The sequence below is a fragment of the Melopsittacus undulatus genome, chromosome 2 (assembly GCF_012275295.1).
Source record: "Melopsittacus undulatus isolate bMelUnd1 chromosome 2, bMelUnd1.mat.Z, whole genome shotgun sequence".
Classification (NCBI taxonomy): Eukaryota; Metazoa; Chordata; class Aves; order Psittaciformes; family Psittaculidae; genus Melopsittacus; species Melopsittacus undulatus.
In genome coordinates this window covers 20292527-20353474 of record NC_047528.1, presented here as the reverse complement: position 1 = coordinate 20353474, position 60948 = coordinate 20292527, and the positions used below count along the sequence as shown (strand labels likewise).

The 60948-nt window shown below is 44.8% G+C and overlaps 2 protein-coding genes across 2 annotated transcripts; both read left to right on the top strand.

The window, feature by feature from the left end:
• The first annotated feature begins 1049 nt into the window (after nt 1–1049).
• Nucleotides 1050–40950, top strand: FLT3 (fms related receptor tyrosine kinase 3). The gene is made up of 25 exons (XM_034073034.1): nt 1050–1104; nt 3905–3946; nt 13325–13455; nt 14720–14922; nt 15680–15795; nt 18033–18150; nt 19753–19889; nt 20420–20559; nt 20641–20794; nt 24443–24608; nt 28069–28175; nt 29696–29807; nt 32466–32644; nt 33264–33376; nt 33481–33613; nt 33698–33802; nt 35327–35437; nt 36165–36318; nt 36670–36797; nt 37186–37310; nt 37667–37789; nt 38433–38544; nt 38625–38724; nt 39634–39739; nt 40816–40950. Exons 1-25 carry the CDS (start codon nt 1050–1052, stop codon nt 40948–40950), a joined length of 3105 nt encoding a protein of 1034 aa, XP_033928925.1.
• Nucleotides 40951–52077: 11127 nt separating this feature from the next.
• Nucleotides 52078–55245, top strand: CDX2 (caudal type homeobox 2). The gene is made up of 3 exons (XM_034060114.1): nt 52078–52576; nt 54758–54903; nt 55078–55245. Exons 1-3 carry the CDS (start codon nt 52078–52080, stop codon nt 55243–55245), a joined length of 813 nt encoding a protein of 270 aa, XP_033916005.1.
• Nucleotides 55246–60948: the final 5703 nt, after the last annotated feature.

Here is a 60948-nt window from a genome sequence, read left to right as displayed (position 1 = left end):
CTCCAGCTTATCCCTTAAAACTGGATCCACTTTCTGCCTGGGTCTGTGACATGGGGCTGTAGAAGCTGGGGAGACCTTCCTGTTTCTCTGTGATGTCCTGTCTTGATACAAACAAGAGGCCTCGCTGGGGTGAACACCTTCAGCCAGGGGCAGGGTGGTTCCACCCTTTACGCACCAGTGACTGGGAGACAATGATGAGGCAGGTCCTGGGATGCTACACTCCAAGGAAGGCAGCAAGTGGGGACAGGCTAAGGGCAGAGGGGCTGTGTCCCTATAGGCTCATGTCTGAGGGTGAGACTAGAGACCTTTATTTTTATCTCCTTGACAAATCATTTGCAAAACAACTTCAGAGCAGCTGTAGCTCAGTATAAACCTCTTGTGGACAGTGCTAGTTCCCTCTTCCCCTCATGTAAACACAGCCCCATGCCAAAGACCTGCTCCCCATCTGTTGGCCCACGGAGGTGATCACAGCAAGTCCTCTGTCACCAGCAGACCAAGCACTCACCCACCACAGGAAGCCTCCCTCAGCCCACGATAACAGATACGGCAGGGTGTTCCCATGGAATCACACAAACTTTGGATTGTTTTTTTAAGCTCTTTAGCTTGGCAGTGACACTTGTTCTCCCCCTCATCAATACTCAGATAAATTATGCAGATTGCTGGTGCATGAAAGCAGAAACTATAACTGCTTCAAAAATAAGAATTGAGGTGAGACAGCAAAAAATCAGCTGCACTAAATTTACCCAAGAAAATAGGTGTGTGTGGAAGTGTGAGTGAAGGGGTAAAGACACGGGCAAAGACTGAGCAGCTGGAGTGGAGGCAGCTGTTTGGCTTGGCAGAGGCATTCTCTGACAGAAGGAAGATGTTCCCCAGCTTTCAGAGAGGCCCCTCTTCTCCCTGTACCACAGTGTTTCCTTCAGGCTGAGGTCTCGGGACCTCGATTTTGAAGAAGTGGTTTCACTGCGGGCAGTATGTGCACCCTTAAGGCAACCACCTGCATGACTCGGTTTCACTTGCTGGGACTGGGGGACTGCACGGCATCAGCAACCATGGCAGCAGGCTGGCCCCGTGGCCACCCGGGTGGAAGCACATTTCAGCTAGCAGGTACAGTCTCCTCATGCTTCTCTTTGAACCCTTTCTATTTCCCAGTCTCTCAGTGCATCACTTCACACCTTTCCTTTATTTCACCTTTGACTTCTTATCCATTTTCTCTTGCATCTTTTCTGGACCACCTTTCTCCTCTCTTCTGGACATGCTCTTCTCCCTCCCATGACCCTAGTTTCTCCCAGTCCAGCCTGGCTTTTGCTCTCACTGCGTCTGACACATTTCTTGTTCAAGTATTTAAGAGCATTAAATAAGAGTATTAAAGTACTTAAGAATATTGATTGTTTTGTTTTCTTCTTCCTGGTGTAAATGTGTTCTTGGTGTTAATGCTGGCTTGACCTGATCACATTAAGTAATATATCTGCAGTCTCCCAGGTAATAATCTGCTAATCAGATACCTTGGTAGAGTGGAATATGATGTATCTGTATCTTACCAGGTTTTGTTGTTGTTGTTCAATGACCTAAATAGAAGAAGGCATTATATTAATATCTGAAAGTACCTTTAATTTTTTTTTTGTTAGAGGGAAGAATTTTGGATTTTAAAGCTTGATTTCCTCTACCAAAAATCTTCCCAATAATTAGCTGTTAAGAGAAAATGAAATAGTGTTTGTTTACATCTCAAATGTCTGAAACTATTCTTCTCTAACTCTAAAATGAATGTCTTGCTCCTGTCAAACATGATCTTGCTGATTCAAAATCCAGGTCTGAAAAAAATAGTGGTTTTTTTTCCTGATTGATGCAGTTCTGATGCATGCCTGGGAAAGTTATTTAACTAACTGTGGTCCATTTTCAGCTCTATATACAAGGATAATAATACTTACTTCAAAGAGCAATTGTTAGATATTATTCATTCATGGTTGAAAGTCTAGGTTGGGCTATTTGAAGAGAAGGTGGAGTAGAAATGAAAATGAGTATTCTATGATCTCATGCTTTGCATGACTGATGATACTACTACTAAGCAAACCCTGTCAAAGAGGGGTTTCTGTGTTCTCTTCTTGACTGAGCTTTGCTAGTCTTGCAGGCTGCATACCAAAGTAAATAAAAATTATTAGCATTTGAGATGTGATGGTGTCCAAATGCCCCTGCAAGGGATAGACTTCAGCAAGGCTAAGAGACAGCAAAAGGTGTCAGAGCCCCAAGGTGTGATTTTCTCCAGGACAACTGATGCTCTTTCTGTTGAGGTGTCAAGGCAAAGTATATAAGGAGGCAGTGTTACTTCTTGTAAAGCTAGCTGTTACAGGAAAAAGCAGCAAATCTTTTGAACATAAAAATCAGCTAGGATTTGAAGGATCAGATGTGTAGCTGACAGCAGAAAGCCTGAGAACTGCTAGCTCCATACATCTCTGTATAGCAGATCACTCTTTCAAAGCAACTTTGATGTCAATATTATAAGGATCCAACTAATTATATGTAATATCTTAAATATGCATGTGTTCCTGTTAAGAATCTATAGGTTGTCTAGAGATAAAATCTTGTATTTGTGTACTTGAAGGAGAATACCCATATGATGAACTAGAATCATCAGAAACTGCAACACTTCACCAGCAAAGAAAAGCTAAACTGTAATAACACCTAAAGGAGAATCTCCACAGTATCTGTAGACTTAAGGCACCACGTCAGTCTTTAAATTTTAGTCTCAGAACTGCAAAAGTTGCAGGAAAGAAGAAGCATCTTGCCTGTGTTATTTCTGGAAATAAATGCTTCCCAGCAGCAAGGAATGTAATCACAAGTACTTTAGAAAGCAATATATAGAATACAATATATATGTAAATACAACTATATACATTAAAAGCACTATTCCAGTTCCTCATGTTCTTAACTTTCTCTGGTCATCCCAAGCAATAGCTTGTGTTTAAAGAGAATATTATCTAGCATACAACTAGCCTTGCATTAGTGGATGATGTGGGAGGGTGGTTGGAGTCTGGGAAGTGAACTAGTAGTAGTTTCGTGTTTTACAAATTAGAGAATTTACTGATGAACAGAGACTTTCGGTGACATTTCTCATGAGGGAAGTTTTCCATTAGCAACTGCTCTTGCTCCCTTTTATTTTGTTGCACATGCTCTTACTGAGAGCTGTTCGTGAAATCCACAACTTCAGGCGATGGAGAAATGAAGCTGTGAGATGCTGACTGAGATCTCCCTGTGGCTGGCAAATAAGAGGAAATTTTATATGTGCAAGAACTGCAGGCTCAGGCCCTAACAAGCTCTGGATTAGACAATGGTGTGTCTGATTGCACAAAAAAGTATAGGACAATACTTTTGAGCACCCCTCCACAGAAAATACAAATGTCCATTAGATTCCTATGGCAGAGACCCAGGAACAGATGGGCCAGCACACCTATCCTTCCTCAGGAGAACCCCAGAAACACTTGGGACTCAGCCACCTGCAGGATCTGTCCATCTCCCAGCAATACACTGGTTTCTCTCTGAAGAAACAGCTGACAAACATTCCAGAACAAGTTCAGGCACCAAGTCTTGCCACTGGCAGGAAGGTGAAATCAATGAGCACCCCAGGGGGAATCAAGTTTGATCCTGTCTCTTTCCCAAAACATGCAAAAACCTGGGTGCAAGCTAGCTGTGAATGTTGGTTAAGGCCAGTACATGGTCTGCTTACTCGAAGAAACAGTCGTGCCCAGCAGAACATACTTTCACAGTTCTCTATCTCCAAGTATTTTGTGGACCAGAAGATAAGGTATTACTTCTGAAGATTCCTGAATCTGAAAGGATTATTTAGGAAAAGAGTTATTTTCCAGTGAAAGTAAATGCAATTTAAAACCATGTGTGATTTAATTCCTTGAAGTTTGGCCCCACTTGCTTCATTCCCCCAAGACCCCTTTTCACCAGAAAATTCCAGGTTACCCATATTTCAAGCTACTGAGAAGCTGGAAGATGCCCAGAGTGCAGCCTGAGTCCCAGAACCACCCCCATGTCTCTGCCCAGTGGTGAATGTGTGTGTGCTGCTGTGGCTGCTCAGTGGAGGCAGGTTTGTCAGTGGAGCAGAGCTGGGGACATCCTGCCCTTCTGCAGCATCCCCTTAGAGACTCCTTCCCATAACAACACCAAAATAATATAGCACAGAGCACCTTTTGTTCACAGGTTTCTTAAAATGTAGCTTTCAAAAGACTCGAAACTTCACGGCATAAACTCACCCAATTTTCAGGCTCTGCTCTGTTAGCTAAGAAGCTGGTTTGTGTAACTGGTTGAGTTTTCTCTATGAGGTTTTCTGAAGGACTTCATAGAGGTGTCTGCTGTGAAAGGCAGTAATGAACAGGTCCAGCAAACAGCAGTGGAAATTAAATTGGAGAATAAAACATTTATGGAGCAAAACTGTGGAAGAGCAGGAGTGGATAACCAGTGAAAGCAGAAAGCAATTTCAATTTTTTATAGTAACACTAGAAAAGGACAAGGACTGTTTAAGCCCAGTGATTATACACTCCTAAAAGGAAAATAGAAACCAAAAAATCAGTCCAGAGCCAGCAAACATAACATTTCTCAAATGGGTAGGAAGGCCTTATTTCCCATATGGCTTAATCCTAGTGATCTTAATAGAAATGTGTTTAAGAAGATGCTCTAGGACTCTAAATGTAAAATGCTTCCTTAAGGAATCTGTAACCTTCAAACACAAATAATGCCCTAAAAATTGCTGATACGGTTGAAGGGTAGACTCTTCTTTTCTGTATTTTATGACAAATAAGGTGATAAGAAAGCTAGGCAGATAGAGAAGTGTATAAACATTGTGTGCCTATGTCCCATCCAAAGGAAGGAATGGCTCCATATTTTTTCTAAGATGTTTCCTTAAAAACTGCTGAAAAAAACTGAACAGGGTAAACAAACAGAAAAGCTGCCTTATGGCCTGGATAATTAGCTCTGTTACTGTTGTAAAAGTAAGACATTATTTACTCCTTTCTTTGTAGTCTAGGCTTAATGGTGTAGATAAGTTTTCTAATGGGCGAGATACAAGAGCTGGACTGAAAAGTGTTTTATTGTTACAGCATGCTCTTTCAGGAATATGTTGGATTTTACATTTGTACAACTGCTTGAGAATTGCAATTCTTTTTCAACACTAACCTCATAATGATGCAAGTAAGAACAATTGGTATGGGGGGTTCATTCATTCTTCCCAAATTTGGTACCAAATACCAACTACTATTTTTATCAAATACCTTGGATTCATTTTTATCTTTTCGTATTTTCTAGCAAAACCATTCTCTTCTACCCTTCTTCTTTTTGTCTATCCTTCCCCCTTGCACAACTAAGGCCTTCAGTGTTCCCTCCTCACCCCCTTTTCTGGGAAAGAAAGGATACATTCAGCTGTGGAAACTGTTGCTTTGATTCAAAAGAGAAGTTTTACAATACCAGGATGACTGCTAGTATCACTTCATTATCTGTCATCATCTGTTTTCATTTCTCTTTGAGGCAGAACTTTTTCTCCTTGTTAATGAGGTGCCAGGAATCTCATACCTTTGCTTTAGGTGTTTAAATAAAGTGGTCCTTGCTTGCAAGAAATTAGTAATTCCACTAATGTCAATAGAAGTGTTAGAGTGTGTCAGGGAATGAGACTGGAGTACTTACACATGGAGTAGTTTGTTGGTTGTTTTTTCTTTAAGGAGTTAAAGCAAGCTTACATATGTCTTTAGATGAGACATACCTGTTTGCTTTGCTTCATGGTTGTCTATCCAGCTTTCTAATGGCATGAACATACTATTTCCATGAGCAAACATCCTCTAGAGAACAGTCAAGAAAAAAGACAGCCCAATGTCACTTTCTGATTCCTGAGGGACCTCTGTGGTCACCAGCAAAACTTTGCCCTCAGAATTGTCCTTTTGTTCACAGGATCACAGAAAGTTTAAGGTCAAAAGGGACCTCTATAGGTCATCTGGTCCAACCTCACTGCTCCATGATGACCATCAATAGCCAGCTGTCCAGGACCTTATACAGGTAGCTTTTGAATATCTGACAATGGAACCTGTTGCCTCTCTGGGCAACCTGTGCCAGTGCTTGGGCACCCACATGGCGAAAAATTTTGTGTCATTGCCTCTGGTCCTGTCACTGGGCACCACTGAAAAAAGCCTGGCTCCATCCTCTTTGCACCCTCCCTTCAGGTATTTATATACATTGACAAGATCTCTATGACCCTTCTCTTCTCCAAGCTGAACAGTCCCAACTCTCTCAGCCTTTCTTCACAGAAGAGAAGCTCCTGTCCCTTAATCATCTTTGTGGCACTTTGCTGACTTTGTTCAGTATGTCAGTGTGTCTTACGCTAAGGAGCTCACAGGTGTGTCCTCTCAGTGCTGAGGGAGAGAACCTTTACCTGCCAGCAAAACCCCTCCTAGTGTGGCCCAGAATACCATTGTATTTCATGGGGTGTAAAGGTCTGAGTAATGTGGAAGTTAAGAAACAGCTCTCCTGAGAGGATAGAAGATGTGGGCAAGAAGCAGAAGAGCCAGTCACAATGTAGGCTTTTCCTCAGAAAGGGAGGTTGCCATGACAGCTGAGGTTCACTGCCTCTGTAGCCACTTTTCAGCCACTTCCCAGAAAGGGGTATCCTCAGTTTTCCTGTCCTCAGCCATTTTCCTGGCTGTAATGGCCCAAACTGTGGGTAGACCAGCAGGGACTGTAGTGAGCTCCCTCTGACCACTACCCTCAGCAGAGGGGCACCATGAGATCACAGCTGAGGGACCTGTGGAAGGGCTGTCATTCATTCAGCTAGCCCATGCAAAGCAGACAAAATGAATAATAACAAACAAAACAATAGTTCAGCTGTTCAAGCAGTGCCTTTATCTCAGACTCACAGGGAGACAGGAAGTTATCTTAGTGAAATAAAAGGAAAATAAGGGTTTGAATACAACCCTGCAGTCCTTCCTCACCCAAGACCAGGTAAACAAAAACCAGAAGAGGCAGGACAGAGATAAAACAGAACTAAATGTCTTGCTTGCTTCAGCCTTCAGCATTTGCTTTGTGCTAAGAAGGATTCTTTTGGTTGGTTTTTTTTTCAGATAAAATCCATGAGTTACTGACACAGACTCAGAACCCAGAAGGGTAATTTCAAAGCAAATCTATAAATCAAAGAGCAGCAATGTGCTAGCGCCAGTTTGTTTTTAGCAAAGAAGCCTCCAACAGCTGAAGCAGTTGGGCTGCTCATAAATGTACATAATCCCTTACTAACAGCAACTCATTCCCAGAGGAACAACAAGGAACCTGTACTCAGTAGGCCAGTTATATGATTAGAAAGTCTGAAAAATTATGGAGTACATAAAGAAATCAAACTAGATTGCTATTCATCCTGGTTTAAATGAATGCTGACATCACAATCTGAATCACAGAGCATGACCTGCATATCAGTCTGCAATAAAGCAAATGGCAAAAGTAGTCAATAAAGTTGGATATGTAATAGTACCATGTGAAAAATATGCCTGCACTTTGTGTAATCATTAGCTAATTTTTACTACATAGGGCACTTGAACAAACGTACCTGTAACTAATCAGCATAAGAACAGTAGATGGTCTGCTGACTCCCAGCTACCTGTTCTGTTAGAGAAGTTTTCGTTTGGTTCTCTGATGGAGGAGTATAAAATACTGTGATACCTTATCTGAAATCTTCAGCCATTTTAATTATTCTTGGTTAAAATCTCTATGTAATTTATAAGCTGGCTGCAATGAGCCATAGGCAGAGCTGTTGACAGTCCTCTTCCAAGAGAGAAAATAACACGATCAAAAGGTGCAATTTTGTCCAAAACATGAAGTTTGCTGAAATTTGTACCAAAAATATGTCAGGACATGACAAGACAGAGGAAAAGTTCTTGGAAATGGTGGCCAAGTCATTAGACATATTTAAAAAAAAAATGTGGAAGAGCAAATTTCTTGCAGCTGTTTTCATCTGGGACCTGAAAATGGGGAGCTTAAGGAAAAGAGGAGGAAAATTCAAAATATGAAAAATCATTTTGTGGACAATTTTCTCTGCTGCATGTGGCAAACTCTGTTGGAATAGACAGCTCTTGGCAGTGATGTTCCAGAGACAGATCGAACAAACTTCTCTCTCATGCATTGAAAGAAGATCTTTTAGATTCAGTCATAGATAGATTTGAAATGATAGGGAAAACAAAATTCTTAGGCACAGGCAGTGTAGTTTTACAATAGGAGTAAGTTATCAACCAGCAAAGCCCTTTCCTGGCATTTGCACGGGATGAATTAGACATGGTTTATTCACTGTGACAAGTTCTGGTTTAATATCTCTTCAGAAGAAACACTTGAGACCACCATAATAAACAGGGCATGACCTACTTGAAGGTGTTCTGCTGACTAGGAAGTTTTCACCGTATACACATGAGCTGTTCTTGTGCAAAAATGCTTTTACTTTTAATTAAATTTTCAAACCTATAGAACCGAGTCAGAATCCTGCCTGTGCCATGCAAGGACAGACATGGGATCTTCCCAGGAACGGTCAGCATCTTTAAGCTTTCTGCCTTTTAACAGAAGATTCCAACACGTTTGCGGGCTACCCCGCTCTGCGGGGCTGCGCGGCGCCGTAGCGCCCCCTGGCGGTAGCCGCCTGCCCACCCCAGGGCGCCTCCGTGCCCGTATGTTCGTAGGTCTCGGTCCCTCCGTGCATCGAGACCTCTCTCTCGGGCAGAAGAGCCCAGTGGAAGAAACAGCGTGAATGCCACAGCCTGAACAGCCTCGGGTGGTGGAAGCGTTGTCAGCGGATCCAGGTGGGAAGATAACCCAGGTAGAGGGTTGAAGGCAATGGAGCAAGACTAGCAGGTGACAGGGCAATGTGTAATATCAGTGTTGCTCCTTGTTATTAGTTCTTTACTCAGCACAGAGCCTAATTAGGCACTTTCCAAACCCACACAGCCTCCTCTACTCTCGTCTTCTCACTGCTTTCCTGCTAGGTGACTGAAATCTAGAGATTCTCTTCCACTAAACCCTCCCAAAGAGCTACCACATTCTATAGTGTTTTTTTCCTCCCATCTCAAATCTCAATCAAGTTTGAACATGACTGGGAATAATTAAATCAGTTCACGTGATGTTTGTTGTAATTAACTGGTAAGACCAGATAAATGACTGGTCCTGACCTAGATGTACCCCATCTGGTGTTACAGCAACTACTCACAATTAGCATGAGCTACAAAAGAGGTGTCTTGTCACCCACCTTGCTTGTTGAACCTTGTTCTACCAGTTATTATTCTGCAACATAGATCAACACCTCTGTCCCCATCATCATTTGAGAATGAACTCACAGGTTGCATTTTTGGGGAAGTATTTAAGCTGAAACAGTGAAGACACCAAGGAAAGAAGGTGTGCTGAAAGGTGGGGAAGGAGAAAAGTTAAGTTTGATGGGAGAGAAATAAGATAGGGGTAAAAGGTAGGAATTCATTTCATATCAGCTCTTTCTACCTATCCTGCCTCCCTGTGATTTTTATCCTACTTATATTGAGTAAAATTCTCATTTCAGGATCCACTGCTTTGGGAGTGATTTGAGAAAAAGGCAGCCATATGCAAAGTTGTGGGGGTTTTAAGAGATAATGCATGGGTATTAGGCTCCTCCATGTTACCACTATTACACATTTGTTTCTGGCAGCATATGAATGTGAGAGAACTATAGGTTCCCTGGAATAAAGGGTCATTCTAGCTTTCCTGATCAGGAAAAATATTTTGGAAAGTTGATCCAGAGTCTCACCCAAGGAAAATGGTCAGAAGCCAAATAAGATGCTAAACACAGTTTTCTTTACATAAGTCTTCCAAAGCTGTGAAGTGGAAGAATCTTCTATGTCTAGGGAAGGCCTGACTGCTATATAAAATCCCAAGCTGAAGACAACCACAAGATTGCATCCCTCGATATGAAGAGAAAGGTTTTCTCTTCACGCTTCATGGTGTTCCAGTTCCTCAGCTATTCTCTTTCTGCTAAACTCAGGCTTTCAGCATATTTTGGAGAGGCTTTCCCAGTTTTCCAAAGGTTGCTTTTGTCATTCCCCATCTGAAAATAAAATTTTGTAAGCAGTTCCATTCAGTGAACCAGCCTATAGCTTAAATACCTTAAGCGTAGCTTCTTGGTTTGCTGTCTCTTCAGTTGATTCAGGCCTTTCTTGTCACTACCATAACATGTAAGCCCACCTCTTGACTTGCACAGGCATTTCCCCATGTATGTGCCTCCACATCTTGATGAAATCTTGGCTCAGTTTTTATGGCAACTAGAGGTTTTTCTGACTTCAACGAGAACAAGATTTCTCTTAGTTACTATATTTTTGTATAGCCTATGCAAAGATAATGAAGATGGAAAGCAGACATAAACACGCATTGTTCAGTGGCAGCAATTTATTTCCATTCCAACTTCACTACAGTTCAACAATACACAATATGATTATGCACACTACATATTTGATATTCCTTGCTCACTGCTTTTAGTCTCTGCAATTCTTACTTTGGGCTTTTGGGAGGATGACTTATGTGCAGACTATAACAGAAGTCCCTGAACAGGGCAGTGAGAAGCTGAAAGATCAAGACAGTGAATTGGAGTGTTAACACTTCCCAGTATTTTTCTTGATTCTACTTTTTCTGAAAGGCTCATTCATGCTCTCATTTTCTGTTTTGTCAGTGTGAGGTATTTCTCTAAGACCTACACAAGTTGAGAGCACTCCATGTCATGTAAATACTTCTGACTATCACATTAACCTTTTTTTTTCTCACTGTAAAGCAGCTAGAATCATCTCAGGTTCAAAGTATTCTTCCTTACTCTAAAAACCTTCTTGCATTTCACAGGAATAAAGGTGGAGGACAGCAGTGACAAGCTTTAGCAGTGAACAGGACAAGGAGTCCCATTTTTTCTTATACCTGAGGGCATCAGGGAGCTCACTACTCCCTCTTCCATCATATGCTTCCACATGCCATCCTTGACAGATGCAATTCCAGTTCATCAGACACCTTGTTTGCATGTCTGCTCGTGGTCTGGTTGTTATATCTGTTTGCTTCTGCCTAGCTTTTAGCTGCAAATCTTTTCCCTGTTTAAATACACCTTTCCCTTTCCTACTGTGGTGTTAGGCATCTAACTGACAAGGCAATGTGATCAAGGTGAAGTAATGGCAGGGGTAAATTGGCTTGGCTTGTACAATGAGAAGCTAAAACTATTCGCAGATCAGAAACCTGAAGGGAATGCTCAATAGGCCAAATAAGTTGTAACTTTTGAGGTCCTATTTTCAGGTGGTTTCAGCTGGTGCATCTTAGAAATCAGTGGACATAGGTGGGTTTCCATCAGCTAAGTAAACCCCCGGCTGTAAGCTGGTCAGACAGTCTCTGGATTGGAAAGGGTGAAAAGTAAAGCGGCCAACAAACAGAAGTGGAGAAAGCTGAGCAGAGAAGGACTTGGTGAAAGGCCAGTGGGCGGGCTGGAAACCTTGTTTGTGTTCATGGGGAGGAATTCAGCATGCTTGGTGTAGATAACTAACGCATACCTGCCTTTCGGCTGCCCTCTGGCACTCACTGTCTCAAGAAGTGCCAACATTATCTCTATAGCTAATGGAGAGAGGTACATGTCTTCACAAAGAAATCCTGTTCACCTTTCTTAGGATGACAGGCAGCCAGGCAGAATCTTCCTCAGAGCTCTGTAAAAGCAGACCACTGCCTGTGTATGCTGTGGAAAGGTGGCACCAAAAATGAACTGTATGTTAGGTACCTGAACATGACGGACTCAGACTTAATCCATATTTGCCAAGAGGGCTCAGAAGACATTGTCAGAGTGTTGCCAGATTAGAGCTCAGGCAGCTCCAGAAGGTACAAACATCACAGAGGGTATGGCAGCAACTCTTGCTCTTTTCTTCCTTCTACCAGTTTTGCTCCTTCTATCACCTGCAGAAACAGTCTCATTACTTTCATCCTTCAAGTACCTTCTGATGTATTTAACTTTTTTTCCTTCTTTAAAATCTGTAGCTTGCTTCATGTCCAACCATCTCAGGAGCTGTGAGGGTTTAGGGGGAAGGAAAAGCAGAAAACCAAAACCTGAGGACAGAAATCTTCCAAGTCACTAGGAGAGATATGTTATTTTATGATTCAGTGCTGCTGTGAGCTGGCTTTAGGGAATTAATGGAAATCAGACACATTTCACCCTGCCAGTTATTCAGTCTTACTTCTGTTTATCTTATATTACTTACGTGCAATGATGTGAGCATGGTTACTATATAGCTCCTTTAAGATTAAAAGGTGATTTCTCAAGCTGCAGTTCCAGTAGAAAGGCTCACATGTAACATTCCAGAGACATGATGCCTTTGAGGCACAAGCAGCTTTCCCACACTGCTCCTTATGTGTAAGGAGAAACAACATCTAATACTCCTGCCAGAGATAGGAGCTGCCCTGGCTCTATAATCAGAAAGCCAGGATGTATGGAGGATGAGAAGGCCATGGGCTTACTCTTCCTCATGCTCCACTTTCTGCATCTGCTTTCCTCAAAATAGTGTGAATTGCTGCCTTATTTGCTTCCTGGAGGGGGAAGAGCTCAAGACTGTGAATGGCAGCTCAAAGGAAGAAGCATCTAACCTGCACCTCACTTGTGAGCTGGGGTACACAGTTCCACACCAGGAAGGCTCAGGAGGGTGTCCAGTGTGTCAAATCAAATAGGGCCAGTCCTGGATGGAAGGGAAAAGGAAGACATGATCTTGAGTCCTTGGATGAGCCATGGGCTCTGAAGGCAAGTTGGAGGACATTATTTTGCCATTACAAGTCAAAGCAGGAGTGCTTGAAAAGTGTTTCTGACTTGAACACCTCCTCAGTGCTGATGAGAGGGATGGTGCATGATCATCCTCTGGCTCATACCAGGCAAACGCTGACCTGCAGCTGCAGGGGTAGGTGCTGCAAGGCCCTTTCCAACACACAGATGCAGAAGTGGTCTGCAAGAGAGAGCCTGTGTTTTATAATGTGGTTTCTAAAGGAGCCTCCAGAACACATAGAGGCTTTTGTCTTCAGACATTTTCTGCAATATTATGGGACATACATCTGAAGTGTGATGTACCCGTCCCTTTGAAAGTTTCTCCAAATAGTGCTTCCACTCAGCTTCAATACACAAATGCAGTATTTGCAAATGCATACAATTGCATACAATATATCTGCATATTCCTTTTTCCTTTTCTTTTTATAAGATGTAATCTTTCGACAGCTTTGTTGTATTTTATTTTTACTAAGATGATTATCCCAGAGCAAAGATCTAGACATGATTGCATTTTCTATTTCTGTTTTACAGTTCTTGTTATGACAACAGTTACTTTCACTTCTGCAATAAAACAAAATACATCTGAGATTATGTGTGTTTTAATCAGCCAGAAGGATGAAGGTTCAGGATCACCAGAGACATTGGTATCTCCCAAGGTAATATAACAGAGAACTAGTTGCTTACAGAATACTCCTGTCCATTCTAGAAATGGCTTCCCAGAAGTTAGCAACACCCTAAACCTTTAGGCTCTGGTGATGTCACAGTCAAAATAACTGGGGTTATGCCAAATACGACTAGAGGAGGTTAGAGGTAATTACTTGTCACAATTCATACTTTGAAAGTGTAAATATATAAGTATTACTTTTCTCTAAAACTGATTTTTCAATTCCTTCATGCTGAGGTCAGCATGCCTGAATATTACTGAATATTGTTCCAAGGTAGTCTTATGGAATCTTTTTCATTCCTGGACTAATAAATAACAAATTTGGATAACAAATAAAAGTACAGCAGCCAAAGCTGTGATGTCCTTGTATCCAACAAGGGAGAATATGGCTGCTATCTCTAAATGCTTCTCAGATCAAGTGAAGGGAAAAAGAAGGAGAAATGAATGAGAAGAACCAAAGCAAAGCAGAGTGCAGAGCACAGGATGTAATGAACTCTGTCCTTTCATACACTTACACTTACACCACCAAAGTAGGTAGACATTTAGGACTAGTCTTCAGATGGAGCTATTTACTTTCCACCTTTTGCTGCAGCTGAGCTTAGAGATTCATAAATCCATTGGTGGCTTTCAAAATGACTGTGGAATATTCTCCCTCTGTTTTCAATTCTCCTTTAGCCACACACAATGAAAGGTGCGAAGGCGCCCAGGCCAAATGTTCCTTACCTAGTAAAGCACTAAAGGAGTCGAGGAGCAGTCTAGCCAGGTGATGCAGTGACAAGCAGTGGGATGCTAAAAAATACCCAAGCGTTCTGGCCCTGCCTTTGTGTTGAAATCGCAGACAGAAAAGTTGTATTATAGTTCTGTGTCTTTCTATGGTTCTAAATGAAAGGAAACAAAAATGAGAGTAAAGAATAGTGTGTATCACTAAGGGAAACTATCATGTTTCTGGCAAAAAATTGTTCTGTGATGTCTAGTTAAAGAACAGAATTAAATAATTTAACTGGAATCCAATAGAGTTTCATTGTGCAGTAGAATGCAACATATTATGAATAAGTTTGACAGCAGAAATGGTAAAACAAAGCAAGAAAAATGTATGATGGTGTTGTTTCAGTATGATTTCTATTCATATTTGAACATTATGTGGCAGTTTATGAAAGCTTTTCTAGAAGAACATCCTTTAAAAATATTTGAATGCAAAAAAGCAAATCAATTTAATTTCTAATAAACACGTAACAGTCTGTCCTCCTGCATTGCAGATTTCTAACATTTTGGAAGATCTTGGGTGTTATTTGAATTCTCAAGGAACAGAGAACATCTATGAACCAACTAAAAATGTGGAAGTTAATCTCTTTGAAGATATTGAAATAAGAGTAATAATGAACATTTCTAATATAATTTCATGCTTCTGGTTCTTTAAAGAAAGCAAAGCATGTAAACCTTCTTTGGACTCAGAGAATCGGTGAGTCAAAGGATGTACTGATGCAAAGATCCTTTAAGAGACCATTTCTTTTAGGATGCAAATCAAATATTTTCTGTGACTGTGCTTGCATTTAATTTCATGTTATGCATTATCTTTTTAAACCTTTTAATCTTCCTTCATGGTTGTCAGCTGGCAGCACATTACTGATTGTCATTTAGACTCATACATACATGAATAGTTTGGAAGAAGCTTGTTCTGTGAATTTGTATAGCATCATGCATAGGGACCTCCAGGGACTGACATTTATCAATTTGAGCTTTGCAGTGCCCATGTGAGGCAAAATTGTGATTTTATAATCAAAGAAACTGAGGTGTGAAGAATTATGTGACTTGATAGGGTGACACTGCAGATCAAGAACAACAACAGGAACAACATTCTAATTCTCACAGCCAAACCTGGTCTGGAACCTGAGGCTTGATTATTGTGTTCTTCTGCAAAACATGTGGGATGGGACTGTAGGTAAAGCATTTCCCTTTGGACCTCCCAGCTATCCTAAGCTCAGGAAGTCCATCCTTCTCAAACCTCAGCATTAAGCATGTGGTACCTGTGGTTTTAAATCCCTATGTGCTGCTTTTGTACAAAGATACATGATAAAAACACTTCAGGTTGAAGGATTTTATATAAATAATGAAGAATAGTATTTCTGAAGGCTTTTTGCAAGACTGAGGAACTAACATCCTGTGAGCTGCATATTATCTTCTAGCTAACAAATACAGCTTTACTTTCTGTTTTACAGATATGTTATGTCTTTGGCTTTTTCGCAAATAAAAGAAGCACAAGCTGGAAAATACACTTTCTCAGTCATAAGTGAAACTGGCAATTACACAGTAGTTGTGCCTGTTCTCATCCGAAGTAAGTATATCTAAGACGAAAGGGCATTCTCCATCAACAGGTTTAAGGGGAGAGACTCCAGTTCAGTCAAAGCAATGAAACTCTCAGGTACTGCATTTCAAGCATCTTCCTAGACTTCCATAGGTCTTGGAGCTGAATTGAAACTACAGACTGCATGAGAGTTAGCTTTTGCTAGTCAATAAACCTTGCAACTGAACAAATAAAGATGGTAATGCATAGCAGCTCTCTTCTCCCCTATGAGAAATTCCCTCTGTGCCAGAAGGGACAAATTGAGGGTGTATTTTGCATGGTCTCAAAGCTCATGGGCTAGATTTATTTGCTTGCATCTTATCCTGTTTATTCTCAGTGTTGTCAGCTGGGCTATTACCTGGACCAGATCAGGACATCCCTTTTATGTTCTGGTCTCTGGTGCTCCAAAATCACCGCCACTTCTCCTGGGCCTGCCTCTGGGTCCATGCAATTCTCTCACAGCTTCTTTCACAATTCCAGGGACAGCAAGAGTCACCACTGAGGGAAGGGGAAAGACAAGGTCCCTCTTCTCAGTGCCAGCCTTGTTTATTGATCCTTCCGGTAAAACCCATCAGTACTGCAGCTGCTCAGCACAAGGGTGCCTGAGAAGCTGAGATTTTAGCTGCTGTTAATGACAGTGCACCTGTGAGGTGACTTTTGGAAAGGCCCACAGTGGGAACAGATTCGATTGAATTTTCTCAAGAATAACACAAGGAACATCTCTGACGCAAAGGCAACTGCTGCAACAAAGTTCAAACTTCTGTTCCTTAGTAGTCGTGTCCAAGGACATAGATTGAAAGAAAATAGACCCACACTGACATGTTTGGGTTTTTTTTAACAGAAGATAAATTCTATATAATTTTGTCTGGAGAGGGCCAAATTTAAAATTAAAAAATGCTAAAGAAATTTCAAAGAAAGGAGAGGAAAACGTCCATCCAGGCAGCTAAAGGACTGGCAAAGCCTTCTAGAGAAAGGTTTAATAGTATCCTTACTTGCCCTGTTTCTGATAAATTGTGATGAATCAGCAGTTTTTATTCCCTCTTTATTTGTTTTAAAAGCATTTCCTCTGTTTGATATTTCTCTCTCATGTGTCAGAAGTGTCATCTCCAGTCTCTCCTTGTTTCATTTGAAGGCCTATTGCATGTCTCAACCATAATTTTTACAGCTTCATTGAGGGGATGGGGTATTAAATCTTCAATTAAACATTATCTTCTCTATTGTACCAATTAGGCTTTAGAGGTAAAAACTGATATTGTGTGTGCAAGCAATAGTGGTTTGAAACAGTCTCGATAAAGATCTTTTCCATATCAATTGCTTGGATTGCATTCTTATTGCTCATGTGACTAATCATAATTTCATCTCTCATGAAATCCTTTCGTCTAGATGGGAATCCTTCAACTAAGTTGTGAATCTCTACAGGTAGAAAAATAAAAACTTTTAAGCACAGTTTATAAAACATAAATGAAGAAAGAAATTGAAAATTCAAAAGTATTAGTTTCACCTTAGAATCATACAACCAACTAGATTAGCATGTCACCTGCAGGCAATGGGAGAATGACTAAAGAAGATGTCCCTCTTCTGTGTGAAAGCTCTAATTTCATTTTAAAATGACCTAAAGCCAGAGTCAGTGCTCTGAATCAGATCTTTAGCAGTTTTAATATATTAATTTTATGTGCTTAGTCCAAGTCTGCACCTGATGGATTGAGGGGACTGGGAGTTATCTAGGAACCTCTTCCCCCTCCAGGTTACAAATACAGGTTAGAGAAGTCTGCTGGTTATCAGAAGCCATTATCACCCCTTGTTTTTCCATGGTGTATCTGATCTGACCAAATAGTATGCAAGGATCCAATTTTGTGCAGAGGCTTTCTAGTCTCAACAGATACTCCACCAAAGGGCACAGGACTGGTATGTTACTTTGAAAGGTATCTGTGCTCCTTCCCAGTGAAATGAATAGCAACCACAGCAAATTCACACCTTTCAGTCTCAGTCTCAGGAATATCCTTTGGTGCAGGCTTTGATATCTGGGAAGCTGTGATTTAGCAATCAAGGCTCAAAATCTTGTGAGACCAACCCACAATATCCCTAAGGCAGAATCATTTTCTATTCACTCAGTGTCAAAACCTCCTGAAACAAATTGCATCTCTGTAACTTCATGCACCATGAAATAAGCAAAACACTGTTTCAAAATGTTTTCAGTATTCTTAAACACTTGCATTATTTCCTAACAGAGAGACCAGGCAAACCCTATTTTAGGAAACGGGAAGGATCAGATGCAATTGAATGCGTATCTGAGAGCTACCCCCAGCCCTATGTGGAGTGGGTATTTTGCAAAACACCTGAAAAGAGGTATGGTGTATGTTTATATGCATGTTGAATCTCCAGACTGAGTTCACCAAGTTCTGAAGAAGGGGAAGGCTTTGTACTCCTTACTGTGCATAGTGAGCTGGGGAGATAACTGAAGAAGAGCTTTGGGGTCAGAATTTCTGTAGACAGGTTCTGCCAGCTTGGTTGAAAACCTGTCCCTGCATGATCCACTCTTGGGAGTGCTGCAACTCCTCTGGACTCATTCCTACAGGCCCATGTCATTCTTATGTTGGGGGCCCCAGAGCTGAGCATAATACTGCATAATGATGCATAATACTGTGTGATCTCACAAAGGCAGAGTAGAGGGGCAGAATCACCTCCTTCAACCTGCTGGTCAAGCTGCTTTTGATGCAGCCCAAGATACAATTGGCTTTCTGGGCTGTGAGTGCACACTGAACCCAGCTCATGTCCAATCTTTCATCCACCAGTACCCCCAGGTCCTTCTCCTCAGGGATACTCTCAGTTCCTTCATACCCCAGCCTATTATTGATACTGGGGATTTCCTCAACCCAGGTGCAGAACCTTGCACTCTGCCTTGTCGAACACAGACAAACTTCTTGAGCCAGACATGTCAACCACATCCCATCCCTCAGGCATTTCAACCACACCACTCAGCTTGGTGTCATCTGCAAACTTGCTGAGGGTGTGCACAGTGTACATCACTGATCAAGATGTTGAACAGTACTGGTCCCAGTACAGACCCCTGAGGGACATTATTTGTCACAGATCTTCATCTGGATATTGAGCCCTTGACCACTACCCTCTGGATGTGATCATCCAACCAATTCTTCATCTGCCAAACACTCCACCCATCAAATTCATATCTCTCCAATTTAGAGAGAAGGATGTTTGGGAAGTCCATGTTAAAGGCCTTACAGAAATGCAGATACATTACATCCTTAGCTCTTGTCCACTTACTCCATCATGGAAGATCACCATGTTGGTCAGGCAGGAATATCCATGATATTCCCAGATACAGAGGTGAAGCTAACAGGTCAGTAGTTCCTAGGGTCCTTCTGTCTACCCTTCTTAAAGATATGTGCAAAGTTTCCCTTTTTGCAGTCATGGGGACTTCACATGAAATATTAGAGCTGGGAAGATGTTAAATGGACCCTAGTTTTATGAGCTAAATTATTTTTCCCCCATTCTATTAATATATAAAATTGATTCTATTAATAGCATGAACAATGCCTTTCTTTGCAGATTGTTGAGGTCTTTGGGATTTCTTTGGGATCTGGGTCTCATAAGGGCTGCTGGACTTGCAGCAGCTCCCACCACAGGAATTCAGAGATGAGGCATGAAAGCTCAGCCTCTATGATTTCACTCTTGTCCAGATTTTAGTCACAGCATTACTTGTCTAAGAGCCAGTTTGAGCATATTCAGGTTATTTCAGCTCATATTTCTGCCTAGGCTGTGACATTTTCTTTTCTTATCTTCATCTTTCCTAGTTCCTTTTTTATTCAGCTATGTAAGATCCAGTTTTCCCACTATTGTTTGCATAGTTTCATGGCTTGGAAATTTATCAGATTTATTTGCTTGAAGTTAACCAAATGAGTCAATGAATAATTGTGCTTGTAATTGCAGTTGCCCTGATAAAGTGCATGAAGAAACTGGGGAAATAGATGGCATACAGAAGATACAATACGAATTATTTCAAACTTATATATGGTGCTGTGCAGCTAATGACCTGGGCAGAGAATGCACTGGCCTCTTTACAATAGGTAACTCTTTACAATAGGTAACTTCCCTCTAAGTTGACTTACATGCAAGCTGGATCCTGCTGCTGAAGTTAGTTGCACTACTCACCTGGGCATAATTTCTTTGCTAAGCTACTTGTTTGTATAAGGTTATATGTTTGTATAATCACTGGAACAAATCTAACAATTAATATGATTGCTCTGTTACATGTTTAAAACCTAATTCTAATAGCTATTTGTAGTCTCTGTAAAAAAAAATGTCTTGCCCTACATTTGCTAAATATCTATTAACTTTTTCTTCATGTTTCTAGGACTACGGGGCATGGAAACACTCTTCAAAGTGTTCCCAAATATATACATTTATAAATAATTATAAATTGATCTATAAATTCAGGTTTATTAGTCTGTTTTTAAGTAAACGGGACCTGAGCTAAGCTCTATGCTGAACCCTGTCCTGTACAAATCTTGTAAATTAGGTCAAAACTGTTGAACTAACTGAGCACTTTTCCAGGCAAAGTGACAGTTCTTTCAGTGACTATGTTTTGATTTTGCAGATTTGAATGAAAGACAAGCAGCACCTTTACCTGAATTACTTCTTAAAGTTGGAGAACCGTTGCTGATCAGGTGCAGAGCTGTTCACCATAATTACAAATTTGGACTAAAATTATCTTTAGAAAACAAAGAAGTTGAGCAGGTAAGAAGACAGGGCACATTTCAGGGGAGGTAATATTGGGTACTATCAACTGGTTAAATGAAAATCTCTGTTGAAAACTAGGATCGCCAGTTTGAAGGATTAGAATATCAAATCGATTACTCGGCAATTCGGATCCTGTACGTGTTTACTTCAGCAGCAGGAAGAAGTGATAGTGGACATTATACCTGTTCTTCTACAGCTCATCCGAATCAAACTGCTTTGGTTACAGTTTTAGGTAATTCCAACCCTGGTGTTAATTTTGTCCCTCACTTGGGTATTTTTCTTTGTTTTCCATGTGGCAACTGTTTGCTTGCAGGTAGGCAGCATACGTTCATAGTTCCTTTTCTAGGAAAAAAGTCTGACTTACTGACAGTCTAGGGGAGCCAAGACATTAACTTGAACTGAGTCATTCAGGTACATGAAGATAATCAACCTTTGCATTATATTGCTTTTCAAATAATTTCCATTAAAAGACAGTCCTTTTGGAAGTTAAATACGAAAGATGTACCAGGCCTGACATAGGTCTGAGAGGAAGGAATCAAACAGATATAAGATTCTTGATGGTGGGCTCTCACTCAAAACCCAGAACAAGCATTGATAGATCTGAAGGAAAACCTGAAACTCGAGAGACTACTCCAACATTATTGGTTGTTCTGCATGTTTCCTGCTTTCCAGGCACTGAAGGAAACCATCCTCTTGAGACCAAGCTATACAAGGCCTGAAAATTTAAAAAATCAAGGAAATGTCATTCTACTTAAGTAATATGTTGATGTACAAGCCAAGGGAATTGAAGTTAGTACAAAATACCCTCAACTGCAAACTTTGTTGTTCAGATGGAAATAATGTACAAAGAGTCATAAGTCTGTAAACAAGGTATAGAAAGGAAAGCTGTAGTTAGGACTGTACTGCTGGAATAGACACTGGAAATAGATTTCTGACTGTTGTGCCTGGAGATGGAGTCTGTAGCCCTGAGAACAAGGTTCTCTGAAGCATTCACCATGCGTTTCACCTTAGATGTAGTAGCTCTCAGAGTTTGCAACACGTAGGCTAAGAATGATGGAAAGTGAGAATACTTGTCCCAGTCTCTTCAGAAATTACTTTTCCCAGTGCAATACCCTCTTTTCAGTTTCTGCCTCCCACTGAGCAGGAAGTTCACACATCATTTACAATAACTGAGTACAATACCTGGGCATTTTTTTCTACACACATCTTCCTAGTAAACAGGAAGGCAGGAGTGAGAGGGTAGTGTAGAGCTAGAGCAAGATCCTCTGTTTTCTCAGTACTGTTGCCCAGTTCACAAACAGTGGCTTCTTGGTTCCATGAACCAAGGTCTGAGTATGTGTCATAGTAACAGAAGATATTTCTGTCACTGTCCATGCAAAAATTTCTGAGTAGGGTATTTTTTAACTGGAATATGCCAAGCTGCAGTGATTGTCTGTACCCTCCTTAAGATCCTTTATGCCAACAAAAATGAGGGCTTATTGGCTTTGCTGATGAGAAAATCTATTTAGTTATTTACATGGTGGATTAAAGTGGGGGGATGTTGTCACCTGGCTAACAGGCGTGCTTCTGTCTCCAAGGTGATACAGGTACATCATGTGCTTCTGAACCACCCCAACCTTTAGCCTAATGTACTAATGTCAACCATTGTTGGTGTGAATTTATGCTACCATCCCAGCTTCGATTTTATCAGTGGTATAGATACAGATTTCACTCGGTTGTCCATGGCACAGGGTGACAGTTTCTGAAACGATCCTACCTTTAACCATCACAGTTCATGAGTCAGCAGCTACAGTTACATTGGGAATGGTTGTGATGTAACTTAACCACAAGAAAACTGATTTGGTTGACACACACTGCATGGCCTGGGAGATTTAGCTAAGATTAACTACATTGGTGAGTGGCCTTCTAATCTCTAGTGATGCCTTGCATCCACACAACTCTGGTTTTGCTTTTTGCTAATTGATACTTAACCAACTTATCCTATCTTGTGTAGCTGGTCAGGTCAGGCAGGGTGGTTAAGCCACTTTAAAGCACAACAGAAGTCACACCAACAACCACAGCTGCAAAGCTCTTTGTTCCTGCAGTTCTTATGCTCTATTTACACCAGTCTTGAATAAAGAATTTTTAGCCCTATGCAATTTTCATTCAGGAATATGCAGGCTATTTCACAACACATTAGGCTTAAAGCTACAAATAAACAAATGCAATAAATACAGAGACTTGAAAGCTTTGTTTCCAGTCTCAAGAATTTCATCTCACCTCTCTGTCATTACTCAGTAATCATGTTCACTGGTTCTCTGGCAGAAAGACACTCGAATCTGCCAAAAAAATAGTCAGCCAAGCAATAATGGGTAATTTTCTTTCTCTTTCAAGAAAGAAACTACTTGTTTAGTTGTTTCCCAGAGAAAGGGCATATCCTGCTCCAAGGTCCTTGTGCATGCTCTGGAGAAAGCCTTGACTCCTGACTGGTTTTGTTGTTGACAGTACACACAGAGATGACACTCCAACTAGAAGGACAAAGTCCAAAACGTCATTCAAAACACGAAGGTCCAATTCATAAAACCAATAAGCAAAAAATATAGGAGAACAATCATGAAAGGATTTGCTTCTTATTTTAAAATACTGATTTTTGTGTGTGTGTGTGGTTTTTTTCTGGGAGTTTCCAGATAGTATTTTGTAAGCCAGTAAGATAGACAGGGATAAAACATGCCAAGCAGGATATAATGTTTCAACCAGAAGAAAAACACTCAAAAAGAAAAAAAAACAGTCCAGCAATATTTCTACAGTAGACTTTTTCACCATATGGCTGGTTAAACACTGGCACAAGTTTCCAAGAGGTTGTAAAGCCTACTTCCTTGGAGATACAAAGCTCAGCTGCATGTGGCTCTGAGCAATCTCACCTAGTTGGACTTGCTCTGAGCAGGGGCAGGACTAGACATCTCCAGAGATCTCTTCCAATGTATATGATTCCATGATTTTTACAGAGCTGATCCTAGCCCCACTGATGTGTTTAGGACAGCCTCCTCCCACATGTGTCTGCTGTTGCTTTGGGTGGGATTCATTTCATGTCATGAGACATCTAGCCCCAGTGATGGCTTTGGTTCCTTCCATAGTCAGTGTCAAGAAACAGATATTTTAAGATATTTTAAGATATTTTATCATCCTATCATTTTAAGATGGGATACATCTGGACATGCCTGTCTCATTCCACTGAGTTTATCAAAGGTCAAAACAAGTAGCTTAGTTGGGTTACTGAACTTCATACAGCTCCATTAGGTGAAACTAACCCCACCCTAGCAGGGCAAGTACCTGCTTACAGCTCACACACACCTTCAAAACATGTTTTCATGTTGCTGTTGTCTTGCATCAAATATGTCTAATTGAGATGGGGAAATAAAGGAGCATCTGCAAGACTCATTAGCAAAACCTTCAGCTCATTTCAGGGAAGGAGAAACAACTGCTATCAACATCTGATTATGCTAATAGTGCCATCTGGTTTTGTCCCCTGATAGAGGAAAGCCAGAAGATGCAGCCTTTAGCACCTGGAACACACCTAAACAAACCAAATACATAATGGTGGTGGTGGCCCTGTGGCTCTGTAGGGTGGACCAGGGAGGAACCAGGCAACTTTGGAAGGACTCTGGTTTGACCAAACATGCAACTTCAGCAGGCTGAGATCATTTGTCTGCAGCTGAGCACAATTACATCATTTCAGTACTATTTTGAAGTATTATTTTGATTAGCAAGATGCCTTTTGTGATGTAACACGGTACTCTTTTGCTTGTGATTGCCAAAATGAAAAGCATACAGATGGCAAAATTCCTTCATTAAGCAGTTCAGCCTTTATATATATATGTTTGGGTTTGTTTTTTTTTTTCAGAAAAGGGATTTATAAATATAACTGACTCTAAAGAAGAATTTGAAATTGGTGAGGAAGCATTTTGCTTTGAAGTTAACTTTACAGCATATCCACCAGTTAGATGCATGTGGCTATCTTCCCAAAAAACGTTTCCATGTAAACAAAGTTACAGCGTGGATGGACACAGGTACTTGAATATTTTGGTAGTTTGTGATAATAATCTCTCGTCTTTATATCTCATTTGGACTGCTTGCTATCCATGTTTTGTACTCTTTTTCTGTTTCTAAAATGTGGCGTTGAAGCTGTGTTAACAAAAGGCTCTAAACCTGATTTTGATTTTCATGTAAATAACTTCTAGAATCAAGTTACTCTCCATGTTACAATAAACCCATTGGTAAACTAAGCATGTAGCCTTTTGTTTATTTGCATTTTGCTATTCCCTTTCTCTCTAACATAGTTTCTCAGTTACAGATGTCTTTCAGTTTTCATACTGGATCACAAGTTCTACATGTTCCCCTTTCGTCATCCTGTTCTTGATGATGTTCCCAGTGTCTTTCACACCGCTTAAATCAAGTCTAAGGCCACATAGTTTCCCAGGCCACTGTTAGATCTGTTTGACTATGCCGCAGAAACATACCGTTCTGCTTGTTACCTAGGTCATGTATTCTTCCACTACTGCAAAACATGTTTTGAATAAACCTGTTAGTTATCTACCTTTTCTGTTATTTCCTACAATGAAGTTCTGGCATGAATCCTGCTTAAGGCTAATGTTTTCTCCATTCCCTAGGCTTTCTAATTTCTTGATAACATTATCTAATTTCCTTCAGAGACTCTTTCAAAGTAGTCCCATGGCTTGCAAGGTAACAACTCTTATTCACCTCAATGAAAATAAAGCTAAGCTGCTCTTTAAAGTTTTCACTTTAAAACCAGGTAGGGCCTAGGTAGGAATTAATGTTGCTGCACAGATTTTTTTTTCTCATCTTCTTAAAACCTCTCTTAGCATCTGCATGAAACTGTGCTACAGCCATGATTATTATTTTTATAATTTCCTTCCTTAGTATTTTGATGCACTCAATTTTATCCACTAGCTTGTCAAGTCATCTTTGCAACAGACTGGCCTTCCCATCTGCATTAGAAAGTGCATTGGAGTCAGATCTTCATGAGGTTCTGAGACAGCTCATTTCAAATTAGTAAACTATCATCTCCTGGCAATGGCCACAGGAACTCTGTCCCTGCTGATAAAGCAAGGGCTGTCAGCAAACTTCGATAGCTATGGGTGTGTGTTAGTGACTAATCTGCAGTGCCTGACAAGGGCTAGGTAGATCTGTTCTTTGTTGTCATGACTGATTTTCGAAATGAGGTCTCAGGGGACAGCCATGAGCATTTGCTCATCCTTGTCCAATAGGTACCTCCCTCCAGCTGATAATGCCTAGTTGATTTGCTTTGCAGCTGGTATTGATCTCTTCTCAACACTTGTAAGAACAGGGGCCAGTTTTGCTTGGATGATTGACAGCTGGTGTAAATTCAATCCAGATAAGAAGAAGGTGCTACAGGCTGGGCCAACAACAACAATTTTGAGAACTCCAGACATAGGTTAGGTAACTCTCATTAATGGGTAAGGTGCAACTGCTGGTGGCCTGGGATCTATGAGTCACATCAGATAGCCTTTGTAGCACAGCACCAACAGTTGTTGAGCGCTGATCACCACCTGCTGACAGGGAAAATACAGCCCATGTCCTCAAGAACTGCATTCCAGGCTAGTCCTGCACCTTCCATGGCCATGGGCACCTCACCACCCCAAGTATCACTGGAGCTTGGCCTGGAGATTGCTTCAGATAACTTAGCCATCCATCTGACTGTGCTGTTGATTAAATACTTTCTTTTAGGTTCATTTTAGGTAATTATACTTGAGTTTGTTTCTTTGTCATCCAATTTATCTTATGGAAAAATATAATTGAGGGAAAAATTCATTAGTTTGGTGATTATTTCATCTGATAGGTACATTCTTCTGGCAAACATTCCCCACAGCTACTCAGTTTTGGTTGACTACTAGCATTGGATAGACACATCTCCCCTGAGGAAAAGAAGCAGAGGTAGATATTTCATTCAGTTTGAGGCAGCAAGGGATAGGGAGATCAGAAAATACTGCCTGCACCTGTAGCACTGCAGATTTCATTGTGATTTTAAAGCAGAATGTTTCTTGAAACAGAACAAATAAAGGTCATCGTATAACTTCATGTGTTGTGAATCTAACTTTGCACATTTTAATTAGCTTCTGTGTAATCCTGTCTATCAACACTTCTACTTTACTCCTTTCATATCCTTTTTCATTTCCTGTTTTTCTGCATTTTTGATTTTTGCCATTTCCTTATCAAATTGTTCCTCCTGATTATAGATCATATTAAATTTATTAATTAACTCTGTCCCTTTCTTTAGTTTCTAATTTCAAGTCCCAAGGATTCACCTTTTCTGTCACTGCCCTACATGTCTCCAGACATCCCTTCAGAATTTCCATTTTCTATTTGCTTTTGTTGACTCTCTGCTTTAGCACACTGCTGATTTTCACTTCCCTCCTAAGAGCAAATCATACACAGCATGATCTCTGTTAAATTTATAGTATTTCTCTCACATCCCCTTGTGTTTTCAGTTATCAAAGACATGCTTTAAATTATTTTCTCATTCCTTTATTAAGATTTAAGTCTTCATACCTAGGATTTCGAAAGCAAGATGATTGTGGTTTCTTCTGCCCTCAGTATACATTTTGAGGTAGCTTAAAAGGGGTCTGATTTAAAAAAATCCCTGAGTTTAGGGACATCTTTAAGGCTATTTCAGATTAAGACATTCAAAAGTCAGTATCTGTATGGAGTTACTCCCTTAGTCAAAAGGCAAAATTGCCAGTGGCTTCCATGTGAGTTTTCCCAGTTTAGAATTGCAAAACCTGTTTAGAATTGCATGGTGATACTTAATTCTTTTGTATGTATCTTGCTTAATGAGAAATACCCTGTGTTTATTTCTCTAGATTTCTTACTTCACAAATTGCTGGTACAGGGTGTCTGGTTTTAATTTCTGCTTCAAACCACCTGATATTCTGCTCACCTTTACCACAGAAATTTAGCTGGGGCTTCCTAACCAGTTATCTTTGAGCAGTCGGATAGAATATCTGCCCCCAAAATCTGTTCCCATTTCCCCCATCTAAGAGAGATTTTCTGAAGTGCCTTTTAACATTGATGAACTGCAATAGCTGCCATTTAAACTTAAAAATCATCATCTTGACTTCGACAGTATTAGGTTTACAGTTGGACTCAATGATCTTTAGGTCCTTTTCTAACCTAAATCATTCTGACACTATGAATTATATATATTGTCTTCCAAATGAGTGGTAATAAAATCACATCCTGACAGTCCGCATGTACTCCAGGAACTATGAAGAAAATTGCAGAATTAAATCAATACTGCAGGAAACAAATATCTTCTCATCAAGACTGTTACATTCTGGGATTTATATTGTCTAATAAAAAATAATTTCATCTGGGTTCCTCATTAGAAGATATTGGATTGTTTCAAACATATGTATGAGTCATGACTACATCTGAAATCTTTTTCAAGTAAATTGTTTGTCCATTTCTCTCCTTTTCTTTACTCCACAGCATTTCATCAAAGTTCTGCAACCATCAGCACCGGTCTGGAGTATATGTATTTTATGCTGAAAACGATGATACAGTCGTGACAAAAAAATTCACTCTGTATGTGAGAAGTAAGTGAGAAAATAATCCCTGTGAAGATTTGGCGAAGTCTGGGATTTTGCCACTTATATAAATGGAGCTAAGATATTTATTTTCCCTTGGTATTCCCCATTTCATTTACCTAGGTTTATTGTTGACAATGGAGGAGCACAAGGCAAAAATGTGATTCTCTTCACTCTGCACTACACTACTGAAATGCAGGCTCTGGGTCAGAGAACGATGCTGGCTGCCTTTGTGTCATGTTTCTTGTGTTGGTCAGGGATGAAAAACAGAAGAAGGAGGAGGAAGTTATTAATTTTTTTGTCTTCCCTTTAGTTTGCTGTAAACAGAGATGACAGAATATGAGAAATGAGTCATACGCTGAGAAGAATAATGCTTCTTCAGAAAACCACAAACCCTGGGAACTCAGTAAAATACTCTACAGAGTATTTTATTCTAACTCTACAGAGCTGGAATATCATAGAATCATACAACGGTTAAGGTCAAAGCCCCATCCAACCTGGCCTTGAACACTGTCAGGAATGGAGCAGCCACAGCTTCTCTGGGCAACCTGTGCCAGTGCCTCAGAGCCTACTTAGTGAAGACATTTTCGTAATGTCTAATCCTAATGTCTCCCCTCTTTCAGCTTAAAGCCATCCCCCTTATCCTGTTACTACATGCCCTTGTAAAAAGTCCCTCTCCAGGTTTCTCCTAGGTCCCCTTTAGGTGTTAGAGGACTATCATAAGGTCTTTCCTGAGCCTTCTCTTCTCCAGGCTGTCGAAGCCTGCGTAGAGACCACATGAGATATACAGTGAGAGGAAACACCCTCATTAGGTGTTAGCTTTCTATGGCACGTTATTTTTTTCCTAATGGCACTTGTGAGTTAATGTAGTTAGTCTGGAGACCCTTTGGTGTGTAAAATGTGTGTTAGGGCTGCAGTGCTTCATACACCCCTGTCCTCGAGTCACACACACACAGAGTGTGCCCAATGCTCTCAGTTATATCAGTTCTGCCATGAAACTGCATCACCCTCTCACCCTTGCTCTAGGTCAGGTCGGGAAGCATTATTTACCACATATTATTTATACAGGAATCCTCTATGCACATTTTGTATAAGCTGGACACCCAGACCTGGGGTGTCAGGGGAGTCCTAGGGCTGACTGCTTGCTCTGAGTTAGAAAAGCAGAAGTCAAGGTTCTAATTTTGGCTCTGCCACTGTTTTGGTCTGGCTGTGCCTGTACAGAGAAGCAGCTGCTCCTCTTGCCTTGCCCACGCTGCCATCCTGCAGAGCTGAGGCAGGGAGCTGCAGGAAGACTGACGGCTGTACCCAGCTCTCACAGTGACATGTGGGTGGGTTAGTTTGAAAACACAGCAGCAGACCTTGGTCTTGGCAGAGTGACATTGCCCCATAAATGTCAAGGTTTTGGTCACTGAAGTGTTGACAGAAATTATCTTGTGTTATATTTTGTTGTCCCTGCCCATTGCAGAGGAGTGCAACTAGATGGTCTTTTCCAACACAAACTATTATCTTATTCTATTCTATTGTTGCAGGAAAGCCCAAAATAAAGATGCAGTGGCTGTTCAAGCAAATCTCCTGCGTCGCTGACAGTTACCCTGCCTCATCCTGGGTTTGGAGGAACTGTCCTAAGCTGAACTCATCCAAGTAAATACATTTCCCTCTTTTTTATTCATTGCAAATACCATATCTGATCTATCATTGGTTAAATGAAGACTGGCTTATAAAAAAACAAGTGTAAAATGGACCTTCGACCATTTGTACAAGGGGCCATGGTGATACACTCCAGGGGATCACCAAAACTAGAGAAAGCTTTCCATTTTTTTTTTATTGTCATGAAATGAAGTCTATAAAGATGTGTATCTCAGGCTCTTTACAGTGAAATAAACCCCACAGGGTTTATAGCAACAGTCAGGCAGCTACAAAGTCCAATCTGAGTTTTCCTCTTGGCCTGTCAAAGGTACACAGGTATTCAGGGAATGAATTGGTTAATACAGGCTTGACTAATTAGGTAAGCTTTGATTAATACAGCTGTTACAGTGACCTATTACCAAAGCTAGTAAAGTCAGTGTACTGGTTTTGGCTTAGGTAGAATTTTCTCCACAGTAGCTGGTGTGGGGCTGTGCTTCAGGTTTGTGCTGGAAACAGTGCTCATAATTCAGGGTTGTTTTAGTAGCTGCTGAGCAGTGCTTACACAGAGCCAAGCCCTTTTCTGCTTCTCACACAACCCCAACAGCGAGTGAGCTGGGGGTGTGCGAGGAGCTGGGAGAGGACACAGCCAGGACAGCTGATCCCAGCTGATCAAAGGGATATACCAGACTGTATGATGTCATGCTCAGCATGTGTCGTGGTTTAAACCAAGTCCCCCAACTCCCGGATAGTTAGGAGGGAGAATCCAAGGAATGTAGCCCCCATGGATTGAGATAAGCACAGTTTAATAGCTAACGCATAACACAATAATAATGATACAGCCAATAACAAGCGAAAAGTATACAACATCCCACCAGCCACCGACCCATAACTCACTCCACCCTGCCCGGCCGAGCACCATGTGCTCCCTCCTCCATTTTCCTCCAGAGCTCCAGCTCTCTCTCTCCCAGTTGCATCCTGGGCATCACATGCTATGGTATGGAATACCTCATTGACTAGCCTGGGTCAGGTGTCCTGTCTCTCCTTCCTCCCGGCCTCCCCTCCTCCACCTGGCTGGAAAAAAAACCTTGAACAAAAACACCCTCAAAACATGCTCGCTATCAAGCAACTGTTCCCAGCCCAGAAGTCAAAACACAGCACTGCACCAGCTACAAGAAGGAGAAAAATGACTGCCACGGCTGAACCCATGACAGCATGTAAACCTGGGGAAGAAGGAGGAAGGGGGAAATTTGGAGTGATGGCTTTTGCTTTACCTGTTAAACAGTCTTTATCTCAGCCCACGAGTTTTCTCACTTTTACTCTGCTAATTCTCCATCCCATGGTGGAGAGTGAGTGAGCAGCTCTGTGGGGCTTCCTTACTGGCTGGGGTTAAACTGTGACACTCAGTGAGTGTTTCTATTTCCTCTATTTATTTGAGGCAATGAGTCAGGCCCTAAAATTTCAAAGGATGCTGAAACATCTTTGAGCTGTTTTATAAAGCCTGCAGTTTTTATTTAGATATTCAAAAAAATAATATTCCCATGCTGCAGAAAAGTATTAAGTCGAAGTACCTTTTGGAATATTGTATAAAAAGCTCTACGTATTTTAAGCAGACATTAAAAACAAAATATATAGATGATTTTCTTATCCATAGCTCTGAAAAGGCTTCCTAACATTGATCTGTGCAGAAATGGAAGAGGAAAGAAAACAGTGATTTTAAAATAGTCCTTAAATCAGCTTTCTGGAAAGAAAATGCTGTGACATTTCTTTTCTTGGGAACTTCCACATACAGAAGTTAGTGCTTTATGTAGAGCTGAATTAATTTTATTTACTTACCTCTTCATTTATTTGTGTGACAGTAAATTAGTAAGCTGATAAATGATAGAAAAGCTAAATAAACAATAAAATAATCTCTGTGGAGGCTTACTTTCCCTTGAGTATAATGTTCCCTCTTTCTATGTATCAGGTCCTAAATAAGTCATTAATACAGTGTAGATGCTCTCCACTATCAGTGAGAGAAACTTTTCATTGAAATCCTATAGTTGTGAATGCCCCATCCCTGGCAGTATTCAAGGCCAGGTTGGACAGAGCCTTGGGTGATACGGTTTAGTGTGAGGTGTCCCTGCCAATGGCAGGGGGGTTGGAACTAGATGATGATAAGGTCCTTTCCAGCACAAATTACTCTATGATTCTAAATCACACACCTGCAGTGAAAGGAGTTAGAACTTTACTACTGGTTCATTTTGTATTTTTTGTTTTAGTAGGGGCTTGTTTGGAGCTGCTCCATTTTTTGAGTATTTGCAGTAACGGTGAAATCAGTGGGAGTAGATGTGCATGGGGATTGTGTCAGCTGTGAAACTCTGGAGATCTCAATGGTTAAGTGGTGCAGGTGCCCTGCCAGGGCAGTGGTGGGACTGAGAGTATGCCCAGTGTAGGAGATAGGGAGCCCTGCTCAACCCCTGCAGGCCCCATCATGTCCATCACCAAAAATGAGACTGGCAACTGCTCTGAAGCCTCACTCTAACATTGACAAATAAAATCCAATCCTGTGTATCCCTCCCTCTATCCCTCCTAGCACAAACATATCACACAAGACATGTTTTAAAACATCCACCTTCTACCCTGGAAAATTCCATCATGAGCCAGAAATCAGAACAGGTCTGCTTTCTTTTTCAGCTGTACAGAAGAAATCACTGAGGGGATTCACAACTTGTTACCTGAGAGGAGATCCCTGGGGTCATGGATTTCAAGCAGTACTTTAGATGTAAAGGAGACAGCAACAACCTTCTCTGTGGAGTGCTGTGCAAACAATTCTGCTGGTTCCTCCTGTGAAAAGACTTTCATTAATCTGTCAGGTACCATAAAACAGTGTTTTAGCACAGGTTTTCTCAATTAAAGCTGTCATTATAGATCTCATGCTATTTTATGCCTGGCTAAATGGCTGACCATGCCATGGCATTGCAGGTAAAATGCAAGTGCTGTTTGTATACACTGTGGGAAACAGTGGATGAATGGGTGACTCAGGTCTCTTTTCTCTGATGCCAAAGTGGGGGCCTCCCTCATTAAAATGAGCAGAAATGTCACACAAATATGAAGTGCTGAATAGAGCCATGGCAATGTTGGGGTCTACTGTTTTGTTTCATCTTAGTAATCCCTAACTGAACCAGGAAGGCATCAGCTTTGGGAAGAGCTGAAGCCACTTTGGTAGCTGGCAGATGTTGGCCTTTGTTCCTCTCCTTGAGGTCACCATGGTGCTGACAGAAATGCCCATGGGAGCTCTCCTCACCCCATGGGGGTCATTGCATACCTAAGCAAGAGTGTGACTGAGCCAACAGAGACACTCAAGAGTCAGCCCCTGTGTGGGAAGCAGGAGTGAGGACTGCGCAAAAGGCCTTAAACTGCGGGTTCTCCTTGTACCTTTAGCTGTACACACAAAGCTCTGATTCAATGAGCAGTAATACGTATCTCTTAAAGTTGCAGGAGCTGTTTCTCCTCCCCTGGACAGTACTTCCTTCTACGTCTCTGTTGGATTTTTCCTCTTATTGATCACTTTCCTGTTTATACTAATTTTTCATAAATACAAAAAGGTAAAAGCAAGTATGAATACCCACCCCTTCTTCTGTTGTTCCTACCAGGCTGTTTCTCCTTCTCTGAGACTTATTCCACTGTTGGTTTTCTTTATCTTCCAAAGCAATTTAGATATGAAAGCCAGTTGCAAATGATTCACATCATAGGTCCATCGGATAACGAGTATATCTACATTGACTTCAGAGAATTTGAATATGATCTCAAATGGGAATTTCCCAGGGAAAATCTGGAGTTTGGTGAGCAGTCCATAACGCAAACCCCAGTGCTGGTAGCCTGTGCTGTACCAACTGTGAATAATATTGGCATAATGTGTCTTTTAGGACAGGTCCTTGGTTCTGGCGCTTTTGGGAAAGTGGTAAATGCAACAGCTTATGGAATTAGCAATGCAGGAGATTCAGTCCAGGTTGCAGTCAAAATGCTAAAAGGTATGATAAACTCTGCGTGCCTATTACAAGCAAGGATGTATTCTAGCGGTTCCAAAGCGGAAGTGGTGCTGGAAATCCCTTTATATACAAACTTCTACCAGTTACACCTCACAAATACTTCATTTAAAAATCCTGTTTCAGTTTGGAAAGGTACTGCTGAAGTGCCCTCTTCCTGTAGCATGTCCTACACAACAGAGGTCTGCATTGTGTGTGGAAAGATGGAACTGCTCTGCTCCAAAGAGAATGAATGCAAATTCATAGTGCAGGTTAGCCTGCTGGTCACCTTGGTGACTCTGTGGACTATGGTGTAAGATCCCTTTGTCTTGTAGTGCTATCTAGCTGTTGTACTCCCTTCGCCTCCTGTGCCTGAGGTAGCTTGTTTGCAAAACTCCCAGCACATCTTCCCGTAGTCTTTTCTTCCTGATGGCAAAGCAATTTTTTCCATCTCTCCTTATGGGTCAGGCTTATTAGATCTCTAATACTCCTTGCTGCTTAGCTCTGGCCTCTCTCCAAACTGTTGTAATGCCTCACAAAAGCAGTGCCCAGGAGTGAGCCTCCCTGGCAGCAGGCAGAGGAGGAAGGCTGCCTTGCTGTGTCCCAAGTACCACATAGAATCATAGAATCATTTAGATTGAAAAAAGACCTTAAAGATCACTGAGTCCAACCATTAACCTAACACTGCCAAGCCCATCACTAAACCCTGTCACTCAGTGCCACATCTACATCATCCAGGGATGATAACTCAACCTCTTTCCTGTGCAACCTGTTCCAGTGCTTGACAACCCTTCCAATAAAGAAATTTTTCCTAATATCCAGTCTAAACTTTCTCTGGTGCAACATGAGGCTGTTCCTCTCATCCTATCACTTGGTACTTGAGAAAGGAGACCAATGGCCACCTCATCCACTCATTGATATATTGGTAGCTGCACCAGCACCCTACTCCATACAGCACCTTCCTGCCAGAACTGCCATCCAGCTCTTCATCCCCTAAGCTTCATGCTTCTTTGGTCCACTCCTTTGTAGCTGTCCTTATGGAAGCTCAACTTGATAATTTTGGTTCACATCCCAAGCTCACTAATATCATGAAGACCAAATGCTTGCTGAAAAAAAAAGCCTAAAGCTATTACTGAAACACACAGTTTTCCTTAGCTATTGGATTGCAACTGGTTGCATGCCATATGGCTGTTAAGACATTTTTCTCTTACCAACAGGGTTGACTGCCATTTTCTCTGTGCTTGTGAAAACCTTAATAATTGCTGTTATTCCTTGTCAGCCCAAGAATAACAAATACTAACATTTTATGACTGCTTTCCCAAACATTCAAATGACCCATGCCCACACACACGTAGTTTCCACCTTTGGCTAAATATTTTTATACCGTACAACAATTTTTTAGGATGTTCCCAAGTGTACTGTTAGTCCAATGAATTTGAAATGAAGACTTGTGTGTAACAAAGCATCACAACCATTTGCATTTTTATTTCTTTGCTGGAGATTTCCGAATCTTTGTTATTACTTTTACAGAAAAACCTGATGCTTCAGAAAAAGATGCTCTAATGTCTGAGCTGAAAATGATGACTCATATTGGAAGCCATGAAAATATTGTGAACCTACTAGGAGCTTGTACTGTGTCAGGTAACTTGCAATTCTAGAAAGGTACCAATTGAAACCTCCAGAATAACAAGGACTCCTGAACAGAAAAGAAGTATCAAAAACTGATCTTTGAAAGCAGTATTAAAAACATCCAAGACACACTTAATCGCCTGCTGTTTCTCAGGCTGCTGTTTCTCTCTTCATCCCAAATCCTGTCTTTGCCCAAACAATTTTGCTTTTCTGTGCTGATCCAAAACAATGAAAATGAGCTGAAAGTGAAGTTAAGGCCATGCATGTGTACAGAAATTAGTGCTTTCTCATTGAACCTGCATGAAGTGATACAACAACCCTTCTGTAGAAGAGGTTTTCATGTTACAGTGGTGATGGCACTGATATGAGTTAGTTTATTAAGTGAAAAGAACAATCTTATCTGGTGTAAGGTACTTTTGTACCCCCATGGTTATGTTCATATAACAAATTTTAATTTGTTTTTTTTTAATCGTGGCTCCCCAAATAGTGAAGTTGGAGAAAGAAAGGGGAAAATGTCTGCAAAATAGACAGGAAAGAAAAGAATTGAAAAAGAGCAGGGATGGGGGTGACACCCAAAGGAAGGAGAGAAGTGAATAATGAAAAGAGGTAAAACTGGGGAAGGAAGATACGTGGGATGCTTAATACCGATTAGTTCTGAGAGAAGATGTGGCATTATTAGGGCTTTAATGGGGAGAGTGCCATAGATAGGAGGAGGCATTTACATCTCCAACTATTTCAGGACCAATCTACTTGATATTTGAATACTGTTGCTATGGTGACCTTTTGAACTACTTAAGAAGCAAGAGAGAAGAGTTTCACCGGACATTGGCATATGTTTTTAAACAGCACAACTTCACCTTTTACCACAATATTCATTTGAACCAAAATTCCAGGTAAAGCATTCAGCAGCAGTTTAATGCTTTATAAACAAGTGTCTCATTTTAAGCTGTGTTCTCAGCTGTGCTGTAAGTTGCTGAAATCACTGAATTCATGAGAATGCGTCTTCACATAAGCAGTGCCTTAGGAAGGAACTGAGATTTGATTCTCCCTATGATGTTCTTCACACTGGACTGCAAAAGACAAGTAATATCTTATTCTCTTTCCACATTTGAGAAGACTCATGTCTGTGCCCAATTTTTAATGCCAATAACTGATCATGCTTTTTTACTGCAAAAAATAGTTTATATGCAGAAGATTATGTGATATACTGTGTGTAACCTTTGAAAATGTGTCACCCACTCCAGGAAGGGAACTCACCTCAAGTATAGTGTCAATGCAGCCCTATGGAGCGAAGATGAATTTGAAGTCACACAAAGTCAAAACATAAATGTGGCATCTGGGTCAAATGGGATTGTGCTGCCTTCTGAGGAAGGTAATTGCTTCTATCTCTAGTAATTCTGTTACCATTGTATTTATTATATTATTGCTCTAACTAGACAAGATTCAGTGACATGGGAGGCCCCTTTCTATCATATGCCTCTGTTCCCTTCTAGCAGGAATTTTGCTGGAGAAGGATTCAACAACACTTAAGATGAGAGGTTTATGTTTCTCAGTATTTTTTGTGCAAATACTCATGCATAGTATTGGCATGAAAATATTCTTTCCTCTACTTTGTGTATGAACAAAGGTTGCAAAGGATGGATGCTCTTTGTGATGCTGTCCTTGGTAGGAGCATGTGAAAATCCTTACGGCAATCAATGGAATTAACTGGATAGTAAGGAAGCCCATGGAAAACTCATACTTCTGGTTATTTTTTACAGATGAAATTAGACGTGAAAGCAGACCGATGGATGAAGAGGAGGACTTTAATGTGCTCACTTTTGAAGACCTTCTTTGCTTCTCTTACCAAGTTGCCAAAGGAATGGAGTTTCTTGAATCCAAATCGGTATGATGAAGGATAGCAAATTGTTTAGAGAGGAAAGGAAGCAAAAACAGGTCAGTCAGACTGAAGAACAGAGCCACTCAGTGGCAGGTTGGGACTATGCCTCCTTCCCTGGCTTTACAGCGAAGACTCGATTGCAGCTTTAGAAATGACCCTGAGTAAGCAGTGGCTACACTGCACACTTCTACCTGCTCTGGCCCTGTCCCCCTGCCAGGACAACCAGGGACTGCCCAGCTTGCTCATTCTCCAAACTGTTTACGTGGAAGGAGGCACCAGTTCAGGGAACTCTCTCTGAGACAAGGAAATTATCTTTTTCTGATACCAAATGCTGCAGTGCTAACCTTCCTTTCTCTTCTAAGTGCATTCACAGAGACCTCGCTGCCCGAAATGTACTTGTGACCCATGGAAAAGTGTTGAAAATATGTGACTTTGGCCTTGCCAGAGACATAATGAATGACTCCAACTACATTGTCAGGGGCAATGTAAGTTCCTGCGTGCTCTCTGTTTTTCATACCATTGTAAAAATGACAAGGAACCAAGAAAGTGAAGCCTTTCATTTTCAAATTCCATGTTAGCTTTATGGGTAGCTGTACAGAGAGTGCAGAAATCTCACGTTTTCCTGCTCTTGGCAAATGCAAATTCTCAGCTTATAATTAATATGATCAAGCTAATACTGTAAATGGGATGGTACCCACATGCTTTCTGAAGCACAGTGAAAATCCATTGATAGAAGTGCTGCGAATTTTTTACTGTTACACACAACAATAATACAGGATCAATAGCATAAGGGGGGAGTACACCAGATTGTCTGGCTATAGGAAGAAGTATTGTGTGGATATCTTTATCTGCACTACTCCCTCTGGAAGTCAGAGGAGAGAAGAAGGTTCTTCCAGGGTTGAGCCCATCTCTTCCTCAAATAGTCATCTAAAATGGATGAGATGAACTGGCTTCATAGAAGTGCCTGTTTCTCTCTATAAGGGAAATTCAAAGGGGCTACAGAAACAGGTCCGGCTTTTCACGTAGCAGACATGAACTGATCCTACTCAAGCACTGTGAACTACAGTGAGTCATCAACAAAGCCTGTGTCACACCATGACTTGGCCTCCTTTCCCCCTGTCTGTACAGGCTCGTTTGCCAGTTAAATGGATGGCTCCTGAAAGCTTATTCGAGAGGACATACACAATGAAGAGTGATGTCTGGTCTTACGGAATATTACTATGGGAAATATTCTCTTTGGGTATGTTCTGTAACACAACAGAAAAGCTGCACTTGGTGGCAGTTTCTGAATTAACATGCATTCTCGGATGTTGTCCACAGGTGTAAATCCCTACCCTGGGATTCCGGTTGATACAAACTTCTACAAATTAATACAAAGTGGATTTAAAATGGACCAGCCATATTATGCTACAAAAGACGTGTAAGTGTATTTCCTGAGTGATGGACAGCATGGGAATTTAAATTTATTAAACCACTGTTTGTATGTACACCATACCTTGTTCAGGAAAAGCTGCAAAAGGTGAGATCTTCCCCTACCTCTGGCTGCTTGATCCTGCAGGTTTTATCCTAATGCAGAAGTGATCAACACAAAAGGTTACATGGCCTTCCTTTCACAGGGAACTTCTCATTCTCAGGTCACAGACTTCTTTTCTTTTTTGCAAAAGCTATGTTACACCAAATACATTTGGATATTAAACGAATCTTTGGTGATTTTTTCCAAACTTTCTTTTTTTATTATTTTCTTTTAATTGAGCTTTAGCATGTTTCATTCAGTTCCAGGAGGACAGGGATGCTCTTAAAGGAAAAACCCTGTTAAGGAAGGGAGCTCTTCCTGTGCCCTCAGCACACGGTTTTTAGCTTGTGCCTCTGTGCCTGAATGAACTCTGCCTAGAGGTGGACCACAGGGAGCAATAGAAGAGAAGGTGATAGGGAGCTACAAGACCCAGAGCATGAAGGAAAAGGAATAACTTTGGGCTGCCTGAGCTCTTTCAGCAGACATCTCAGAGGTGGTCTAGGGACTAAGTACCTTGCTATGGCACAATACTGTTTTTATCCTCTCCGTGTAAAGAATGTAATGGCATCAAAGGTGACTCTGACAGACTGACCCATGAAATATTGTAGTGGGGCTTATAAATACCAAGGAACCTACTGACCTAGTAAGTTTACAAGGGACTGCACTGGTCCCTGTTGAAACTGCAAAATTGGGCACCTTTCCATATAATCATTCTGGTGCCCCATGATTCCCATTCAGATTCTGCACTTCCATGTAGTTACTTACAGAGAGTCCAGCAGCTAACATGTTTTCTGTATCACCTCTTTGCTCCTGCAGCTATTGCGTGATGCAGTCCTGTTGGGACCTTGACTCCAGAAAGAGACCCTCTTTTTCCCGACTGGTTTCCTCTCTTGCCTGTCAGCTGGCTGAGGCAGAAGGAGCAGTAAGTAAACACAGAAAAAAGAAAATGTTACTTTTCTTTTACTTTCTTTTTTTTTCCTGGCCCCATAGATCACAATTAGCTGATAGTCTTCTGGTTTCTATTCAAGTGCACCAGTGAGTTATGGATACATTGCCCATGGATCTATGTAAGAGTTCAGGGGATTTTTTGCTGTCATGGGAAGAAATCCTGACCTCCCTGATGAGGATTTCTTTCCTCCAGCTGTCTGCACCAGGACTCTGGAAGGCTGAAATCTCTCAGCCTGTGCTATGGGAATGTGTTTCACTTGTGAAGGAGCCAGTGCATTTGGCTTTGGTGATGCTGATAGCTGCCATGGGAGAGGAGCTGAGCCTGGGCCACCAGCCAGGGATCTCATGGGGAGCCCACCATAGGTGTGTGCTGCCACATCCTCACAGAGGGAGGGCAGTATGTCATTCTCAAAGTCATACTTCATCCTTACCAGATGATGATCTCTTCCTCAGGGAGGATAAGCAACTCCTTTTAAACTACTGATTCCTACCTGGGTATCCACCCTGGGCTGGACACACAGTTTCCCAGTGCAGTGTCCTTGTGAACCTTCTGGGGTATGGAGAACTATGAATGACGCTTGCCTTTGCAGCCTTGAGCGTCCCTGCAAGCTGGTAGCCTGGCAGAACCTGCTGAGCACAGAGGTGAACTAATGAGCAACTTCAAAGCACTGTACCTAGAAAAAAAATCCCCTTTTGCAGACCACTGCCCTTCCTCAACCCAGCTCTTTGTGGCTGGGCAATATCCATCTGTGGCCTGGACTCCGCCTGGAGTCAGTGGGAAGTAAATGGGCAGGTATGAGCACGACTCTCCCTCAAGAGAAGGCAGACTATACCTAACAAGTGCCTGCTTCACAGAATCACAGAATCCCAAGGGTTGGAAGGGACCTCGAAAGATCACCTAGTCCAACCCCCCTGTAAGAGCAGGGTAACCTACAGTACATCACACAGGAACTTGTCCAGGCAGGCCTTGAATATCAGGGAGAAAAGGAGTCTTCCAAGTACAATGAGTAATAACAGAGGGTATCTTTTATTTCCTTGTTCCAACTCTAGGTTTACCAAAATATGAAGAAAAATATTTCCACACACAATTCCAGCATCAAAACTAAACCACATGTAAGTAAGGATAAGAAATCTCTGCTATCCCCAACTGTGCTCCAGCATGAAGCATCTCAGGTTGAAAAATAATCTGGGTTATGGATTTGATCCCAGTATTTTCATAAATTCCATGTAGCATAAATGTATTATAACACCACTAAGAAGATAAAATGTTACCAACCACTGCTCCATTCACATTTCTTATGGGACAGCCTATATTTATGTCACTTTGAGGAGAAGACTCAATTCATTCCTTTGAATTCAGCAAACACATTTATTGCAGACAGAAGCAACGGTCTTTTCAACTTATCTTTGGAGATCTCTTTTCCCACTTTTATGTAAATAATGTCTAATCAATGCATTGAATTCTGACTTTTCTTGCCATATGACAAGCAAGCACAAGAAAATATACGGTTTTTTTAGTTAATGTTTACAACATGGACTATACATCTAAAGAGAGCTTGGTGTGATTCCCAGAAGTGCTACTCACATCCTCATCTCCAGATGTCAGTGAGCTGGAAGAAAAGGCTATTGGAGTATCCAGCTTTAGACACCAGAATTTAAAAGTATCAGTCCTGTTTTACAAGGAACTGTAAATCTGAGTGTGTATAACTGTCTTATCCTGGATAATTGCTGTGAAGTTCCCAATAGATGTCAAGTTCATGTGAGTTCACTTCACTGAGCTTTAGGTACTCGGGTGATCTCTAGCTGTCCAGGCTACATTCCATATCTGCTGATGACAGGCACTTACAAGGTGTGATTCTTTTATACCTAAAATAAGCATCTAAAGCAAGCAGAAAGAGTGATATTTGGAGATGACCTTCTGCCTCCCTGGTCTCAAAAATTCAGGTATCAGTTTCTGACTGAAAGTCTCACTTCAACTGCATTATAGCTAATTCCATTCTTTGGGCTTTTTGTGTTTAATAACAAATAAAAATGTTTCATTTTAAAGAAATTATCTTCTGTAGCAATTTAGGAGTGTAATAACATCACTCCCAATTCCCAGAAGTCATCCTGTGGGTATGAACCCAGCTGCAATAAAATGAGAGTATGTCTCTTTAAACTTCTCCCTGACTCCCAGGACAATAACCAGAGGCTTGATGGTTTTTTTAATATAGAAAAAAGGACGTTATTTTCATTATGTGGTTTGGGGATTTGTAAATGCAGCTTTCATAATGACTAACAGAATACATTTGTCTTTATCACAGTGAATCAAGATGAGAATATTCTGGTTAATAGTTTTCTTTTCCATTTTACAAGAGGTTAACCACACTTAGAATTTTCACTGTCAAGTCTTCTAATTTAATAACTATTTGATAGAGTATGGTATGACATAAATTGAGCTGCTTTTTACTAATATTGTCTGAAAATAATGGATGTGTTAAAACAGCAATTATGATTTGTATATTTTTGTTAACATGGTTGAATTTGCAAGGGAACATTGATTTTTTTAATCAGATATAAACTGTTGAAGAATAATTTGGAAATATAAAGATAGCAATAAAACTTTTAACACTGCATTTTCTGGAAAATATATCTGACTCTTAACATACTCATAGCACAGTTTCAAAGTGTTCAACAATGAGATGTCACTGTTTAGCACCATTAACACACAACCTGCACCAGCTGGAAAATGGAAGTTAAGTGTCTTGTGCAGACAGGAGCTTTCAGCCTTCAGAGCTCAGAGGAGCTTGACATTGAACTGGTTGCATCCAAGCCTAGCTGGCCCTGGAAACTAAGCAGATGTGAACTTGGCTCATAGACGAGCAGATGGGAACTCCATGTGCTTTAAAACATGCCAGGGAGTTGTGTCAAATGTTTTTCCAAAAGATTAAAAAAGGAGTGGAGAGAGGTCATCTGGCTCCATCAAGACTGAAATTCAGGGATAAAAAGGGGAAGAAAGGGGACCTACAAGAAATCTGAAGAGGGTTTTTTCACAAGGGCATGTAGGGGTTGAACAAGGTGAATGGCTTTAAACTGAAAGAGAGTAGATTTAGATTAGATATTAGGAAGAAATTCTTAACTATGAGGGTGGTGAGACACTGGCACAGGTTGCCCAGAGAAGTTATGGCTGCCTCATCCCTGCAGTGTTCAAAGCCAGGTTGGATGGGTCTTTGAGCAATCTAATCTAGTAGAAGGTGACCATGCCTGTGACAGGGGGATTGGAACTAGATGAGCTTTACGGTCCCTTCCAACCCAAACCATCCTATGTTTCTATGACTATGAATAGAGAACCTTGGAGTTAACACAAACTCCCCTTGAGACACATGGGAAAAGCAGCTCAAGCAGCACAGCTCTCTGAGAATGTATAATCAGGAAAAAGACCCTCCTGTAAGGGCTGGTGTCCTGGGCTCAGCTCTAACAGTTATTTTTCTCTTTCCTAGTAGCTGGTGCAGTGCTGTGTTTGGGCTTCAGCCTGAGAACAATGCTGATAACACACCAATGCTTTAGTTGTTGGTCAGTAGCACTTATCCTGATCAAGGGCTTTTCAGTTTCTCATGCTCTACAGTGAGAAGGTGCACAAGGAACTGGGAGGAAGCAGAGACAGGACACCTGACCTGAACTAGTCAAAGGGGTGTTCCATACCATAGCACATCATGCCCAGTATATAAACCAGGGGGAGTCACCTGAAAGGGACTGATTGTTGCTTGGGTCAGACTGGGTGTTGATCAGCAGGTAGTGAGCAATTGTATTGTACATCACTTGTGTTTATTGGTTTCTTTTCCCCTTCCCCTTTTATTTATATATTCTCTCCCCTTATCATTGTTATTATCATTATTATCCCTTATTGTTATTGGTGGTAGTAGTAGTGGGTTTGTATTATACCTTAGTTACTGGACTGTTCTTATCTCAACGTGTGGGGTTTACATTCTTTGGATTCTCACTCCCATCCCACCTGAAGTGAGATGGAAATGGAAGGTTGATCAAGAGGCTGCATGCTTCTGGGTTGCCAGCTGGGCTTAAACCACAACAGCTGGACCCATGGAGGGTTGTGCATCTGCTTCTCTGTATGGCAGAGATGGATGGACCAAAGCTAAAGGAGCTATTCAGTGGCAAATAACATCTTTTGGGAGCACATTTCCTTTCCAGAATGCTTCCAACACAGCTTAGCAAAATGCTGATCTGCTCCTGAGGTTTGTGCAGAGTGACAGCCAGTGCTGTTTGAGGAGCTGTTTCATGATTCTGGAAGGAAAATGCACACATTTCTCTTGTTAGGATCCAGACCCCTGATCTGTGCCTCCAGGAGCATGTTCTCAGGAGAAAGTTCTGAATTTGAAGTGGAATGGAGAGAGTTAAGCTTGTTGAGACCTCTGGCAGGGGTATCATTAGTCTAAGGTACATGCATAAAGTTAGGCAGACACTGTCAAAGATTCAGCCACCAGAGGAAGAAGGGAATAGAAGGGGCTGAGGTCAATAAAAAGTGCTGAATCACAGAATCATTAGGGTTAGAAGGCACCTCTGGAGAGCATCTCATCCATCCCCCTGCCAAGGCAGGGCCACCTACAGCAGGTGACACAGGAACATGTCCAGGTGTTTTGAATGTTTCCAGAGAGGAAGACTCCACAACCTCCCTGGGTGGCATGTTCCAGTGCTCTGCCATCCTCAAAGTTCTTCCTCCTGTTGAGGTGAAATTTCTTGTGTTTTAATTTATGGCCATTGCTCCTCATCCTGTTGCTGGGCATCACTGAAAAGAGCTTGGCACCATCCTCCTGGCACCCACCTTTGAGACATTCATATGCATTAATGAGATCCCCTCTCAGTCTTCTCTTTTCTCAACTAAACAGGCCCAGCACCTACAATCTCTCCTCATAAGAGAAGCTCCAGACCCCTGATCATCCTTGCGGCCTCTACTGAACTCTGTCCAGCAGCTTGTCTTTCCTGTACTGAGGAGCCCAGAACTGGACATTGAACTCCAGATGTAGCCTCACTAGGACTGAGTAGAGGGGAAGAATGGAAAGCAGAGGGGGATAGAAAAGGGTACCGTGCCATCCTTGTTAGCAGTAAGAGAAACAAAGAACAAGATGTTGGCGGCTCAGACTCAAAGGTGGGATACGTTGAGGAATGTGCCCCAGTTTTCTTTCCCTTTTCCCTGGCGCGGGCAGCCCGGTGCCGAGGACGCCTCTCCGGGGCCACGGTCCCGGTCCTGCTGCCGGAGCCGGCACTAGGTGGAGCTCCGCCACCACCGCGGGCATCCCCTTGCCGGAGCTGCGGCGGCTGCAAGGGGCCGGGCCTGGGTCAGCCGCTGTGCCTGGAGCAGATGTGCCTGCGGGGATGGTAGTGCAGGCCCAAGGAATGAGCCAGGAACCAGTCAGCCTGCTCCTGCAGGGCGTTCTTCCAAAACACCGTGCCCACGTGTCACAGGAGCAGACATCAGAAAAAGAAGAGGTCCTCCTCTGCTCCGTTCAAAAGAAACTGAAGGGGTTTCTCCAACATGTCTCACCATCAGATTTGGGCTCTTTGAAGTCACTCTGGGAGGAGCTAGGGCTAACCATGTATTGAACCAGAAGAGGAGAGCAGAAGGGACCTTGTCATGCAGGCTAGTGGTGTTTTCCAATCCACATGTTCATGGTAGGATCTGTGAAAGGAGATGAAGAAATCCAAGGTTGAATTTGCTACAAAGCTATTTGCACACAAGTTACTTTTTCAAGAGGCTACACTTCTGCTGGAAAGCATTCTGGGGTTGCAGAAATCAAAGCTGGATTAGGGCATTCCCCAGGCAGCTGGGCATGGGGCACACCAAATATCAGTCCCTTCTCCAAAACACTGAACTGGGTCACTCATTGGCACGGGGCTCCCTCTTCCCGGCTGTGCTACTGAGTCGGTGCCTCCTTCCCTCCCCCATCAATGGCTAATTAATTAGGTCACAAAACGCAAACCTGCTTTAAAAAGAAGCACAAAAACACTCACTCAGACCTGTAGTTGAGGAGACCACAGAGTACTGTGGGATTTGTGCCCAGCTCCTTCTTACTCCTGCTGAGCACACTAGTGCTCAGTGAAGTTTCTTCCAGCCACACTGTCAGAGACCTAGGCCAGATTCATGCTTCCTGACATGCTTCCTGGGAATTATATAAAGAGGTGGGCTGCTGCGGATAGGGATCCTGCCTTACAAGACACTGCCACATTCAAATTTAGGGGTTTAATGCTGTGCTGGAAAACTGGGTATAGAAGGGCTGCTGAGCTACCCACGGCCGAGACAGGGCTGGTCCCCAAGAACTGAGCCAGCAGGTGAGTGGCCAGAGGAGGGCAGCGTGGGCACAGCTGGGAGCCTGGCCCTGAGTCTGGCCCTCCCCTTCACTCCTTTGGGAGTTCAGGCCAGGAAAACACGTGGTGAGGCTCTTCTTCCCTCCCAGGAACTAGGAGAAGCTGTGAGCAAATGGGAAGTGGTAGAGAGCCGTCAGGCACCCTTTTCTCCTTGGAGCTACAAGGACTGAGGGTTTGCTTGATTTGGAAGGAAAAGGTTTGCCCGTGGAGAAAGACAAGTATTTTCCTGCCTTCTTACAGCCCCAGAATAAAGGTCCCCTGTGGGAGCCTCAGCCTGCTTCCTGCCCAGACAAGTAAGCACTTGGCACCTGCCTGCTTGGACTCCCGCATTGCCTAGCATAAAATACTGCCCACAAAACACCATGACCCTGTAGGGATATGTACATTTACAGCCCTTGAAACCTTCGGCCTGGCAAACAGCAAACTGTCACAGAGTCACCCTGTGCCTCTGCTGACTGAACAGGTTTGCTGGGTCAGGCGGTGCTGTGAAGCAGGGGCTGAGAGAGGCTGTGGTGTGGGGCAGCCACCTCCTAGCGTATTGCCATGGAAAGCCCTGGAGAGAAGGATAAATGGGCAAGACTGAGGGGGGGGTGTTGGGACGACGGGATGGGACACGGCTACAGGATGTGCATCAACTCCCTGCCAGTATTACATTCCAAAGCTGGGAGATGAAGGAAATTAGTCAGAGAGGAAGGCAACGAAGATATCGGCCTCTCTATTGCCCCTGGGGGGTGGAATGGCCTGGGGTCTCTCAGGTGGCAAGCGTGTGCAAACCATTTTGCAGCTGGAATTTGATATTTTGCTTGGCATAGAGGTCAACACGTGCATTAGGTGGCACTGTCCCAACCGCTGGGACGGAGCTTGTGGTTTCCCTGGGATCTGTGTGGATTTCGGCGAGGTCTGGGGGAGAGTGACATCCTACACCCCTATCCGACCCGCCTGTGCCTCTCCACGGAGCCCAAACCTTGCTACTGGTTAGCACCGCACTCCTGCTGCATCACCCTGCCGAACGCCGCCGGGGCCACGCTGCAAGTCGAAGCAGATAACAGCGGCCCTGCGTGCTCCGGGGAGCGTCCGTACAGGGCGGTATGTGTCCCCAGGGACAGGGGCCGATAACACCCGAGCCCTGCGCTCCCCCCCCACCCCCCCCCCCGGGAGCAGGCCCACCGGAACCGTGCCGTCGGGGCCGCCCCGCGGGTGCGCTGTGCCGGTGACTCACAGCTCCCGTGACAGTACCAGGCCCCGGCCTCCCCAGGCTGGACATGCTGGCAGCGCCCGGGCACAGGAGCTCTGCAGGCGGTCCGGCCACACTGGTGCGGCTTTGCTTCCCCTTCCCACTTAAAAAAAGACACTTAAATAAAGATTTTAAATTCCATTCAAGGCTAGAATTCACCGCCCAGCAGAGGGGTACAATGGGGGAACCTGCACCAGCAACTTCCAAGGGAGAAGAGTAATGCCAAGCCCGTGTACATATAGTCAGGGAACGCCACTTGATCAGCCTCTGGTCCCCCTCGACACACTGAGCGTCTCTCCGGAAGGGTCTGGTTACTGGGCCGAGGGGCTGGGGACCCCCACCGGCCTATGGCTGCACGAAGCCTCCAGTGCATAACATGGCTGGTTTCCGCCCCTTCTCTGCTTAAGTTCCCTTTTTCCGGAGGAAAAGAGCTCAGCACCTGTGAGAAGCGGCAGGGCTGGCAGGGGCAGTGGAGCGGCCGGCGGCGGGGGCCAGGGCTTGCAGGACAAGGGTTCCCCCATCCTAACACAAGTGACCACCCCTCATCCTCCCCTGTCTCTGCTTCCTTCCCAGCAACGCAAATCCGCTCGGGAGCGAGCGTTTAGCATCTAACCCGCTCCTAGAGGCATGTGCTTAAACAAGCCGAGTATCAACCCTACGATAAAGTATTGGGTTATTCTGCAACGTAATCTACATCAAAGCCTCGGGGGCTGCCGGCTTGAAAAGATCCAAGATGTTTTCTGAGTCTTTATCGTGTCTGTGCTTAGGGGGAGTCATAAATTCCACAGGTCGGACTAACTAACACACGATTCCTCCTTCCCTTCTCCCTCCTCGGCCACCAAAGGGCTTTCCAGCAGGCTTTTTATTTTTCTTTTTTTTTTACCCCTGCAAACAAAGCTCCCTGTTCCCTGTCGTTAAAGTGGGGGAGAGGGGAGGATCCCCCAGCCCTGCCCGAGCTTCTCCTAAGTGACGGAAAAATAAATTCCTTAATCCAGAAAACGTTTAGAAATAAAGAAGGTGAATTCGCATCCCCGCAAGGGTACCGGCAAACCGGAGCGTTCGGTGGAGGGGGGATAGCTGGGACTGCGCGGCACTGGGATGTCTTCGGCCCGGGACGGGGTCTCCGGGCTGTACTACCCGCCCCATTACTCTCCAGCCCTCCCCAGCACTGGGCCATAGGTGACGATGGGCGCCGGCTCCGAAACGAGGTGTCTCAGATGCGGGCACCGGCCTCCGCCTCCCCGCGGGTCGAGGGCCGGACAGCGGGCAGGGAGCAGCTAGCAGCGGCATCCTGCCCCCGGAGTTCCTCACTCAATCACGCCGCTGACCTGACTCCCGCCACAGCAGGCAGATCCCCTCTGAAATTACTTATTCAACTCAAGAAATAAGAGTGGGGCTGGAGGAGGAAGGCGGGGAGCCCGGCTCCTGCCTGTGACAGGGCTTCTGTGAAAACCCTCTTCGGTGCGAGAAGCACTCAGAAATTGGGGGAGGGGGGAGGATAATAATAATAATAATTTAAATAATAATAATAAATAATTTAAATAATAATAATAAATAATTTAAAAATAATTTCCCTGAAAACGGTTTTCCGGATCAGGCACTTGTCACCTTGAGAGGAGTTAAGTCTCATTTTGCTTCTCAGGGTCTAACGAAATAGAAAAAAAACCGAAAGTAGTAAAAGGGGAGAGATCAGGGCTTTTCCGTACTCAAGTCCGGGGTCCGGTCCCTGGGTTCCCGCTCCTCTCCCGGGGCTGTGGCTCTGGGACCAAGTCGGAGGGAAGACCCAAGGCAGGGAAGGAGCGGGCAACTGTCAGAGCCGGCTCGGGAAACCTCCAGCATGCAGAATGGCGAAGAGAAAACGGAGAATTCCCGACAGAGAGAAATATTCCCTCGCCCCAAACCTCTCGGGAAGTTCCGATCGCTGGGAAGGGCTGGCGGGGGGATAAATCCTGCCCCACTCGCAAAGAAAGGAAGCCCAAGCAGTCCCTTAGGCTTCCTCTTATTTTAAAACAAGAGGGTCCCGGGGCAGAGCTTCCCCTCCCTGCCGCCGGGCACCTCTGCCGCTGGTGGGGAGCAGGGACAGCTCGGCAGCGGCGAGGGATGCTCCGGAGCATCTGTTCCCGGAGCAGTGGGCCTCGCCCCCTCCCCGGTGGGGAACGGCTAGCAGGGTCCGGTCTCCCAGGTGTTGCCCGTGCTAGGGGGGCACCTGGAATCACCGTCCGACGGGCAAAGGCAGAGCAGGACCGGAGAAGAGAGGAATTATGAGCTCGCTGTGAGGCTTGGTGCTGCTCAGAGCCCTGTTCTGCTTCTTCACTGAAGCTCAGGGCTCTCATCCTTTTCGGTGGTTCCCAGACCCGCCAGCTCGGACTGGTGTCGTATCTCATCCGAAAGCGCTGCAACCTGCTTGGCAGGGATTCACGGATGGAGACTTAAACAGCGAACAGTTCTGGTTTGGGGTTTGTCAGGCTTCTAGTGTGCTTTAATAGAACATGTTCAGAATTTTGTCATTTTAATGGCCCTTTCCTCCGTTTATGGCATCATCAAATTCACATCCAGATAGATCGGCTCTGTCGGTGCTTATCGGGAAAAGCGATTACACTGAAGGGACGCAGAGTTTCTTTTCCAGGATTACATTACAGCCTCCCTCTCGGAGACCGCTGGGGGCTGCCAGTCCCGCTCCTTCTCCCCGTTACCGGCGAGGCGAGGTGAGGTGTGAAGGTGGGAATGGGCAACAGAGAGAGAAATACCCCCCGGAAAAGGCGGCTGGCAACCGTCCTCGCATCCCTGCTCTGTTACGGGAGGGTCTCAACCACAGCCATCAAAGATAGTCTGCGAACGACAAGTGACAGTGTGGACGCAGGCATTGCGTTACCGGCTGTGGGCAGGGTGGGGGTGCCCCTTTCCTCACAGCCGGGGTACACACGGCGGATCCGAGCCGCCTCCCACGGTCTCTTCTTCGGGACAGACCCTTCGTCCTTCCTGCCTTGAGCACCCCGCTCCCCCAGGACCGCGGACATGGGACCCTCCCGGATAATTTAGATGTCGCTGAGTTATTCCCACTCGCCTTACAGCATAGCTTCGCGGCAGCCCCACGCCGGTACCAAGTGGCCCGGTGGAATAGGGGAAAGGAGAGGGAGATTTTCAGGGAGTGGGGGTAGGGAGATCTGCCTCTGCAGAGCTGAAGTCCGCCCTCTACTACAAAACGCCTCGTCTCAGAGGGACACTCCCCGATCTGCAAAACAGCCACCCACGGGGGAGGAAAAATACCCCTAGGACACGGTTATGTGGATCTCCTCACGTAAGACTCGAGACTCGCGCGGCCTGGATAGTCTGTGGGGAGCCCCCGCAGGACCCAGCCGCTGCCGCCTCCAGCGCCCGGGAGAGCCGTCAGGGACGGCCGGTGTAGGGCTGCTCCAACAGAACGCGCTTGGAAAAAGGGGGGAACGCTCCCGACTCCATCCATTTTTTCTCGGCGGGTGAAAGGTTTCCTCGCTGTGTCATGGGAAAAGATGCGAATATGCAAACGTTGTCCCGCATTGTCCCTGCTCAGGGTGAAAAGTTAAAGCATAAAAGCGGAGGGGGGAAGCTGAGAGGGGGTCGCCTCTTCAAAGGGGGCTGGCGGGGCCGAGGGAACCTACTGCCGCTTTCCCGGGAGCCGCCCTTCCATGGCCTGCATTTCCAGAGCGGTTCCAAGGCGTCGGAGAAGGGGGGGAAGCGTGAGTGGAGGGCAAGCCGCCGGTTTCCCCGTGGGCTCACCCCCTGAGGTGTCAGGTTCTAGGGGAGAAGATTGGTGGGGACCATCCCAAGGTTCAGTACTCAGGCCCCTGCGGGGGGGGAGGTGCTCGGGCCTAGTTGCAGCGGTGGGTACAAGGGCCGCGGGTGTTCGAGGAAAAGGCACCCCCAGTCCTCTCTCCTTCCCGGCAGCGGGGACCAGGTTGGGGTGGGCAGCGCCCGACGTCGGACCTCGACAGGCACACGCAGTGGGGAAGGAGGCAGCGCCTTCGGAGTGGGGATTTCTCCTCTTACCTCTCCTTCATCGCCCATGACCGAGTGGGAGCTGGTGGAAGGCGTTAGAAAAAGCAGTAGGCCATCGCAGTAGGGCTTGTTGCTTAAAACCACCACGACAAAATGGCTTTGTGGATTTTTAATCAAAACTCCCTCCTTCTCCGCCCCTTCCCCCCAGCCCCAAGCGCGGAGAAGAGTTGGTTAAAATGCTGCCTACAGATCGGCTGCGATACAGGGCTCCCATATTCCCACCCTCGCCCTTAGATCTCCCTCTCTGTCTTTTGCAAGTCTCTTGATTTCATCCTTTGAACCTGTGATTGGAGGTTAAAGTGCACCAGGTTGCAATGGAAGGAGGAAGCTCTTAAACAATAAAGGCTTGAATATTTAGCTGTGATCAGGTCGCTGCCCTCTCCTTATCTTTTTAAATGCAAATCGTCTTTTAGGGGTAGTAGCTATATACCCAGCGCCTCTCCACGTCACCTGCCTTTGGTGTGTCTGGGCCATTACTAATAGAGCCTTGTAAACAATCGTTAATCATGTAAGTGCTGCCGGCCATTGGATTCGGACCGGGAGAGCGGAGCGCGGAGCGCAGCGCGGGGCCGCGGCCCCTCCGCCTGCCCCCTCCCCGCCCCGGGCAGCCCGTCCCCAGGCAGCAGCCGCGCCGCTGCCAGAGCCCCGAGCAGCATGCGGAGAGCCGCCGCCGGGGCCCCGACAGCATGTACGTGAGCTACCTCCTGGAGAAGGACGGGCCCATGTACCCCGGCCCGGTGCGACACTCGGGGGGGCTCAACCTGGCGGCGCAGAACTTCGTGGGAGCCCCACAGTACGCGGACTACGGCGGCTACCATGTGAACCTCGACAGCGCCCAGTCACCCGGCCCGGCCTGGCCCGCACCCTATGCCGCCCCGCTCCGCGACGACTGGGGCGCCTACGGCCAAGGGGCTCCTCCGGCAGCCGCCGCCGTCCATGGCCTCAACGGCGGCTCCCCCGCTGCCGCCATGGCCTACAACCCCGCCGACTACCACCACCACCACCCGCACGCCCACCACCACGCCGGCCCCGCGCCCCACTGCTCTGCCGGGGTCATGCAGCCCCTCAACGCCGCCAACAACGCTGCCGCTGCTGCCGCTCCCGAGCCTCTGTCACCCGGCGGGCAGCGCCGGGGCCTCTGCGAGTGGATGAGGAAGCCGGCGCAGCCCCCGCTCAGCAGCCAGGGTAAGCCCGGGCCAGGGGTAGGCGGGCGGGCTGGGTGCAGCCCCGCCGACGGCTTCCGAGGAGCGCCGACGGCTCCCCGGATTACCGTGTGCAGGGCAAAGCGGCGGCGAGGGGGAAAGCCCCCCGGAACAAACCCGCTCGAGGGCCGGTCATCGGAAGAACGGGGTGGCCAGGCTCAGCCGACAGCCTGTCCGCGCTGCCGCGTTCGGCGTTCCGCGGAGCAGGGCGGGCAGTTGCAGGAGCGGCTCTGCCCCCCGCAACAGCGACTGCCGGCCTCGGAGCGCCGCTGCCCGGAGTTGCTCTTCTTCGGAGCAGAGCGGAATGGCTCGGGATCGCGGGGAAACACTCATTCTTCCTCCCCCTGCTCCGCTCGGCCGCTTATAGCCACTTAGAAGATTTTTATAACCAATTATAGTCATATAAATCATCGGCCGGTGTCGCTCCGCATTTGTTTCTGAGTCACTGGGCGCCTACTCTTCATTAAGGTCCCCGTGTGGCCATGCCTCCCGGGCGGCGACTGCACTGCCCCCGACCCTGCGGGCTGTGGCCGGTGGGCCCGGGAGGTGCGAGGGCGTGACAACCCCCCCAGCCGTAGTCCCCGGTGGCGAGAGGGCGGCCGTGGGCAGGACGGGGCAGGCCGTGGCCGGCGCCGTGCTCCCTTGTGATGTTAATATCCTCGCAGATCTCAGCTTTTATTTCCCCCCTGCATCCGCCCGGAGACATGCGTGTCCCCCCGCTTTGATATACGGCCTCCACGACTATTGTAGCCTTTTTCTTTTTTCTTTCCTTTTACTTGGTCTTTTTTATTTTTATATAGAGTGGCCGAAAAAAAGAAAGGGTGGCGACTTTCGCAGTAAATAACGAGTTCTGCCATTCCTCTCTCTTTCCCTTCCTTGTGCTCCGGCAGCGGGGCTCCCCAGGCGCCGTGGGGTGCGGGTCCCGGGCACACCCGCCTGCCGCGGGGAAGTCCCGGTGCCCCGGGGGCAGCCGCTAGCACCAGCTACGCCCCGGGTGGCGATGGCGGCGGAGCTCTCCCAGGCCCGTCGCGCTTCCCACAGCAGCCCGTGGAGTTCCCACAGTTTGGGCTTGTACGATGGTGGCCGGTCCCTTGTCTCCATTCAAATTCTGCCTTTGGAGACAGTGTTTATGTTAATGTGCAGGGCTGGGGGGATGAAAGCGCTTGCCGCCATTTGTTCAGTAGTGGTAATTTAAACAGAATGTGGCTGTCATTAAGGCTTTGAGAAGGGTTTTTCTTTGATAAAATCTCCTTGTCCTGCATTGTTTGGGATTGTGTTCCCTATTCACTGGCTCTGGGGAGTTTTCTCTGATCAGGCTTGTATCTTTACAGGGTGCTTTTGTTGTGGTTTGCAGAGAGTTTACCTGAACAAAGTCAGCCTGCTAGCCATTAAGCACCTTGGGGGCAGAGACTCTGCGCCTCGGCTCCCTGGGGAACGGGAGGGCCGGGGACACAACCAGTCAGACAAGAAACCCTCTGCAGAAGGGAGGTCACTGTTGCGGCTACGCGTATTCGTCGGCCCTCGCTGGCAATTGCCTTCGTTCGAATTTCGTTTGTTTTGTTTTCCAGTGGGATTTTTGAGCTCTAAAGCTGCACGTTCCAATTCTAGAGTCCCCGAGAAATCTCTTTATTCTCTGCCTCGAGGTCGGGGCTGAAACGGGGGTAGCCGGACAGGGCTCCTGGGGACCCGCGACGGCTGCTCCCTGTTCTCCTGCCTAGATCGGTGTTTCTCGTTTAGAACAGAAGCCCCGCGCCCTGAACAGGGCTTTTATTTCTTTTCCTTTTTCTCTTCTCTTTGCAAAAGGTCTGTTTTCATTAGGGAAGGCAAAACAAAACGAAAGCCAGCAACAAGGGCGCAACAAAGGTGTCCCAAGCGCAGTACGCGGGGTTGAGGCTGGGCACGGGCCGGCGGCAGGGCCGAGGTCCACGCCTGGCTTGTCCTTAACAGCCGACAGGCCGGGGATTTCTGTCCTGTGTCCCCAGCGAACTGTAGAACTGCTCTTGTCCCCATTGACCGCTGCGCTCAGCAGAGCCCCGGAAAGGGAGAGGCGAGCAGGGAGCTGGAAGGCAGGGTCCTGCTAGCCCCGCAACCTCAGAGGGGAGAGTCGCTCTCCACACCGGCCCTTTGGTTTGGGCTTTCCCAACCCCGTCTTTGTCCTCCGCAGTTAAAACCAGGACGAAAGACAAGTACCGCGTCGTGTACACCGACCACCAGCGGCTGGAGCTGGAGAAGGAGTTTCACTACAGCCGCTACATCACCATCAGGAGGAAAGCAGAGCTGGCCTCCAACCTGGGGCTGTCCGAGAGGCAGGTCTGTCCCACGAGTGCCTCTCCCCACGCCGCCACGGGGGCCGGGATGCTCTGGGATCGGGATGTGCGGGGTCGGGATGCGCGGAACAGGCATGCGCTCTCGGTGCGGGCCCCCCTGGATGTGGGATGTCCCCAGGGAAACACCCCCTTCATTCTCCTGTTCTACCTCCGGCAGGTGAAAATCTGGTTCCAGAACAGGCGGGCGAAGGAGAGGAAGATCAACAAGAAGAAGCTGCAGCAGGCGCAGCCCGGAGGAGCGGAGCCCCTCAGCCCCGGCGCCCCTCTGCAGGGTCCCTCAGCGGGAACGGCAGCCGCCGGTCTGGGCCCCGCCGCCCCGCAGTGACAGCGGCCTGGGACCGTGGCGCAGGGACTGCTGCTGGAGGGCACGGCAGAGCCGGGGCCAGGCCTGGCCAGGGGCACGGTGGGAGCCCCCTCCGCCCTCCCCATGCACTACAGCGCCCCGCGGGGCCGGCCGTGTGTACAGATGTACAGTGTATGTGTCTCGTCCTCCGGGGGAAGCGTGGCCATCTCTCTATTAATATTATTATTATTATGTTTGGGTTTTTTTACCCTGGAGTTTGTTAGATAAAAAGGGGGGCACTGCCTGACAGTCAGCCCCTGGTGAATCTCAGGGATCGGTCCGAAAGACCTTAGAAATGTTTTGGGCTAGCAATGAATTTTAACAAAAAACAAAATTAAAGCACATTTTTTTTTTTAATTTAATATTTTACTTTCTTCTTGCAACCAAGTGTCAGGAACGTATAAAATATTCACCTTGCCCTAAGGCCAGAACAGACAAGATAAGGTGCTGTTTAAGCATTCAGAAGTGAATTGGTTAATGTTAGACACTTGTAAAAGAGCCCATAAATCTGGTGCTGATAGTCAGCCAGCCAGATTTATTAGCCCTAGTGCAGAGAAATTGGAGGAATGAAGCCTCTTCTGAAAAAGGTGTTTTGTCATGCTGCAGTGAGCAGCTTTGTTTGTGTGTATGCCATGTCTGTCAGTTGAATTATGTGCTGTTCCTCACCTCCTTATACTTTCTTGCTTGTTTGGAGTTTTTTTCCAGTTAGTTTTCCAAAATCTCCTTGATTTAGTCAGCTTTATGTAGGCCTCATAGCAGCCCCACCAAGAGCAGAGATCCTCAGAAAGCCATGTGCTGTACCACAACCCACCTTGCACAGGCTGTGGCCTATTTCCAAATGCTGGCTAGATGGTGGGGACCAGGATAGAGCTGCCAAACGATTCACCTAGCTAGAGGTGAAAACCAGAAAAGTCCAGCTGATCTGGCCAAATCACCCTGGTTGTTTGCTTCATGTAGTACTTAGACATAGGAGAAACCCCACCAAGAATTGAGGCCACACAGCCAGGCTGGGGTGGCCACACTGCAGCTGGGGCTGGGAGTAGGACCAGCTCATGTGGGCCTGCGTCCCAGCAACAATGGGAGCACTGTCCAGTCCAAACACATGTAGGTTTCTGCCTTCCACAGCATTTGGCCAAACATTGTTCTGTTTTTCCCATCAAATTTATGTAAGATATTCCATTTTACTTCTTTGGGACACTTTGTTTCCTTGATGACAATTTTCTTATCTTTTTGCTGAAAGCTGTGGCCAAATGCCAGCAGGATCAGCAGAACTGGGTGGAGACAATTGGTTTGATAGGGCCTGGGCTGATGGACAAGGTAGCTCTCTTTGCCTGAGAGAGTTTGGGAAAATGGTGAGCACCAGCTCCAAAGCCACCATGCTGTGTTTTGGCCACATGTAGGCTGGCTGGTAGGCTCACCGCAGACGCACGGCAGTGCAAACCTGATCCAGGGCTCTTATGCCTGGGGGAAGACCATGGTGGGAGGCAGAACCTTCATTGCAGGCAACCTGCTTGCTTTTCTGTTTCATCCATAGTCTCTGAAACAGATCTGGCCAGGAGACATGGGTGCAGCACCCAGGCAGTTATGCTCATTGACGTGGGCTTGACACATATCACGTCTTGCTGGGTCCAATGTCCATGGTTCACTCTGGACCAGAAGGAGGCAGTAGCCAGATCCATCCCTCTTTACCTCTAAAGAGTCCTTGGATCTTTCTGAAGGAGCTGTTTTCCTGGGGACACTTAAAGTTCAGTAGCACCCAAACTGAGGACCCTGGCTCTGCAGCACCAACCTTAAACCAGAGGAGAACCATTGCTTCACAGGGTTTTGCAGGCACCATGACCACTCCTCCCTTTGTGCTCTTCCCAGGAGGGGATGAGGGCTCCTGGGAGCAGTGGCCATGCCAGCAGCCCCAGGTGGTGCCATCTTTTGAGGATGCCCTGTGGCACCCAGGTCCATCCCTGCTGCATTGATCCCCAGCCCTGCTGCTGCCAGAACTGCTACGCGTTGCTGCGAAACGCCTGTCAATAAACCCTGTTTGGATTGTGGAGCAGAGCGCAAGGTTTGTTTGTTTAGTGGTTAGAGGTTCAAAAGTCGGCATTGTCCCACTGCAAGAGAGCACAAGTTTTTTCTCCCTAAGGAAAACCTGGCTGCAGCCAGAGCGAGGGAGAGATATCAGTGGGCCCTTTTATTTGCTTCCAGGAATAATTAATGGCAGCGCTTAAAAAGATGACCAAGGAGTTATGAAATGCCATCAATAAGTAAATTAATCACAAAAGATCTGGGGGTGTAAGAGCTGGTGCTTTGGTGTGGTTTTGCTGGCATTTCTCCATGTCCATGGGGCTGGGGTGGCACAGGACTGGTAGACCCCACAGCTCCTCACAGCAATGGTGCCACCCACTGGTGCACCAGCCTGGGCATGGCAACATTTGGGATAGCTCCTGTAACACTTCAATAGTGTGCTCCTGCTTGGTTTTAATGCTGAAGGTATCAACATTTCTTTCTTGCCTGTAGGACTTTTGAGAAAGAGAGATGCTCTGGTTGTGGTGAAATACTTGATGTCAATGAAAGTTTTCTGTCTCTAAAAAGTTCATTAGACGCATATAAACAAGCCCAACAGGTTTTAAACATCCCCATTCCAGATATCTTCCACCCTTTGCCAGCAAATGTTTATTTTCTGATCTCTCCTCAAATTCTTGATGAAGGCAATGCAGAACTCAAATTTTTTAGTGAAAGAAGGAACCAGCCAAGTAAATTATATCCACACCCAATTTCAAACATTTCTCCCTCCCATCCCCAAACAAATAAACCATCAACCTTCCTGGTTCCTTTATATTCCACATGCACCATAAAGGAGCATTAAAGGGCATAAACTGGATACCCTGGGGTTTTGGGACGGATATTTACAAGCATATGTATCAGTCCAGTTGCTGAACCATGACACTGAACCTCACCTCTCCCATCTGGGAGGGCTGAACTTGTTGTGGTGACCCCCTGCCCACCCTTCACAACTGTCCTGAGGCAGCAGAGCCCTACCAGTGATGCATGGTGGGTCAGAGCTACTGCACCATGCCTGCCTGGCAGGGGCTGGAGTGAGTGTTCATGGAGACCCTCTGACCAGGCTGGGTAAAATCCAGGAAATCAAAAGGTTTGGCCCAAAAATTGCAGGGGGGCAACCCCTTGCTCTCCCTCTTTTGACAGATTTTCCTGCTTCTATCACTGTACAACAAAGCACTTAGGATCCCTTCTCTTGGCTTAGCTTTTAGCCAAATGTAAGAGTTTATCAAGAGAACTCTTTGAGTTTTGGGCAATACATTACAATATCTCATGACCCACCATAGAGAGAATAGGAAGGTCCTTTGATGACAGACGGCATCTAAAGCAAATGACTGCTTTCACTGATCTTGAGTATTTTCTAGTTATGTTATGTGTCCTCAGCCTGATAGCTGAGCACTCTGGATGTGCAATATAAAGACAGTAAGCTTTTTAAAATGTAAAATAAAACCCAAAACTTGCATCATCAGTAAGCAACAACTTCAGACATCAACATGAGTGGCTTCAGTGGAAACAGGCTTTTTCATCAGTGGCTGGAAGCATGCACCCCAGACATGTAATGGAGGGCAGAGCCCATCCCTCCGAAACCGAGGGCAGGGGTTGCTCTGCATGACTTTAATCCTGACTCCAGAGGGCTGTCTGAGGTTATTGGTTTCTCTTTGCCTCTCCATCAGCAGCTGGAGTGGAAGAGGAAATCATGGAGTCTACAACTCTGTTGACACAGCTCTGCTGGTTGCAATGCTTCATAGTCAAAATTCGTGACTAAATACTTTCCCTGGGTCCCGCCCAGGTAATGGAGTTATGTGATGAAGTTTAAAACAGTTACAAAAGTTGAATTGCTGCCAGAGAAGCAGCACTGGAGCTCTTCCAGGAGGAAAAACAGCTCATAAATGGTAAGGAAAGTCAGGAGGACACAAGTCTGCCAAGGGCGCATCTAGCTGCACAGGTAGCTTGGCAAGAAAGCAAGGACACCTTGGCATGGGAGGTCATGGGATGGGTGGCCTGGTGCAGAAGAGGTCCCAGTGTGCTCCCTAGCAAAGCAGCTCTGGTTACTGGGGGAGAGCTATGGCAGAGAAGTGTCAGGAACCCCTGGGAACAGATGAGGACAAACCCTTCTGTCAGCCTTAGCAGCCCTATGGGTTTTGCTCCAGCAGAGCTCCTAAGTGGAGCAAGACATACCTCCTCTCCTGAGGAGACATACCTCATTCTGAGGTATGATGAGGAGGGGCTCCTTCCTTCTCACCTGTGCTGTGACTCAAGTGAACATAGGCAGTTTCTTCTAATTAATGTCTCAGCTTCTGCAATGCTTCCAGTTCCATTCTCAGGCTTCGGCAGTGTTGGAAGTCAAACTTACCTTTCTTGAAAGAGGGGGACAGACACTTGCAAAGGGACAGGAAGAATTTGAGCTATTCACTGAAACAAACGGTTTGTTGTCAGGATACTGGAGTCAGAGGCCCAGGAGTCTCTTTCTAGCTCTGTGTTTCTAAATTGAAGCATCATCTGTTCTGGAAGATACCCTCATTGCAAAAAATTTCTTCTATCTAGTCTAAATCTACTCTCTTTTAATTTAAACTTCTAACTGCTCACTTCCAGTCTGTGGATCCCTAGCACTTGAGCTGGACTGAAGACAATTAGAGAGACGCCAAATATAATATCTGGATTCACTATCTGCCTTCTGGCACTCTGGCACCCAGCTGTAACAGGCAGGGTTGGAAAGAAAGCATTTCTTATGGTGCTCTTCCTAAGGAAGAGAACAAGCCAAACAGAGCACATGGATCTTTCCCTCTCTCAGCATTCTTTTTCCCTTAGTCAGCCAGGTATTTTTTTGCAGCTGTCGCAAGCTCATATAGTTTTGCTTTTGAATCAGATCCTGTTCCCCTGACATGCCTTGGTGCCTTCCACAGAGTCATAGCCCATCCTTTAGATAACTTGCATAGACCAAAAGACCTTTGTGAGAGAAAAGCTGCCTTATCTTCAGCATTCTTTGGAAAGGGATGCTCCTAAGCTGCAGAATGTCCCTTCTTCTGCAGGCAAACAAGTCCAGCTTTCAGCCCTGGAAACCGAAATTGCCTGTGTTCTAGTTTATCCATGTCACAGTTTGACCATACAAACAGAAACATTTCTCAGGGCTATGAGACTTGTTTGGTCCCTTGCCTCTCTGAGTGACAGCAAAAAGACAGTGAGGGCTTCCAGTAAGGGCTTGCTTCTAAATAAGACCTTGGAAAATGTCCTGCTGCAAAACTCAAACATTAGAAACTAAGGGCATGATCCAGGGGCCTTTATGATCACGTGGCTCTCGGAATTAAGATTACAATTCTGCATTTTAACATCTCAAGTGGAAGATGGACAAGTGGAAGATGTGGACAACAGAAGCCTTCTGAGCTTCCAAAGGCATTAAAGCTCCTAAATCAAGCAGGATCCAAGAGGTATCCAAGATTTTTTTTCCCTTTCCCACAATATGAAAATGAGCCAATCTTTTTCACAGAGATTGTAAGAAGTGATATAAAGAGCTGAGTAACACTTAACTGCTGAGGTCTTTTTAAAGATAACTCAAGCTTTCAACTACATTTTAGGGAAATTCCAGTCCTTACCTAATCTAGGGAGTATTTTTTTTTTCACTTGGAAGATTTAAGA

Coding starts and splice junctions, on each gene's coding strand:
- FLT3 (XM_034073034.1), top strand. CDS start 1,050: ATGGCAGCAGGCTGGCCCCGTGGCCACCCGGGTGGAAGCACATTTCAG. Junction 14,923..15,679: donor TCTTTGGACTCAGAGAATCG/GTGAGTCAAAGG, acceptor TCTGTTTTACAG/ATATGTTATGTCTTTGGCTT. Junction 15,796..18,032: donor TGTGCCTGTTCTCATCCGAA/GTAAGTATATCT, acceptor ATTTCCTAACAG/AGAGACCAGGCAAACCCTAT.
- CDX2 (XM_034060114.1), top strand. CDS start 52,078: ATGTACGTGAGCTACCTCCTGGAGAAGGACGGGCCCATGTACCCCGGC. Junction 52,577..54,757: donor GCCCCCGCTCAGCAGCCAGG/GTAAGCCCGGGC, acceptor TGTCCTCCGCAG/TTAAAACCAGGACGAAAGAC. Junction 54,904..55,077: donor TGGGGCTGTCCGAGAGGCAG/GTCTGTCCCACG, acceptor TACCTCCGGCAG/GTGAAAATCTGGTTCCAGAA.